The sequence below is a fragment of the Malania oleifera genome, chromosome 12, assembly GCF_029873635.1.
Source record: "Malania oleifera isolate guangnan ecotype guangnan chromosome 12, ASM2987363v1, whole genome shotgun sequence".
Taxonomy (NCBI): Eukaryota; Viridiplantae; Streptophyta; class Magnoliopsida; order Santalales; family Ximeniaceae; genus Malania; species Malania oleifera.
In genome coordinates this window covers 69,700,819-69,761,976 of record NC_080428.1, presented here as the reverse complement: position 1 = coordinate 69,761,976, position 61,158 = coordinate 69,700,819, and the positions used below count along the sequence as shown (strand labels likewise).

Sequence of the window (61,158 nt, the reverse complement as noted above, 5' to 3'; positions counted from 1 at the left end):
TTTTTTAAAAGTTTCTCGTACCCTAATTCTGAGAGAATAATTATATAGTATTTACATGGCTTATTATTTGCATTAGTGGTGTGAAAATCTTCTAAAGGAGTAAATAAAGACTATTAATTTTAATTTGGGATAATTTTCTAATTAATTACGTACCGTTCGTAGAATGGGTGTGTAGGGAGTGCTCATACCTTCCCCTTACATAATCAAAATCCCGATCCATGCTTTGATAATGCAGACCAATTTCACCCTTAATTGCGTAGTAATCAAATATTCTAATCACACGCCAAAAGGTTAGTAGCGACTCCACCTTCCATTTTCCACGAAAATTAAAATTACACTTTTTATTTCACCTACCCCGAGGAACCTATCGCTTTGTGGGGACGTCGTGACAAACTCAAAGCAGTTAGATCAATTAGAGCAATCAATTCGAAAATTCGTTATATCTCCAATTTGCTTATTCAATTTTCAGACTATTCTATCAACTAATTTTTTCAATTTAAGTTATTAAATAGATGTCATTTTCAAATATTATTTTATCAACTATATAATTTATTTTTATATATATTTAACAGTTCAGGAATGAGCAACTAAAAGAAAGTTTATGTTATAAAAAAAAATTAAATCTTAATTTTCAAAAATATATTTTTTAAAAAATTTAAGAATAGAGTGTCGTATTCTAAAAATTTAGAAAGTAAATATTCGATTTTAGCACTCAAAACTTAAATATCCTAGATATCAAACCACATTTGAGACACCAACTTAGAGACAAATTAAACAGGGAAATACCACCACATGATTGGTCCATTGCAATATGCAAATGCCTTTAGAGGCATTTTGGTGGTGTCGCACCAAGGAAAAAGGTGGCAGCCTATTGGAAATGGAAAAGGTTCACGGACCACTACACTTTTTTTTGCACGGTCGCAGTGAGGCCACGAGGCCCACGACTTCGATCGTTCAATTTTGGGCCGGCCCACTCAAGACAACTTTCCAAACTCGATAATTCTTCCTGGCCGTCAATGCTCCAACTGGGCCGGGAGCCCTTGACAGGCCCATCACCATGCCGTTGCTTCGATCTCATGCGGAATAGCGCTGATGACTTCACATCATGTTTAATTTGATTAGTGAATAAAATAAAAGTAGGATATGAATGAAATAACATTTTAAATTTAAAATGTGATAAAATTAAGTGATAAATTTTATTTTATTTTATTTTATTTTTATTTATCAATTATATAATTAGCGCTGTAAATTTATCAAGAAAGACTTGTGTGTTCTAGGATACAGAGTTTTTCGTCAAAATCTTGAAGTAAAATACAATTTCATACAACTTAAATAGTATGCATCTCATGAAGGGAATATAGTGTGTTAAGAGCACTGAGTATTTTTCTCAATTGTCAAAACAAATTTGTACGTAATGATTTTACGTCATTCTTATAATAACAAATATGTATATGGGGTTTGTTAATTTCAAATCTTATCGAAAAAGTAGGACCCGCGTGTCCCTATGTCGAAATAAGAATTGGTCAGAGATCTCATTATGGGTTAATGGACTCTAAAATTCAATATCTATTCAATTATTTTCTAATTTTTTATTTTAAAAAGTAATTATAAAAGTTAATTTTTTAAGTATTTGTGTAAAAAGTTAAAAAAAAATCAGAAAATAAGATAACAGTTTTGCAATTATTTGAAATATAAATATAAATATAAATATAAATTTAATTAATTTTAAATTCTGTTTACAAAACGTGGATTTCTAAGAATATGCTGTTAATTTATTTAAAAAATAATATATTTTTTAATATAAAGGAAATGATAGTTTCAAATTTTTTTTTTTATGAATTTCGAGTATAAAATAGATAGAAGAATGGTAATTTCTAACCACTAATATGGTTTGAATATAATAAAATCAATATGTTGATGTCCTTTTTATTCATAATATAATTGAAAAAATTTCTACAATATTTTGAAGTAAATTCAAGATATCGGTAAAATATATTCCACTTTTAATCTTTTTATTTTAGATCTACCTTCCTTTGGATTCTTTAGAATACTTTTGACCCTATATATGGAATTCTTTTTATTACAAAAAGACATAAATAAATCTGGCTAAAGCCAAGTTACCACCATACTTTTGGGCTCGTGGGCGTTGCCACGTGGCCACGGGTTCAGCCTGGCTGATCCAATTCAGATTTCAAATGGATCACCGTCGGGGCCTCACGCGCTTGGATTCCTCGAGTCGACAACGTCCATTCTGGGCTTCCCCACCAGCTGAAATTCCCTAAACACCGTCGGAGGAGGGAATCCAAAGCCCACCGACGTCATTTGGGGGTATAAAATTCCACTCGGGTCGGGTCGGGTCAAACGTCTTTTCTATATTGTGCTTGATTGTCAAGATCTAACATGCTACCTTCCCCCCGCATGGGCCTTTTGTCTGCATTTCTCCTACCAGTCTTTCTTTCTTTGCTGCTTTTTGTGTCATTTACTTGTCCTTTGACTTTATATATATATATATATATATATATATATATATATATATATATATATATATATATATTGTTTTTTGGATTAAGTACCGGATATCCACATGTCCATTTTACGGTCCATGTGACTAATCCTACGCCCCCTTGAAGTTGACCCCACAACTCCAAATGAAGGGTAAATTCAGGAGTTCAGGGGTGAAAATAAACCTAGGAGGGTTTGAATACCTGACCTCATGAGAGGCACTCCCGCAGCCCACACTATCACCTGAACCACACCCTGTGATTTGCTTGCTTGAAAACATCATTAATACTAAAAAGGTTGGAATGAGAAAAGTAATGACCTAATACCGTAAATAATTATCTAAAGCTACGGTGACATTTTTGTAATGACTATGAGTAGTAAATGATCAGTTTAGAATTTCACGTGATTGGAACTTAGCCTCAAGTCATTTAGGAGCCTCAAGTCATTTAGTCTCTCTGGCCTTTCCTTTTTATGGAAATGAGGATTCAACATATATTGGTCTTAGGACAATTGTATGTATTCTTGACAAATATATAGCACCCAACATGAGGGGTGAATTTGGTGTAGCAATTTAACATGATAATTAAGTGTCGAGCTAAACAAGTCCTTCGAATATAATCACATGTAAGAGAAATTTATAATGATTTGATACTTTTAATTTGTGTTCACTCTCCAAACAACCTTACTAGGATTCGTATTATATTAAATAGCTTACCATCCATGCCCACAGTACACAAACCATTTTTTTTTTCTTTTTTTCTTCCAACTTACTATGGGTATATGACCTTTCGATTATCAAAGCCACCAACCACTTGAGGCATGCTAACCTAATTCAATTTCACAACTTAACAAGTCACTTATAAATCGGACAACAGTACATGGATTACTTGACCCAGTTTCATTGCAAGATATATGACAGATATAATTACGATGACAATCACATATAACTCAAACTTTTTTGTTAAAGTCTTTTTTTTTTTTTTTACTAAAAAAGGGCGGCACCTCCATTTATTTGTTAATAAATCCTCATTTTTGGCAGAAGAATACCGTGGTTACAAGATAAGTAAAAGAGAGATTATAGAAAAATAAAATAAAACCCTCACCGAAACAACACCAGCAACCAACTTTCCAGGACAACAAAACTAAACAAAGCTAATAAAGAAGATAGATACACAAAAACAACCATAAACAAATCAAAATTCACCAAACAAAACTCAAGGGTTGAACTAACGACGAACGGAAGTGAGACCCCACCTATTCATCCGACGGATACCTTTCAGATAACATGGTAGAGAGTGTTGTTTTTCGTAGATTACATTTTTTCTCATTTCTTATTCTTAAGTAAGAAAATCAGCCGCACTATTGTCTTCCCTATATTGATGTGTCCCATGACGTTCACTCCTTCTAGGTCCACCACGAGCTTCTCCCAAAAATCCCAAAGATACCACAAAGTACATCTACATTTCCGAAATTATTCAACTAAAATTCGCAAGTCACTTTCAATAATCACATTAAAATAATGCAATTGTTTGCACAAACGAATTCATTCTCTAATTGCTCTTAATTTCGTACAATTATTCGTACCATTGCCAAAATATCTTGAAAAAATCGCTTTTGTCATGCCATTATAATCCCGAATAATTCCTCCACCTTCTAAAGTACCCGAATTGCCCCTACAGCTCCCCTCACAATTAAGTTTTATCCACTCTGCTGGAGGTTTAACCCACGAAATAATTTTTTTAGGTCTGTCGCAAACTCTTTGATGTTTAATTTGAAACTTGTTCAAAATCATAATGTCTGACTTCTTCAATTTTTGAAAAGAATTGGTGATCTCAGCTATAAAACTAACCCAGAATCAAATATTTCTCCACATCTGATATGCACTTTGATAAACTTTTTCCATTCTCGCTTTACATCTTCAATTCCAGAGGCACCACGTAATCAAACACGGAATCAGCCCGATTAAAATACCTTTAATAGACGATTTTCGAGTATAGTAGAACCAATTTATCATTCTGTTTTTCTAGGGAAGGGATCGTTGGAAAGGAATCCCCAATACCACATTAGCCCGACGCCAAACCTCTGAAGCCACATTGCTTAAAGAAAGAATATGATCAATGTTTTCTTGACTTCTCTGTACGCAGCAAGCACAAGCCGAAGCTATCGATATTCTTTTGACCTAAATTCTATCATATATAGTCAAGCATTTAAACCAGACTCTCCATAAACACATTGAGATTATTCTGGATAATTTGAAAGATGAATTCAACAATAATTCAATTCGATTAGTGACAATTAAAGCTTTCAAAATAGCTAATCGAGAACATAAATAAGATAAGAAATTTAACATACAAAAATTTAATTAAAATTATACAATAACCTTCACAAAAACCACACAATTGATTGTGCAAGGCTTTCATACACTATATCATTCTAATTTTATCTAACAATACTAGGAAATTTCTTGTTTTCATTAAACATGTGAATCTGTCTTGCTTCTTGTCTTATGCCCTGACCGTGTTCACACAAAAAGATTTTAATATATATATATATATATATATATATAGAGAGAGAGAGAGAGAGAGAGAGAGAGAGAGATTGTCTAAAGGCTACTTGCCAGTGAACTCCCTACAAAATCAACAATTTGTAATTAATTATTTAAAATCAATCAAGAATGAGTTATAACAATTTGAATATACTAGTAGTAGCAATTCTCAATTTGTCAAATAAGAAGAGGAGAGTGTTAAGTTGATTCAATTCTCCCACTAATAAAATTTCGAAAGTCAATGAGATATAGAGAAGAGTATACATTATTAAGGGAAGAATGGAATGTAAAGTTAGCCATTATACTTGAAGTTAAAATTTATTTTAGTTACTATATTTTAAATTTACATGATTAAGGACTTACTAATTTTATTCAATTAAAGTTGTCATCTAATCTAATTTATGATTATGAATAGGAGGGTTGAAATAATGGAAAACCCTTTTACCAAATAAATAAATGGAGGTGTTGCCCTCTTTTACCAAAAAAAATAAAAAATAAAAAAAAACCCTTGCATGGAGATTAGTCGTCTCATGAGTGACCCAAACATTATTTGTGATGAAAAATATATATTATTTTAAAATTATTTTATACTAATTGTATACTTGAAGTCATAATTACTTCATGACAAATAAATTTTTTTGAGATTTTTTTTTTCAAGGATAGGCTTATTACACTGATACAAATCGTAATATAAATTCAACACTTTATATGTGTAAGAAATTTTATTAAGATTCACTATTTTTTTTTTCAGATTTAATTAAAATGACAAAGTCAATTCCATGAAATAAATACGAGGAATTAAAATAGATTCTACTTAGTTGTATAATGATTTACTTATGATTTGACACTTGAGAATAATCAACTTCCTTATTTTTTTAAGTCAAATTTGAATCTTCAAATTACTTGTGAAAGAAAATACAAGATAAAATCTCAACTTAAATTTGCAATAAATTTATCATAAGATTAATTCAAAAATTCAGCCAATCAATAGACAACTAGTAGATACTTTCCAATTGATCATAAGGCAATTCAAATTGTATACAATGAATTTTAAGATTTGATATATTAAGAATTATTTTAATTTGTTTAACAAAACAAAATGCAAGATAATTTTTAAAGGGAGAGTCATCACAATGTACGCAGTCTTATCCTACTTTTATGTAGAGATTGTGTTTCTTTGGACTTGGAAGTTATGACCAACCAGTCACAAACAAACAACCTTACTGTTGATCCAAGACCTGTCCTATTTTAGAATTAAAACTCTAAAATATATTAAAATTCAAATAAACAATTACACATAAGACATAACTTTTATATATATATATATATATATATATATATATATATATATATATATATATATATATAAGTTTACATTAATTCATTACCAAAAGATATTCAGCCAGATTTACAGAGAAAGATTGCTTCTCTCTCTCAACCACTCAAGGAAATCTCATTAGGAGAAATTCATCAACTGACACTTAGTCCAGATCCAAAACCAAAACCAAAGCCTTTATGGATCTATGATAGAGCCCTTGAGATTCTTCGTGAAGAAGGACTCCTTCCTCCAGAAGAACCAGAACCTTACCAAACTTTACCAAAGGAGGTCTTTGGGGACCGTACAACCTTCAAGAGGAAGAGAGGTTTCCTGGATCTGAGCAGAATCAAGAATATATGAATATTCTACTAGGTTGGTAATTTTGGAAGAACTTGATGACCCAAAAAGCCCATGGATAGGCATCCGACGTCCAGATCCAAAACCAAAGCCTTTATGTCAAACGGAGAACTCGGGTCCTTTAACCAAATGCTTTACCAGAGGAGGTCTTCGGAGACCGTACAACCTTTTTTTTGAATATCGTCAGGTGTCCACGTGCATTTTACGCTCCGTGACTAATCCTATGCCCTACAACACCACAAGGAGGGTAAATTCAGGAGCTCAGGGGAAGAATCGAACCTGTGATGGTTGGGTGGTGTCCCAAGAAATGATTAAAAAAAGTATGCGGTTTAAACCTTGATTTTTGGTTATCGATTAGAAGATTTAGTTTAATTTTTTGTTCGTGTCAATTATTTTATTTAAGAAAAAAATAATTTACACCTTATTTACATCAAATGTATATTTTAACGAATTAAATATTGATAATGTATAAAATAATATTTTAGTTTATTGATTTATTATATATTTTATTTATTTTTTAAAATTAAATATGAAAAAAAAAAATTTTCATTTAAAAAAAAAAATTCAAAAACATATTTCATGTAAAAATTTTCAAAAACAGTTTTTAAGCTTTCACAGTGTTTCTGGAAACAATAACAATACCCTTTTTTTTAAATAACACCTCAGCATCCACTGCACAAAACTTGAAAAGGCAATTTCCAAACATATTATTGAATAAAATAATTATAATTTATATCTGATTAAGTAAATGATAGATTTATAATAGTTTGGATTGAATAATTCATAATGAATGACTAATAAACTATTATAATAGTTTGGATTGAATGACAAATTCATAATTTATATCTGATTTAGTAAATTTTTAAATATTAAATAATGAAAAAAGTATACATTTTTTTATTTTTCAAATCATAAATTTGAGACTTTTATTTTGATCATGAGAATTAAGTATTTGAACTTGAGTTTGAAGTAAATATGAGTATATGACATTATCTATGAATTTGGACATTATTTATTAATAAATAAGTGGATATCCCATCAGATAAAACTCGAAAATCAGTCAGCCAATTTGTTTAGAGCCTGATAACAAAATTCTAAACTATCTTCAACTCATCTGACGTGTGGATTGGTTATGAGTAAATCTAAGTGGATTGAATTCGGTTTGAATTAATGGATTTTTATTGCCAAACCTACACTAGGTGAATCATCAACAAGAAAAAAAAATTCATAAAATTTAATCATATTTTTAGAAAAATTATAAGCCCACAATGCCAAACATATATATTTTCATTTGATGTCAAATATTCGAAGGTAGTGTTTGGAACATAAATTTTGAATCTTAAATTATTATTATTATTATTATTATTATTATTATTTTTTTTTTTTTTTGGCATTTGAAAAGATAGTTTTTTAAAGTTTGAATATGAATTTATATGAATTAAAGATAAAAATAATATAAAATTTGATTGAATTTATTTTAAATTCAAAATAAAATTAAATATAATTTTATATCACATTCCATGAAAATTTAAATTTAAATTCAAATAAATTATTTCTTTTTATAAAAGTTGCATTTATAAAAAATAAATACTGTTAAGGGTAGATATTGGACGCACTTTAACTGCTAGCAACCAACCACAAGTACATTTCTACCAGCCCTCACTTGGGTCACTTCATTACCCTATTATTTCAATTACCAAACTTGGCTGTCCATATTCTACCCACTGCAATGAATGTCCGTGCGGACGGACATTCAAGCACCTTATTATATTTCAAATTATTTAATTTTTCTGAGTAGTCATACGTGGATTTTTTTCTCAAAATATTTTGATAGAAAATATTTTAAAAAAATTATTTTAATTTTAAAACATGCAGCAATTTTTTTTTTTAGAAAAATAGAAAAATTAAAGTAAAAAATTTATTTTTATTTAGTTATTGACAAAAATTATAGGACTATGTTGATTTAACATATATATATATATACACACACACTTTTTTTATTTTTTAAAAAGAATTCTTAAGATAGAAACTCAAAATATATTATGAAAAAGAAAAGAAAATATCATGAAATTCTAATTTTCATATTTGGTTATCAAGAAAAATAAGAAAGAAAATAAAATAGATATAAAATTTATAAACATAAATTTGATCCTACACAATACACATAATTAATATTCTATTTTTTACTATATTAAAATAAAATTTTATTTTTGATAATATTTAATAAAAAAAGAAAATATAAAAAAAAATATCCTCCCAATTTTTCGTTTCTTTCATTTTCCCTCATAAAATCCTTAATTCAATTTGACGTAGATATATCAAAACAAATTATATGAATTTTTATCAAAAAAATAAATAACTTAAAAATAAATAACTCAGTTATTTAAAATCTCATATTACAATACTCTCATAATACTTATTTAAAAAGTTATTATCTTTATAAGAAAAAGATGAGTATGACATACGCGTAACACATCGACAACTTGATCTAATGAATATAAAAATATTTATGTACCCTCAGGGTGTGGTTCAGGTGGTAGTACGGGTTGCGAGAGTGCCTTTCACGAGGTCAGGTATTCAAACCCTCCTGAGTTCGTTTCCGCTCCTGAATTTCTGAATTTACCCTCCCTTTAGAGTTGTGGGGTCAACTTCAAGGGGCGCACAATTAGTCACGTGGACCGTAAAACGGACATGTGGATACCCGGTGCGTAATCCAAAAAAAATAAAAATATTTATCTATCCAAAGTTTGTAATTTCGCAGGGTATTTTAGTACTTTCAAGTTCTCCATCCTCGCTAGGATGGCATTAGTATTGTGTGTCTATACGGTATTACGGTGTCGTTTTGCGTGACACATCCCATTCTGGCACCTGCTTACCGCGTCGCAGGAGAATCTTCCTTATTTTAATAATAATTTATTGGAGTTTTCCTCTTTCTTTTTGTTTTTCTCTTTTAAATATCTGATGTGGGTTCAGGTATTCTCTCATCTGCAGTACACACTTACAGTCTGTACTCTCTGGAGCTCCGAGACGAAAATGTAACGATCCTCTCCTTCCTCTGACGCATCCTCTTGCAAATGGTACCGGTACCGTTTTCTTGTTGCGATCTCACTGTTCTTACTTACTTCTCTCATTCCTCTCTGTTAAATCTTTCTCCTGATCTGTTTATATCTTACGATGTTGATCTACATTTTTCTTCTCCCCCCCGGGGTTTATGTAGAATAAATGAGTTCATTTGGAGTCCTGGAATTGTAAAGAGTTAGGGTTTCAGTGCACTCTTCAGGTAATTTTCATATTCAGTGACATTTATTTGAAGTCGCTTTGATTTGTCTAATACTCGTGTTTCATCTCTTGCGAAGCAGTTCTCGACCAATATTTGTTGTTTATTAATCTTTCTTTTTTCGGTTATTGTTAGTATTTTTAAAGTATTTGTGATTCTGCTGTCTGCATCTTGCGTATTTCTTATTTCTTACCGATCCTTGCCGTTTGTGGATTTGGAGTGCATGGTGAATTTGATTCACTGGACAATTGCTTTTCCTTTTTGCTGATTTATCTTTCTATTCTATTTGTTTTGAATTCTTTGGTGTTTACGGCTGGGGTTTAGTTTCAGCTTCGTATGATTGGCACTTCTATTAGAATTTTGTTCCTCAGAAGAAGAATAATATCTCTGAAATGCTATACGATGGTTGAATAATATTGATTGAGTTTTTTTTTTTTTTTTTCAAACTCTCCAAAGCCAATTAGGGTATCTTTGGGATGACATAACAAATCACTCATTTAAATTTTGACTGAAACAAATTACTTATTATGTGAGTTCAAAAAAGTCAGTTATTTGGGTCATAAGTCAAAAAGACATTTCCACAAGTCATGCCAATCAACCCGTGGTCTGCTGACTCTTGATGGAAGCTTCTGAAATGCTATGTTATGATTCCTAGGAAAGTAGTTCCCTGCTACTGAGTTTAATGTTGTTTGAAGCTAGAATGTATTGTTTTGAGTCATTTCCATAAGCGAGAGTTGAATTAGTTGGCTGTTACTAGAATTTATCATTTTGGATTTCCCTTTTGTTTTCTTCTATTATTGTAAAATTTTGCATGCCTGAATTGTGATTCAATGATTCAGAATTCAGTTCAATGCAGTGACTGATCTGGAAATTTTCCTTAGTGGGGGTAAATATTTTTTTCATATCTCTCAATACAAAAACACATGCATTCATATCAGCACTAAGTTAGTGTTTGGGAGTATGAATTTTGGGCCTTGGATTTGAATTTGGGTGGATTTGGATAAATTTAAATATAATTTAATATTATATCTTATCTAAATCTAATACAACTCCAAATCTAAAGCCTCTCCAAACGTAGGGTTAATAATCATTTCAAATGACATTTATTTACCAAGAGTCCTGGTCTTTCATGTATAGAGTAGGGGCAAATGAGAATTTTGGGGGCATCCCCTTAATTTACAAAACCTCCTCTTTATTTTCAAAGGCACCTGCCCTCACTGAGGTACACATGGGTATGCTATTGGTTCAATGGGGTGGACTTAAAATTATTTGGGAGATGCCCTCCAACCCTCTTTCCTCCGCCCAACCTAGGAAAAAATTCATAGGAAAAAAAAACTGCATGAATAAATGAACAACACCCCCCTCCCCCAAGAAAAAAAGAAGAAAGATGTGTGTATGAAAACGAACAAATATATTTATATGATACCAGTAACGGTGAATTTTTTTGGGTTTTAAAAGTGCATTTTTTTTTTTGTGTTGCCGTTGTATAAACTAATGATAGGCAGAGGGACTAAAATGCTCATTAAAATTGTATTTAGTTTGGGCGTTTAATGAAATTTCTGGCAGTTTAGCTCCATTATGCTTATTCTCACATTTATATATTTTGAGGCTCATTCTTGTGGAATCATGTGGTTTTTGCATTTAGGTTCCGGAGTTTCTTGATATAGTGCGATGGGAAAGTCCCCAGGAAAATGGATCAAAACAGTCCTTTTCATGAAGAAATCATCAAAATCGAAGTTATTAAAAAGAAGAGAACTTTCGGTAAGATGATTGCTCATCTTCAAATCCAATTTTGTTCTTGATTGGGACTACGCATTTAATATAATTTATGGGTATGTTTCCAATAGTAACAATTTTGTATAAATGTAAATGTAAAACCATGTGCACAAGGTTCCCAAGCCATCGGTGCTCTAGGGAGGGCATGATGTATAAACTATGAAGTCTTACCTCTACACTAGGAAAGACGGTTTCTGTGACTTGACCCTCTGACCTTTTAGGTTTGGATGTTACACCCTAACCATTGGATTAAGCCCCACCCTCAACGGTAATGTTTTTATGCATGTAAAATGCTAATATTCTTTCTTAAATATTATAATTAGGCAATTTGGTTAACTTTAATGAATGTATTCATGTCATGTCACACACTCACACATGCATGCATATGCATTTTTTTTTCCTTTTTTTTTTTTGGGGGGGGGGGGGGGAGGAGGGAGAGGGGGGGTGGGGGAATTATGGCAGATCATGTTCAGCTGAGAAATCACCTCAAATTTGATTTTGGTCTATTTAAGATTGTTCCTTTTAATCTAATCAAAGATGACTTGTCTCTCATTACTTGTCTGAACAAATCAAAGGACCAAAGGGATCGAACTCATCCTTGGTTGCTATCAACTCTTTCCTGGGGAGGAGAGTAAGTTGTTTACCTTTGACAGCCCCCATGTCCTTTGTTTCTGCCTCTTGCACAGAGGACTTGAACAGAATGGACTTATTATGTAATTTGTCATGTAGAATGTCTGCGTAACTCAAAATAAAAACAAACCATGCATTTAAGCATAATGGAAACCAAGCCACAGCAATATGAGTCTTCTTTTTCTTTTCCTTCACTTTCTTAGTTAACAAAAATATGGAAATGCCCAAACTAGCAGAACAATGCACTCACCTTTGACATGGTGCTATGTGATAGATCAGAAAAATGTGGCAGGGTTAAAAGCCGAACAGACCAACCTTAAGTCGAATTAGGGCCAGGAGTCTACTTTCCATGACTGTCTAATATCCATGAACCATAAGAACTAAATTAGAAGTGTTAAAGAAGATTTGGGAAAGAGTAAGTAACCTGGATGGCTAGCAAAATTGAGGGATTTTTTGGGGTTAATTTTCTGCTATGTCGTGGAGCTGTTGAGGATGGCTGAGTTGCAGAAATCATGGTGCCTTCTGCTACTTGTGTGTGTGTGCACACACATATCAAGCATCAAAGAATGAAGAGAAAGTAGGATGAAGAAGTCGAACACTGAAACTGTGAATGAATGAGAAAGGAAAATGAGTGTAATCTGCCTACACATTTTAGTTTTTCAAAATTCCAAAAATGCTATCGTCTTTTAGCTAGTAAGTTTGGCCCCAACACTACCAACTTTAGTGGGGGATGCTGTACATCACTTGGGGCATGCCTGAAAACTCAGTCAGGAAACTTCCAAAAATATTTTGCTCTTCCAATTATGTTGCAATGGCAATTTCCAGGACCCAGTGTGGACAACTGCCTACCTTGGGAATATTGTAGCTTCTCCCCTGCAAATGGGTTGCTGCCATAATGTCACGGGCTGGACGCTTCACACCTTGTGATGGGCTGTGTGGCACTAGTTAAAGCACTCTTGCTTAACTAGTCAGCCAAAGTATACTGTGGTTAACCACAAGAACACATTCTCAACATGCAAAGTAAGCGGAAGCAGTAAGCAGTAATGTAAGCAAATAAGAATCATACGGTAAACATTGAAGCAACGTAATTCGTTAACAACACCTCCATAGGCAATGGGTGTTTAGAGATGAAAGCAAGTTGGCTAAACACGTTTACAAATGCTAGTGAATTTTACAATGATGGATGAACACTCACCCTCCCCTAAAGAGCTTTATATGCTATTCTAACTCCAACAATAGGGAAACATCGAATTGACCATGGAGTTGTACTCCCATTTTACACTAAGGCGTTCACACATTCAATGAACAAAACCTATACTATTATTTACATGATGGTAACCCATCCCATGTACACAGGGTAAGTGGTCACAAGCAAGCATATTGCCCTGAATAGGCTTGGCTCGCTACAATTACTCACATCTTGGCTTCTATAGATGGTTCCTGGTGACTTACTAGACAAAATTTAGCATCATCCATATGCAAGTGTTTAGGCATGGTCATATTCGTATAAAATTGAAAACTCACCTCCTCTTTTATTTTTTTTTCTTTTTCCTTTTTCCTTTTTCCTTTTTCCACTCATACTATAGGGTAGATTTTGTCATCCAAGTCTGCATAAGGGTATTTATGGCCCTAAGACAACATTGCATGTGATTTGATTTCATCCAAATTTCTACTGTTCCATTGATAGAAGGGGAGAAAGTGACTCAATAAATAGTTCATGTGGTTTACGAGGTGTTTATACTGAGGTATTATGCAATAGACCTTTAGTATATGAGGGTTTTGTGCAATTTAACTTTCTTTTTCCTTGCTGCAGTCACGCTAATCTCCTTCACATTGAAGTGTAACAACTATTAGCATTAAAAAATTGCACAAAGCTGATGGTGTGGGTATGCACCAGAAATTCATGAATTGTCACTCATGTATTTGGTGTTTGTTCAGCTGACAATTTTTTTGCTATGCTTTAAAACTGTGCTCATTCGTTCGGGGAAAAATTTTGAAATTCTTATTTGATGGCATCTGCATAATAAATTTTATCCTTCTGAAGAGCATCTAATCCTGCAAAGGCCTGTGCTTTTCGTTTTTTATGTAGTTTGTGGCATGCAATTTCTAACTGATATTCTGATTTTCTCGTGAAGATTTCATCCAATAGGGAAGAGCTGATTCCAGCGTCTGGTTTGATTTTGAACCCTGGACTGGATTCACATCCAGTTTTGGCTTCTAGTGCTAAAAATGGAATGGACTCAAATGAGGGAGCAGCTGCTGAACTACCAAATACTGATGTTGTTTTACAGTCTCCAAAGCACGATGATGATCCAGAAGCAGTTATAGATTTGAGTCCACCAGAAGATCATGAGAAAATTATACTCGAACAAGCTGCCACAAAGGCACAGGCTGCTTTTAAGGGCTATCTGGTATTCTTCTTTTCTGTAATTGTTACTATTGTGCTTGACATTGTTATCCATTTAATTCTTCAGATATCCTATTATATTTGCCCCAGTATTTTCTTTTGACTCACCTTATCAGCTTTTTGCTGGAATTTTGCTTTACTGTTTAGAATTTAACCAGGGTTTCATTATTCTGGTATTTGTTTTTTTAAATCATAATCAGTAGCAAGCAGTAATGTTTATTATAAGAAAATAAGTGTGGCTTAAACTGATGTACATTTATGGAATTGGTTTTCATTGGGCAGTTGCTATATGAAAACTGTTGGTCCCATGCCAAGGTAAATTTGGCTTGTCATATAATTCCAAGTCCTTGGCATGCTTTGTAGTGCGACACAGTCACAAGTGAATGAGCAACTTCTTGTGTCTTTTATGCATGCTTCATGCTTGTGTGCATAAGCAGGATGAAATATAAACAATTTAAAGCATTTTTGAGTACAATATCAAAATATGAAGAAACTAATACTTTATGATATTTGGCCCTATAATAATAAGCTATGGACCGTATGTAAGCAACTATTGAAGACAAAAAGCCATTCATGTTTGAAATGTTGAAATTGTGCTGTTGGGTGTGTATGTTGGCTACCGTGCATGTTACATGATTCACATGACATCTGGAAAATACAATTTGTTATTTTTTTATTTGATAATTTTTTTGTGAAGAAATATTCATTCTGCTTGGTTTTATCCAATAAATAAATAAAATACTTCTCATTGCTTCTATTTCTCAATTTTTGGTTCTGAGTCTTCTGACGATTCAGATGGGCCTGGCTTTCCTTTGTTTGGCCTTAGTAAGCTATTCTATACAAGTAGAGTGCTTGCTGTAGCTGTTTTATGTGTGTTCTGAATGGATGGTAGCTTGAAGAAATTTCTACAGCATTCTTTTTTAGCTGCAATGGGTATCAAAGCAATATTTACTAGCATATGTGAATTCCTCTACGATGTTACAATTGACAGTGCTACCTAATGTTACTATTGTATGCAAGCATGCTTTAAGTTTATGAATTTTACTTTCAGAGTTGACCAATATCACTGGACAAACATTGGCTATACTTATGTTGCATGGACATGGGATATGTGTTTTGATTATGATTAAGATATGCTGTTGCTGGTTGCCGCACATTCTTGACAAAATAGGAGGAAGTTCTGTTTTAAAGTTTGAATGCCTTTGTTTTCTCTGCATGGTTTTTCTATTGGATTCTTTTTTGCTCATAGAATGTCTTATGAAATGCTAAACAAAAACTCACAACCACAAATTCTCTAGCTTCCCCTCACATACTCGTCGGATGACCCATTTCCTTGAACTGGACAACTAATTTAAGAAGAGTGCTGAGTATTTTGTTTCTCTTAAAATCGGATGACCCATTTTCAGGATTGAACAGCTAATTCGTAAAATAGGATGACTGTCTGAAAACAGCAGGAAATATGAACTGTGTGATAAATCTATTAACAAAAGCTTTAACATGAGAAAAACAGAAGCTAATATGCAGGGTTAAGGTTCCTAATAGATAATGAGATAAACGTCACAGCAAACGAGGGCTTTTGCATGACTAGGGAACTTCATTCATGAACTCATGTAGGAATTGGAATCCCACAGGATCAATAAAATTTGTAAACCTAAATTTATATCATTAAGTGCATCTGTGTGCATTTTGAGTGATTTTAATTATAAATTCTTCTGTATTTATATCTTATTCATCCCTTCCAGTCCCCTTGATCAAAATGCTCTTTTTTATTATTATTATTTTTTATTTTTATATTTATAAATTGCGTCCTTTTGTTTTAATCACCTTTTATTCAATAAACTAGATAAAAGCTCTTCTAGTTATATAGACAGTTTAATTTGTTCTCCTGTGATAAAATAAAGAAGCCATATGCTTACTTTAGGTTCCTGGCTCCTGTCTAATCTTGATTTCTTTCTTGGCTATACATCTGAAGTCTGAGAATTTTTTTTAAGATTTTATGCATATCCATAGCATGCATGACAATGTTGTTGGGAGACATGTAACATTCAACATATTGTCTGACCCGGTGATCTAGGACAAGTAAGACCTTGGGAAGATCCTTGTTGGAAAATAATTAAGAAGAGTTGGGTTAAGGAATTGTGGGACTAAGTTAGTAGTTTATTATGCGTGTTCAGTATTAATTAGTATAGGATTATGTGTATTTGGGGTTGTTAGTAATATTTGCGTAAAGTAGGGGTATATTTGTAATGTAATGTAGTTTTAGGGGTTTAAGTGTAATTTCCTGTAGGGAGGCTTTCTTATAAATAGTGTATGAAAACCATGTTGTAGGCAGTTGTTGATGAATTTGAATTGTTGAGTGAATCGTGAGTTTTCCCCTCGTATCTCCTCTCTCCTCCCTGCCCCTTCCTCCTCCTCTTCTAATTTCTCCATGGCTGCAGAACCTTGATGCTGCCTCTGCATCACCCGGGCAGGCCTCTTCTGACCTTTTTTTGCCTTTTAAGTTAAGCTATACTTATATACGTGTTTCAATTTTATCAAAAAAAGTTATTATCCATGAATTTAGGTTTGGATAATGTACATAATTTTTATTTTTTGACCAGTGTTATTGTAAACTAATGTCAGTATAAAATTTGTAGGCTCGACGGGCATTTCGAGCCCTCAAAGGCATCATAAGGCTGCAAGCGCTTATCCGTGGCCACTTGGTTAGAAGACAAGCTGTTGCTACTTTATTCTGTGTGCAGGGAATTGTGAGGGTTCAAGCCCTGGTTCGGGGTCAAAAAGTTAGACGCTCTGTCACTAGGATTGAAGTTCATGAAAAGCAGAGTCTGGGAAAACAGCTGGTAAGTTGTTTGATGATTCATGCAGTAGTTATGCACTTGTGTCCAATCTGTAATCTGTTGTCATCTATGATTGTGATAGGTGCACTGTGCTGCAAAAATATGAGTGTGCATTATCACTATAAATGTTTATCATTTATCAATACTAGCAGCAGAGCATGTGCTGTGCATGTTGCCCATCTTGATATAAATACTAACCATATAATATATATATATATAGACACACACACACACACTCACACACACACACACACACACGTGATGTAGTTGAGTTTCATTACTAAGACACATAAATTTGTAAATACTATATAGCTGCATTATTTAACACAATTATTGTGATTTATAGGGATATAAAGGTATGCATGATTTGTTGGATTTACTTTAATTGTTCATATGGAACTGAATCTGTGAATTAGTACAACATAAAGATTGATATGAATACAACCAAGATTCTACTTATTTTCTAGTTTATACAAAATTTTTAAGGAAACATAATTCTATAATATGTTCTCAATTTGTCACAAGCAGGAACAGATCTCAAACAATATAATTAGTTTAAGAACAGCAAAGTAAAAAAGAAACAACAACTTGAGTTTAGACATAAGTAAGAGTGTATTCAAAGGTTAGAAGTACTAATGCATAACTAATGCGAATAGATTGTGTATATAAGAAGTTTATTAGTTTATGAATTTTAAAAATGTGTGTATTTAAAATCTTGACAATTTTAAACAAATAACATTAAAATTAAGAATTGCTTCTTTTTTGCTTGAATGAATCTTGGGAAAGGTTTAGTATGTGTTAATTTGTGGATGGTCTTTGAAGAATGTTGGGTATGATCTTCAAGGAGAGCACTGTAGCTTGACAAACTTTTGGTTGTTCAGAGGAAAGCATCTGATTTATTTATTTATGTATTATTATAGAAATTCATCAATTAAAAAGATAGAATTAAAAATCACCTTAAAGTTATGAATTTTGTGATCAGTCCTGGCCATTACATCATTGGGAATTGGTAAACTCTAATCGCCGAGCAAATAGGTAAAAAATTCAAAATTCAGAGCAAAAGGAAAAAACTCCTTTCACAAGTAAGAAGTAACGCGCAGTATGAAATATAATGGTTGTAGTTCCTAATTGTTGCATCAATACTATTTGCTTTGGACAAATTTTTCGTGAAAAAGAAAACTAAAATCTAATGTACATTATATGATATGTGATGACTAATAAATCATAACAAATTTATGAAAAAGAATGTCAAAACCGAACTGAAAACAGAGTAATCTAGAGCAACATCAAACAGATTAGCAATGCGTGAGTCATATTGTTGAAACCCAATTGGGGTGGGAAGGATTTAAGAAGAATGACTGCAAGAGCCTCTTTTCAATCATCAACATTCCCACATCTACACGACATGGCAAGCATCTTATTACTCCTCCTAGCCTTCGGGGTACACAGGCTCAATTTCCCAGACCAGCCACCCCACTCCACTTGAATGTGGCAGTGCTCCTCCAGCAAATCCAGCAGCAAGTCTGCTTTGGAGTCCCTTTAATAGCCCCGCTGCCAGATGCACCATTCACTGCTGCACTATCCCTCTATCCACGCGCCTCACCATCTCCGCTGCTGCCATGGCCATCAGCACCCCATCGAGGCCAGGAGGGTCACTGTCACTTGCTGCCACAGCCTTCTCAATGCACCCAAGGGCACTGCTTCTTGCTCGTGGTGAAGAGTATGGAGCAGGAGATAGTGGTAGAAAGTTGAAGTGGCTGTATGGCGGAAGGGGTTGAAAGGAAAAAAGTCAACACGTGGGAGGAATGATGAAACCAACTACATGAGTTACAATCGTGGCTTTTATATATAGCATGTTATATTTTAAGATTGATTTTTAAAAATCAGTTTAGCACTTAATATTTCAGTATCATACATCAAATAATTTATGTTCTTTATGTTGTGTGTTGCATATTTTATTGGATGTCTTGCTCTTGGTCAACTGCTTATTATTATATATATATTTTTTTCTCCCTTCAGGATGCTAAGTGTCCTTGTTCTTTTCAAACAAATACATCTACTAAGATTCGGGCACAGAATCTTTCAGAAAATGCTTTTGTTTGTAAGGTAAGTTAACTCATATGCTTGAATATGATTATCAGAGTTAAATGTTTGCCCTTTTAATTACTTTCAAAATTCAATTGATATATTTATATTTTAATGTTGTTGCAGCTACATAGTTGATTAGTGCCATTTTATGTCTTGCACTAACACAAGTGGCTTTAATGGGTATTTAACTGTCTCAACTGACTGTAGCATTTATGTTTCTCTCCAATACTTTGGTGCAACAATGGGTCTAGGACTTTCATTTTGGTGATGCTGTTTTTGATGATCCATGTCCTGCAAATCCAGGATTCTTGATTATGGTTCTTTGATACACAAGGCTCAGTTTCAGAGAGTTTCATATTGAAAATATAATTTGTAAAAGTTGGCCTTGTGTGAAATTGGAATAGCAACATATTGTTCTAGTAACCATCTTCTGGAATGTAGTAGAGACTCTTGAAACCGTTTTTGTTGAGTCATACATATTTGGCTGTTTGAAGTATGCTTTATCCATCACCTGTCCTTGCACCAAAGTAATATGGCCATCTTGTTGGAAAAAAAAATTGAACAGAAACAAGATATGACCTTGTCCATTCCACTTCATTTTATTTTCTTCTGTTCCCAAAGGAGCATGTGATTTTTAGTTTTTCCATCACTTTCAGCTTCTTGCACCATCATCGAGTGCAATGCCTCTACGTTTCCAGTATGGCGAAGGGGAGCCAAACTCAGCCTTGGATTGGCTAGAGCGCTGGACAAACCTGTATTTTTGGAAACCTCACGGACAATCAAAGAAGATTTTTGATTCGAAGCGTCAGATCAAGCTTGGTTGTCTTCAAACAGTAGAAACAGAGAAAGGCAGGTCAAAACACAGTATACAGCCCACCGCAAATGCGGAAAATGGCTCAACACTTTCTTCTCTGGAGCCTGAAAAATTTAAACGCAACTTCAAGAAAGCTTCGAGCCAGCAAACAACTTCTATTCATGAACATCCACATAATGAGATTGAGAAGGTTAAACGTAATTTAAGAAAAGTTTCAACCACAGAAGCTTCTGATCAGGTGGGGGTCGATGGAGAGAAACCAAAGCGCATTCTGAAGAAGGCTTTGAGCTCTGCTGCCCCTGATATTCTCGAGCCGGATGTATCTGATTCTTCTATAAAGACAAAGAAAGATATTGCAGTGGCAGTGCAAAAACAAGCTGATGTAGAAACAAGCTTGAAACCAGCAGCAGTAGATGAACTTGTTGATGAGTTGCATGATCACTCTGCTATTGACTTGCAAACTGAAGGGAACAATGGTAAAGTTGAGGATGCTCGAAGGACAGACAAGGAGCCTAGCTCTATGGATGATCAGATAATTAATGAGAACCATAAAACCAGTAGAAGAAGGGCTTCTTTACCTGCCAAGCAAGATAATGTTGAGAATGGATCACATAACGCACTAAGAGTGCCTAGCTATATGGCAACCACTAAATCTGCTAAGGCCAAGTTTCGTGGGCAAGCCTCCCCAAGACTTGGCCAAGATGAAGATGAGAAGAATGGTTTCATGAGGCGCCATTCTCTGCCAGCTGCTATCTCTGGAAAACCAAATTCAGTGTCCCCACGAGTACAGAGAGTAGTTCAAACAGGAGTCAGAGGGACCAGGAATGATAAGTCTATACCTTCTAGGGATGGTTGTGGTAAGAACTTCATTTCATATGTTCTTTTGAAGCCATTAAAATATCTGGTTTTATGCTGTTATTTTTGTTTTAATTCCATATTTATGAAACAACATTTTATTTATGACTCATCTTGAGTAAGTGCGAGGATGACTTGGGTGACCAATATTTTGGGTCCCACCTCGTCCCTCGCTCTTTTAAAAAAATAAAATAAAATAAATAAAGAATGAATTTTTAAAATTGACCTATCATATAAGCCAATTGTATAAATTGTACTGTTTGGCTGAAGATGAAGCTCAGCTGAATCTCAGGAGCTTGTATTTCTGTCTGGGTTTGTACTTTGTAGTGAATGTTTTGACCACTTCTCCCCATTTTTTTCTGTTCATTCTTTAGCATGTTTTGAAGTTGATCGAATGCCCTTGCTGAATCAAGTGACATACATATTTGCATATAATTTTATGTTTATTTCTACAATTCTGAATTCATTGATTGCTTCTTATAAACATCAGCTGCATCCTGAAGTACCTCCTCTACTTTCTAAGTTCTAACTTGTCTGGTGTTGTGGGAATGCATTTCAGACAAAGTAATCCAACCAGACTGGAGGAGGTGATCTTTTCAAGAGTCAGGCTCATGAAAAAAATTTCCCAAAACAGAGGTAAAGAAAATATAATAACCGTCTTTGGTGGGGGGTTTTTCTTTTATTCTTCTTGTTTGCTGAATTATTGTTGCAAAAATCTTAAAACGAACTTAACATGAGAGAAATTAGTTTTATTCTAATGATTTATGTACCGAGTGCATCCCCTTGGTTTTCTTAGTGCTGGGTGTTAGTTGTTGGCGTGTGTACTCCTGTGCTTTAATGTAAGGTTTCCTCTAGGCCTGTTTGTCTATAGAACCCTTAACTTTTACGTGGAGTGTTCAATATGCGAAACCTTAATGTGTTTTATTTTGTCATTCTGGAAGCTGAAAGTTGGAATTTTTTGTTTTGTTGTTATGCTAGTACATATTTTAGTGGCCATTTTTTTTTTTTTTTCTTTCACATCCACTAATTTGTGGACTTCTTATAGGAAAATCGATAAAAGGGAATAGAGGCGATAATGGCGATCATACTGAAAAGCAGCAGAATTCTGTTTGGGGACAACTCAAATTTGCACGAAGTGAAAACAATATCATCTGTATTGTATAAAAGGACAATTCTTAATTGAGTTGGTCAAGATGAAATCTGTTTATTGAAGTGCTTTCTCCGAGCAACAAATCAAGTTATAATGGACTGTATAAACAGCATAAAGAGTATTTCTGGTTCTTATTGCTCGGTCCATGTATGCCTCTATGTGACTGGAAACCCCTGGGATGTGCTAATTATATCTTTTGTTTATTGTCAATTGGTTCGTCTTTTATTTTGTTGTCTATTTGTTCATCTTCTGTTCTTTTCCCCTTACTTTTGTATTCTTGAAGGAAGACTGATTCATCTCTTTTTGTCACTCAGTAAAATTTTCTGTTGTTAAAAAAGATGATGCTAATTTGCAATGGACGTTTTTGTTCAGCTATATCTTATATGGCGTAGGCGTGTAGCCTTGGAGTGAGTGAATGCTAATTATATTTGTGCTCTTTTTTCCCATATATTTGCGTGTTCTTCTCCCATAATTTAGTAAATTTTTTTAGAAAAAATTTATAAAAATTCAAGGTTGGAATGATGAATTATGTTTAAAGGGCTTCAAAATTTTAATAGAAGCGGCCATATTCTTTTCAACGACCACAGTATTTTAATTTCAGGACTAAGCATTATTTGATGGAAAGTTAAATAATGCTGGATCGTTATTTTTATCTATATTTGCTCTCCTTTCAATAATTTTCGAGGTGCAGGGAAGTAATGTATTGGGAGCTGTCAATATTTTGGTATACAAACTGAATGATTAATTTTATATTTGCACACATTATATTGAAGTTTTCTATAAAGATTGTAGTCAGATTTTTGCCTTTATCATTTCAACTTATGTTTACTTTTCAAACATATTGGAAGTCAATCGTGTAATAGACAAAAGAAAAAAAAAATAAAAAAAAAATAAGAGAAGAATCTTTCAATTGTAAGTAGATTGTAAGGCCTGTTTAGTTGTTAAAAATAATTTAAAAAAAATTTCCCAGATTCTAAATTTGAATTTGAATATGTTATGATAAAATATAACATATAATTATATTGAATTTTTTTTAGAAAAAAAAAACTACAAAATTTCAAATGTAAGTAGTAATTTGAAAAATTACATAATTTTATGTATAACATAAAATGCCTTTTATGCTATTATTGAATTACATAATTTTATGTATATGATAAAATATAACATATAATTATATTGAAATCATAATTTTAAATATTATTTTCTACAATTTTGAAAAATTTAAAAATAAATTGCCTTTTATGTTATTATTCTAAAATCTAGAAATAAAAAGAAAAATTATTTTGCATAATTTAACAATTTCGTTATTTTTTACCTTTTTAAATAGGTATCATGAAAACCTAATAACTAAGCTAAAAATTTTAATAATTATTTGAAAAATATATATATATATATATATATATATATTTTTCACAATTAAATGGGCCTAAAGTATTTACTTGTTTTTCAATGTCTTAAAACTTTAATACACATAATTGAATACAATGAAAATTCTCTTTCGAAGTTTTCTTTCACCAATACTACACTTACATTCCACAAACTAAACATAGATACTTGCCATCAAATAACACAGTTACAAATAGATGATGTAAAGCAATACATACACAAAAGATAAACTTCCCCCAGTTAATGACTTTCAAGATACAGTGACAACTTAAAATTTAAAATTTTGAATTTGGTTTAGTATTAATTTGAATAAAACATAAAGTTAAATTGTATTGTATTTAATTTCTTCCAAAAATGCATTTAAATTCAATACCCAAGACACTAGCTTAGTGTAAAGCGTGACAAAAATTGCATTCCCATTACCATCTATCCTTTTACATAAAAAAATATTAGTATATTATGAATGAGAACAAATAATTAGTAGATTGGCTTTCTTTTCAACATAATAATTATGCTTTTCCCTTTTCCAAAAAGGCCAAAAATAAAAATCCTACCGCATCAAAATAACAATGATTGGAGGGTAGAGAAATATGTCCTTTCACATTTTAAAAACCCATAAAATTTACAGTACAATATTTGATTAGTTCATGTAAATTTAGTTAAAATTTTAATCTGAAGATTAAAAAAAAAATCACCAAACTTATAAAACAAAAAACTAAAAAGGTCCTTATGTACATTCCATGGGATCTTGCTTTGAAATGTGGAATGAATGAAACTTATATTCACCGGGAACAAAGCTAAATGAGAAATAGGCTCCATTAAACAAACCATTAAGAATGAAACAGTTCAATTATTGAACAAACATGCATCTATAAAAAAAAAAAATGATGGCCATACATAAGATTATGAAGCAATATCAAAACATTGACGGCTAACAAAGCTAAATGATCATCAAGCAAAAAAATTTTAAAAGAGAACATGAAAAACAAAGGATGAATATATTCAAAATACAGGTGGTGAAGTTATTTTTTTATAGAACAATGCTCATACAGCATTCTACAACAAACATGGAAACCAAAAAGAAATTTACAGGGAATCGGTGGCCTAGAATAATTGTTTCTATGGTCAACGTACTCTTGGGGATTGATGGTGGGATCGCAATGGGGACGCCAAGGGCGTCATATGCAAGGGCGATCGATGTTGTCTCAATGGGGACTTATAAGGGGGCTCAGAAATTGTTTGACGCTCTGGTTGGGTGTGTTTGGCAGCATTTTTGGGGGCTTGGATTTGCTCGAGTGCCACTAAAACCTCAGACATTCGAGGCCTGACTTTAGCTTCAGGGTTTAAGCATTGTAAGGCAAGGGAAGCAGCCGTGAAGGCTGCCTTCTGGGGGTACTGCCCCTCCAACTTGGTGTCCATAATACGGAATAATTTTCGTTTGTCACCCAGATATGGTTTTGCCCAATCTACCAGATTCTGTTCCACTCCTGTTTTTGTTTTATCGACAGCACGACGTCCAGACAACAGTTCCAACATCACAACGCCAAAGCTGTAAACGTCACTTTTTGCTGTGAGCCGACCTGTTCAGCAGTTGAAGATCTAACACAGGTTACAACAATGGATCCCTTGTACCAAGAAGGTTCAATAACTGAAGTATTATAAGGTGCATGTGTGTGGAAAAATATTGAAGCAAGGCTCTCTATGATAATATTTGAGAATAAAAAAAAGGGTAGAATAGAGATGGGCCACAGCTTAGATACTTTCATGGTAACCAATATCAATGATTAGATGATTCTGGACAACCCTAATTTACCATGTAACTTAGGATAGTTAAAAATATTTTCAAAAATGACTCAAAATATTGTTAGCAACCACATTCCCTAAAAGCTTGAGTTGTTAGATTGTTAGCAAACAATGTATATTGAGAAATAAACAAACAACCATGCGGCACAACATAATTTTTTTTCGCTAACAAAAAATAAAAACAGACGATAAGAATAGAACCCAGGACCTCCTGGTAACTTGGCTCCTTTAACATGTTATCAAGCGTATTACCTAAAAGCTTAAGATGTCAGGTCAAGGGCAAACCATGTACACCAAGCTTTAGTGAAAATCATTTCACCACCAAAGGCCTTGGCAGTTCAATATCTTAAGTGAGTCCATCTTAAAATCAACTCATTTCCCCGAGAGGGGAGCAAGTCTGAGTGTTTGTGTAATTGGGCATCGATTGGCAATGTTTCAAGGGGAAGGCCTATTTCTTGGATGTTTGATCTAAAGTCGTTGATATTTAAGAACTAAAAAAATTGAATATCAGAAACCTTAACACATCCCAACAATTTGAAATAATTGCAAATTTATTAACACAACTTTTTTAACCCCCACTAGTATTTAGAGCAAGCCCTATGGCTCTAAATCCCCATCCCACCATACATCCCCATGAAACCGGGGGGGAATCAAACCCTTGCCGCTCCCTTTGGGAGAGTATGAGGTACCACTGAGACAGCAGGCTTGTGGGAACAATTTTGAATACCCCACTATGGGGGGTCAACTACATGAATACTTCTCCACCAATTCACCTGATCAAGAGAGTTTTCCTCTACTAGATTAAAGGCTATTAAATCCTTCTTCACTACCTCATTCCAAGTTATTTTAGACCTACTCCTACCCCTTTTCATGCACACAAACAATAACTCACTCCTTTTCACAGGTGCTCTACTCAGCCTGCGTATCAAACGTCCAAACCATCTAAGCTGCTCCTCCCTTATCTTGTATAACATTTCAAATGTGGAGGTAAGGTTATGTGCATCATGCCCTCCCTAGGACCCATTATGGTGTGGGAACCTTGTGCACTGAGTGTTGCAAAGAAGTTCTGAACAGGAAGGCAAGCAATAACAGCTCTAAACACAGAAGCATTGACGCACCTGTGGCAACATATTCAGGTGCTGCATAGCCGTGGGTACCCATTACTTGCGTGGACACATGAGTCCTGTCGCCAGTGGGCCCTGCCTTGGCCAAACCAAAATCAGAAAGTTTTGCATTGAATTCCTGCACATGCAATCAAGGAGAAAATTTTAGTTAAAAAAAAAATCAAAATCATGTCAAGCTATTATAAAGAAAAAAAAATATATTTAAATGGAGATGGAAAATAATTGATCTTTGAAATCATCTTTTATTCATTGTACCGCATCTAGCAAGATATTAGAAGCCTTGAAATCACGATATATAACTTGTTCCTCAGCATCATGTAGGAAAGAGAGACCTCTGGCAGCACCTGTGGCAACTTTAATCCTTATTGCCCAAGAGAGTGGCTGCGGCCCTCCTGCAGCAGAAGACATAGCATCCAAGGTCATTTTCAAGAGCTCCCAAAGCTATGCCCAAGAAAATTCACATTAACTAGATTGTTCATTGCAATAGTAACTTAGTAGTTTCAGTTGCCCTTGAAACTAAAAAAGGGCGCAAATGAGTCTATAAGAGCTTTTTATTTTTCACTCAGTCAATTGTGGTCTCTGTACAACTCATCAAAACCATTGGACAACTAAAATATATTTAGAAGAAATGCTAGCTTGACATGCAGTAAAATTGCACTTCAACTCTGCTGGCAAGTAGTCCTCACAGGATCTTGATGTGGCAGTTATGCGTCTAGTTTGTTCTTTAGATTTGGCTAGAATGCAATGTAACAGGTGCTAATGTTCATGAAAGATCCAATCCTATTTGGAGATTCAACTTCAGACCTCAGAGGTCCTCAATGGAAAATCGCCAACAGTGTTATGGATGTGGTACTGGTACCCTTTGTTACCAGGAGGAAAAGGTGCTTATGATGCATCTCAATTGTGCAGATTCTGAAGCAAATTGGGCAGAAAGAGTGACTATCACCGAGCTAATCTTAGACACCCTCAGGTTCAGTCAAAGCCCTTTTCCTCCTGACTTAAAGGGGGTCTCACCCTGGAGGTTGACTGAATTTCAGTTCTTAAAGTTCAATCATGTGAAAATACGGATAACATTGATTGGAAAACAGCAAACAGCAAATGAAAGAAAATAAAAGAAAATGTCAGGGCTTCTTTTTGGGTGTGTTTTCACTTTCAGAGGTAGGCCCTAAGGTTGAGCAAACAATAATGGCCGATTCCCTACAACTAAACAGAACACAAAATGAACGTGTGCGTTTTCTGAATTGATTGAAATGCACAACTTACGCCTGAACAGATGATTTTCCAAGCTTCCCTTGGGCATGAACTCATAGACCAAAAGCCGGTTCTCCCCCTCGAAGCAGTACCCAATAAGTTTAACTAAATTTGGATGATGAAGTTGGCCAAGATAATTAACTTCAGTCTGCAAAAAGAAATACCAATCAGCAAATGCATAAATGGCTAAAAAAGAAATAAGGAAGACAATAAAATAACAACAACAATAACAAAAATCAGGTAACATACCAACCACTCTTTGTGGCCTTGAAAGCCCTCAGGCTTAAGCTTCTTGACTGCAACAACCAAACCAGATCCAGGCCTCACAGCAGAAAGAGTGTGTTCATCTATCCATCCTTTGAAAACATAACCAAAACCTCCTTCACCAAGAAGACTGTCGGGACGGAAGTTTCTGGTGGCATTCTTTAGCTCATTAAATGAGAAGGCTTTCAGATGAGGGGAGGATAATATTTCGCCTTCTGATCTTGGTGTAGGAAGGCTTTCAGCACTGCTCTGTGCACCATGAGATGGAATAGTAAAGCTGGAAGGAGCTGAAGAATGGCTGGTTTTGCTCACAGTTTTTGAGATTCCTGAAGCTGACAGGAAACAAATCAAATAGTTTCTAATGCATCAATTTAATTTTTGCACTGGCAACAAAAATCAGCTGCAATATGAACCAGAGATTTTCTTAAAAGTGACAAACTGACACACAAGCTCCTTAGTTCATAATCAAACCCAGAAGAAGCATGACAAAAATATGGAGTTTGGATTCACTCTTTACTCTTTAGTAAAGGAACAGAAGATCCAGCCACCAAGTGCAATTGGAATCAGTCCTTGTCCCTAATCTAGGGGATTTAGCTTTCAAAATAACAAATGTTTTGGCATAATTTCCCCAACACGAAGTTATTCATCATTCCACTGGATTCTTCTTCCTTCAAAAAACAAATTAAATTTGCTTCCAACATTTTCGTCCAAGGCAACAACAGAGAAATTCCAAAAAAGAAAAAAAAAAGAAAAAGAAAAACCATCAGCAGTTTTCAGGGAGCATAATCAAAAAGCCTCCACAGAAGTGTTCAATTGTTAGCTCATTAATAGTGACAAGTTGAAGGGTAGGAAGATTTGAAACAAAATCTACCAGGTCTTACAAGCAAACCAACTGGCATCTTCAAGCCTTATCAGACATCAAAACCCATAATCGAAGAGATCCACTCTCTGATGTGAATTGACCTAGTTATGGAAAATCAATTCAAATAGAACCTATTCAACCTACATCCCCAAACTGAAACACAAGGAACTAAGATCTATCAACAGTCAACATGTAAGAAATAATAAAAAGCAACATGAAGAACAAATTATAATGATGGCTGGCTAAATTGGAAGTAAAATCTGCACGAAGGACCAAGACCCACCGAAACACCATCTTGTCAGACATTCAAAAAGGTCAATTGAACACAACAGAAGCCAAAAAGGAAAAAGAAAAAAAAGGGGGCAACAGGAAAAGAGAGATAACTTTACAAGAATACATGCCCAGAAAATCTTAAGCAAAACCCATGAACATGGAAAGGGGGATTATCAAAATAAACGGTAGAAAATGTTACCAGAAGTAGTTTGGGAGCTGTGGGTCTGAGTGATGTCTACTCTAGCAGAAGAATCAAGGCAGTTGCCCATCAGATGCTCGAGAATAGAAAAGGGAAAACACTTTCAACGCTACCTTCAAGCTGTTGTCCAAAATCAAAACCCAATCATAACAATTTAAGTAAATCCTCCTGGACGAAGCATGAAGCAGAAAATGAAAATGGGCTAGTCCCCCGTGCCCATCTAATCTGGAAAAGCAAAGAGAAAGAGGAAGAGAAGCTTAATTAAAATAAGCAAACGACCGAATGTCAAAAGGAAGCAAGCCAACCCAAGGATGGTTAGGAAGCACAGCAGAAAGCGCAGCGAAGAAGAATCAGTCAGCCTTCTCCTCTCCTCGCACACCTATTGCGTCCACAGTCCACACGACGGACGCGTGGGGACCTTTGCTGTTTGTTTCATTGTTTGCTAGCGAGTTCATAATTTCATCCTTTTATAATTGCCATGTACTGTTTCTTGTCCTACAATTACAAGAGAACAATACAATGAAGATCTTTTACCACCAATAAAAAAAATCTTTAATTACAACTATTAATCTATGCCACCTTGTTCTAATAACTTAACTTAAAACCATGCTTTATTTATAAGAGGACATTAATTCAGAAATCTTCTTTTAAATCAATCTTAAAATTAGCAACCACGTATTCACATTAATCACACGCCCTCCATTAAATAATGAGTGATTATTATTCTTTTGCTTTGAGTGAATAACTCGTTTAAATGGCGTGTAATGTGTTATATGGCTAGTTATTAATTAAAAGATTATTTTTTGGCAACTTAAAGTCAAAAACAAGGTATTATTCTCACTTTATCGAGTCATCAATGGTTGTCTCGACATCTGAGAAAATAATTTTTTAACTAAAATGGACTAATCGAGTTTACTCATGGTTATCATATATATATGTATATATTTTTTTAAATTAATAATTCAATGATGTATTACACATCAAATAAGCCAGTAATGATTTGTTGTGTTGGTTGAAAAGTAAAATATTTAAAGGTTAGAGTGCCATCTTATATTTTTTTAGTAAATTTGATTTTATATATTTAAAAAATAATAAAATATAAATACTTTAGAAAATTAATTAGGATGCACAAATATTTAAATTAAAAAAAAAAATTGACAAGCATCATTTAGCATATAAAATCAATTAATACATCACCCATTTTATATGGCTATCCATCTCTCGTTAAATTAAAATTTGAGATTTCGAGATGTAAGCTGTAAGATTTAATGATATAAATTTGCCCGTACGCGGGTGCATGAGAGAAACAAATAAAACAAAAAACTTATACGAGAAGTATTTAAAATTTTATTTTCATGAAAATTGTATTGGTTTTTTTTTTTAATAATTCTAAATAGACATGCTTTAATAGGTTCACAAAAATCTTAGATCTCCATCCAGCTGTTGGGAAGGAATGAAACCATATTGAGTTGTTGAGCTGGATGTATTTAAGAATTTGGACTTTTAAATTTATAATTATGTGAAATTAAATATTAAAAAAAAAACCCACCTAGTTTAAATTAAATTTTTTGCTAAATTTGTCATTTAAATCATTAAATAATGGGTATTTAAGAATTTCAACTTTAATTTATTATAAAATTATTATGAAGTGTATGTACAGTCAGCTAGATAAACAATAATCTATCACCTAAATGATAAACTTGGAAAAAACAAAATTACAGATCTAGAAGCAGTGTGTACCTTCCAAATATTAAATTTTAAATTTAAAAAATTCATTAATTGATCATTTAGTCAGCAAATAATAATGAATATTTTAACTAGAAAATAATAATTTAAAAAACATAATAAATTCATTAATATCTTACCAAAAGAAGTTATATATTAAGAATTATATTTAAAAATAAAAAGAATTTAAAAAATGAATATGTACTTATTAGATGTTTAACATAGTGTTCCTTAAATAATAAAATTCATTGTGTTGCACATAATTTTAATTAGAGCATTTATGGTGTATCATGTTCAAAATTTTAAAAGTAATTAAATATTAAATGTATTTTATAATTTTTAAAAATATATAAACATTTTTAAGAATAGCTTTTAGTATTTGCACTTTACATTTGTAAACTTAGTTATGGCAATATATTATTATTTTTATTTTTAAAAATATTTAAAATTTACTAAAAATTATAAAATATCTTGCATAAAAAATATAAACATAAATAAAAGATTGGGTCAATCCAGTAATGCCTCCAAGTTTTTCAAATATGACAATCCACTCCCTGACTTTTTGAAATTATCAAAAAGAAAATTCTAAAATTTAAATTTATTGAATAAAAAAAAACCTTTCCCTAGTTGACCGTTAGTCAACTATTAAGTATGTTTGAAAAAATATTTGTTAAATATAATTTTTATACAAATTAAATAATGAATATATCTTTAAAAAATAAAATATAATTTGAAAATTAACTTGAATAGACGGATTGGTCGAATTATGACTTACTTTTTAAATCTGGTTGAATCTCATATTTAAAAATATAATAATTTGAACAATAAAAAGAAAAATTCGGTGAATTAGCTTGATCAAAGATCAACCAATTAATATAAATTTGAGCTTTTTTTTTTATCCATCCACAATTTATATTGTACACACAAAAGAACAAAAATTTAACTCTGTAATTTTAATTTATGAAGTTTGAATTGTTTAAATTTTAGTTTATATTTTTATAAAACTATGTTTAATAGTTAATTTGAATTTAAAAATTATTGAAACATGCTTTATTTGTGTTCAGTCCTAAATTTTAACTAAAATCACATTAAAAAATTTTAATTATTATAATTATTTATTTTTTTTAATGATTTATTAGTAAGTTTTATTTTTATATATATATTTAAAATAATTAAAATAATATTCAAATTATTTTGTCATTTTGACAACAATTGATTGATCCAAAACAATTGGACCGATCCGACATAAGTAACGTGTACCTAAATAGGCTTGACACACTATTTCCTTGTGGATAAGTACGGATCATTAATTAAAGTACAATCCTCACTCAACTAAAAATAAATACGACACCCTTAAATGTCTGTTTTCGTGAGCATTAACACAAAATCGCTACTTAAAACAGATACGACATACTTAAATGCAGTGCATGTTTCTGCAAGAATCAACACGAATCGCTAAGTAAAACAAATATGACATAAATGCCGGTTTACCCAAGAATCAACACGAATCGCTAATTAAAACATAATTGACACACTTAAATGTCTGTTTCTGCAAGAATCAACCTGAATCGCTAATTAAAACATAACTGACACACTTAAATGTCTGTTTCTGCAAAAAAACAACACGAATAGCTAATTAAAATATAACTGACGCTATCTGCACTGCATATCTGTCTTTGAAAAAAAAAATTTCACAACTTGTTTTAAAAAAAATAAAAATAATAATCGAATTATTTTGTCATATTGACGTCAATTCATTGATCCAAAACAATTAGACCAATTAGACATAAGTAACGTGTACATAAATAGGCTTGACACGCTATTTCCTTATGGATAAGTGCGGATCATTAATTAAAGTACAATCCCCACTCAACTAAATAAAGATACGACACACTTAAATGCCTTATTGCGCAAGTATCGACACCAATCACTTATTAAAATAGATATGACACATTTAAATACATGTTTCTGCAAAAATAAATACGAATTGCTAATTAAAATAGATATGGTACTCAAATACCTATTTCCGTAAGTATTAACACAAATCGCTAATTAAAACATAACTGGCACACTTAAATGTCTGTTTCCGCAAGAGTAAGCACGAATCGTTAATTAAAACATAATTGACGCTATCTGCACTGCATATTTGTCTTTGATAAGTTTTTTTTTTTTACACAACTCGTTTTATAAAAGTTACTTTTTTAACATACACATTGTTTTCTAATTCTCCATCAATACATGTGAAAATTAAATTTAGCATTTATTTTAAAAAAAATTAGCATATTTTTTAAAATATAATTCTCTCCAATTTCTTCAAAAATATGCTCCAAACACAATTTTCTTAAGAGAAAAAAAAATACTATTGTTAAATTATTTGACAATAGAAATTGAATAATGAAGATTTTAACTAGAAAATGATAATTTAAAAATCATAATAAATTTATTAATATCTTACCAAAAGAAGTTATATATTAAGATTTATTTTTACAAAATAAAAAAGAATTTAAAAAATGTATCTCTATTTATTAGATTTTTTACCATTGTCTTACTTAAATAATAAAATTTATTGTATTGCATACCAATTTAATTAGAGCATTTATGGCGTATCTTGTCCAAAATTTTAAAGATAATTCAATATTGTTTGAATTTTATAATTTAAAAAAATATATAAACATTTTTATGAATAACTTTAAGTATTTGCACTTTACATTTGTAAACTTAGTTATGGCAATATATTATTATTTTATTTTTAGAAATATTTAAAATGTATAAAAAATTATAAAATATGTTGCGCAAGATTATTCACATATGAACTCCGCCTATGATGCACTTAATGTCCTAATTTTTTCACACACAGTCGGTCCTAAGTCCAGGTAAAGGAGGAGGGTTATGTTAGGTAGCTGATAGCCAGTGTAAAATTTGTCAGATCACTATGATATGAATCCTTACCGAATATTTGTTGGGGCATCCCTTACGAGCGCCGTGTTGCACTTGTACCATGCAGGTGTAGCGAAAAGTGAGCGAGGGTGGGTTAGGTTGTTGCCCCAAGGCGCCCCTGGTACGGTGTCATATATGCAAGAGTTCCTGCATCATTCTGAACGTGCGCAAGTAAAAATGTTAGATCAGGAAACTATGATTAGGGACATTTACGGGTAAAAACATGAAAATTGTGAACACAATAATCAGATGAAGAATTAATATAATTTGCATTCAAAAAACTAAGTGGGTAGGGGAGAAAGTAAGAGAAATTGATAAATCAGAATTTAAACTTTGGTACATTGGAAAAGAAAAATATAAGAATGAAATAAGAATTATTATTGACAAAAACTTTAAAAATAGCGTTGTTAATATTAATAAAGTAGGGGATCAAATTATAAAAATCAAGATGGTATTAGGATAAGAGATAATAAATATCATTAATGCGTATGCTCATTAAGCCGGCTTAATAAAAAATCTTAAGAGACAATTTTGGAAAAATATGAATAGACCAGAGACTAAAAAAATATTTATAGGAAGAGATCTGAATAAACACGTTGGAAGGGATAATAAAAATTATGAGATGACACATAGAGGATATAGATATGGAGACAAAAATAAGTCTGGAGAGAGATTTTACTATGTCATATGACTTTAGTATAATGAATACTTCCTTCAAGAAGAGAGAATAATACTTAATAACCTTTAAAAGTGGACAAAATAGAAGTCAAATAGATGTTTTTTTAACTAGGAGGGTAGATCGTATATCATGCAAGGATTGGAAAGTTATTTCAGGTGAAAGCCTAACCACACAACATAGAATGTTAGTGTAAGATATATGTATTAAAAAATAAAAAAAATAATAATAAAATAAATCAGTGTAAGAGAACTAGGTGGTGGAACCTAAAAGGAGAAAATAAAATAAAATTTAAAGATAAAATGATCAAAGATGGAGATTTGACTATAGAGTATGAGATAGATACAAATAGCCTTTGGAGTAGATTAGTTAGCTTTATTAAAAAGATAGCAAAAAAGATTTTAGGTGAATAAATGGGAAGATTCAGAAATAGTAAAGAAAGTTGGTGGTGAGATAAAGATGTACAAAAAATCGTAAAGATAAAAAAAAATATATATATTTGGTATAAAATGTGACAAAAATGTAGAAATATGGACAACTCTAAAAATTATCATTTAATAGTGAAGGGGGAAAAGATCATTTAATAGTTTGTATGATAGATTAGATACAAAAAAAAAGGGAAAGATATATATTTAAACTTGCTAAAGTTAGAGAAAGGGAGAGTAAGGATTTAGAAAATATAAAATGTATAAAAGTGAGAATGATATTGTCTTGGTTAAGGACGAAGACATTAAAGAAAGATGATGAAGTTACTTTAGTAAGTTGTTTAATGAAAACCAAATAGAAAACTTAAACTTAGAATTGTCAAATGAGGAAAAGACTAAAAATATGATATTTATTTACAAAATTAGAGTTAACGAAGTTAAGTTTGCACTAAAAAGCTATAGGACCTGATAACATCCTAATTGAAGTTTGAAAATACTCAGGTGATAACGGAATTATATGGTTAACTAATTTATTTAATACAATTATAAAAACTAAGAAAATGTTAGATAGATGGAAGAAAAATACTTTAATACCTATATACAAAAGTAAAGGAGATATTCAAAATTGTAATAGAGATCATGGAATTAAACTTATGAGTCATACAATGAAACAATGAGAAAATTATATTGTGTTGTAATAAAAGTTACTCTTTTAACGTACACATTGTTTTCTAATTCTCCATCAATACATGTGAAAATTAAATTTAGCATTTTTTTAAAAAAAAATTAGCATATTTTTTAAAATATAATTCTCTCCAATTTCTTCAAAAATATGCTCCAAACACAATTTTTTTAAGAGAAAAAAAAATACTATTGTTAAATTATTTGACAATAGAAATTGAATAATGAAGATTTTAACTAGAAAATGATAATTTAAAAATCATAATAAATTTATTAATATCTTACCAAAAGAAGTTATATATTAAGATTTATTTTTACAAAATAAAAAGAATTTAAAAAATGTATCTCTATTTATTAGCTTTTTTATCATAGTCTTACTTAAATAATAAAATTTATTGTATTGCATATCATTTTAATTGGAGCATTTATGGCGTATTTGTCCAAAATTTTAAAGATAATTCAATATTGTTTGAATTTTATAATTTAAAAAAATATATAAACATTTTTATGAATAACTTTAAGTATTTGCACTTTACATTTGTAAACTTAGTTATGGCAATATATTATTATTTTATTTTTAGAAATATTTAAAATGTATAAAAATTATAAATATGTTGCGCAAGATTATTCACAAATGAACTTCGCCTATGATGCACTTAATGTCCTAATTTTTTCATACATAGTCGGTCCTAAGTTCAAGTAAAGGAGGAGGGTTACGTTAGGTAGCTGATAGCCAGTGTAAAATTTGTCAGATCACTATGATATGAATTCTTACCGAATATTTGCTGGGGGGTCCCCTACGAGCGATGCGTTGCACTTATACCACGCAGGTGTAGCGAAAAGTGAGCGAGGGTGCGTTAGGTTGTCACCCCAAGGCGCCCTTGGTACGGTGTCAAATATGTGAGAGTTCCTGCATCATTCTGAACGTGGGCAAGTAAAAATGTTAATTCATGAAACTATGATTAGATTACCAACTTGGAATATAGGGACATTTATGGGTAAAAACATAAAAATTGTGGACACAATAATGAGATGAAGAATTAATATAATTTGCATTCAAAAAACTAAGTGGGTAGGGGAGAAAGTAAGAGAAATTGATAATTCAGAATTTAAACTTTGGTACATTGGAAAAGAAAAACATAAGAATGGAATAAGATTTATTATTGACAAAAACTTTAAAAATAGTGTTGTTAATATTAATAGAGTAGGAGATCAAATTATAAAAATCAAGATGGTATTAGGATAAGAGATAATAAATATCATTAATGCATATGCTCATCAAGCCAGCTTAGCAGAAAATCTTAAGAGACAATTTTGGAAAGATATGGATAGTATTATACAAGACATACCAGAGATTGAGAAAATATTTATAGGAAGAGATCTGAATGGACACGTTGGAAGGGATAATAAAAATTATGAGATGATACATAGAGGATATGGATATGGAGGCAAAAATAAGTCTGGGGAGATGATTTTAGATTTTACTATGTCATATGACTTTAGTATAATGAATACTTCCTTCAAGATAAGAGAAGAATACTTAATAACCTTTAAAAGTGGACAAAATAGAGGTCAAATAGATGTTTTTTTTAACTAGGAGGGTATATCGTTTATCATGCAAGGATTGAAAAGTTATTTCAGGTAAAAGCCTAACCACACAACATAGAATGTTAGTGTAAGATATATGTATTAAAAATAAAATAATAATAATAAAATAAATCAGCGTAAGAGAACTAGGTGGTGGAACCTAAAACGAGAAAATAAAATAAAATTTAAAGATAAAATGATCAAAGATGGAGATTTGACTATAGAGGATGAGATGGATACAAATATCCTTTGGAGTAGATTAGTAAGCTTTATTAAAAAGATAGCAAAAAAGTTTTTAGGTGAATAAATGGAAAGATTTTCGAATAGTAAAGAAAGTTGGTGGTGGGATAAAGATGTACAAAAAATCGAAAAGATAAAAAAAAAATATTTGGTATAAAACGTGGCAAAAATGTAGAAATATGGACAGCTTTGAAAATTATCATTTAATAGTGAAGGGGGAAAAGATCATTTAATAGTTTGTATAATAGATTAGATACAAAAAAAAAAAGGGAAAGAGATATATTTAAACTTGCTAAAGTTAGAGAAAGGAAGAGTAAGAACTTAAAAAATATAAAATGTATAAAAAGTGAAGTTCCCATGATAAGTTTTATGGATAACTACCATGTTCAGTTGCATTTGGTAAACGAAAAGGACTACATTCATGTAACGACCAAAAAAAAAAAAATACTTAGTGGTTAAGCTTTTTGGAGAAAACAGAGAGTAGAAGGAAAATAAATAAATATATAAATTATTATTAATAATTAATTAATTATTATTAATAAAATAAATTAAATTAAGAAATTTAAGGATTTTGGATATATATATATATAAGTATATGATAAGGTTAAAGTAGGATAAAGGTTAAAGAGGATAAAGGAAATTAAAAAAAAAAGAAAAGAAAATTTAAAGGTTAATTCTTCGGAGAAACAGGAAGAGAAGAAGGAAAGAAAAAAAAAAAAGATTCACGCGCTTTGAACAGAAGGAAAGAGAAAGAAAAATTAAATATATTCTCTCACGCTCTCTACTCTTTTTCTTTCTACGATTTCGCGGCTGATTCTCGTCCAATTGAAAATCCAAGAATATCACCGAACTCCATTCTTCGCCACCGATATATCTACCGAAGTGAATTTGTCGTAAGAGTAGCATGGACATATCTCCCGAGGTAAGTCAAATTCTTATTTTTATCTCAATTTTTCCTAAATTTTAAGCCAAATGGGCGATCGGACATCACTACGAGAATCTAGGGATGATTCTCTACAAGTCCAGCGGAACGAATTTCTCGTGGGGTCGTCGTAGAAATAGCTCAAAATTAGGATAAATGGGTTATTTAGAAATTAATTATTATTTAATTATTATAAATTAGGAAGGGTTAAAATAATATTTTTTTGGGGTTGATATGATTGAATTAGGGTTCGGATAAGCGCTGCGGGTATAAATTTGGAAGCCCTGCAGGCGTGGTTCAGGGAATCAAGTAAGGGGGAATAAAATTATATCAGTATTTTATTAAAGTGAACCAGTTATTTACGAGCATACGAAATTTATTATTTATCTATATGATTTTCATAATAGTCTGATTACTGGAAAAATGATGATTTTGGTTTAAGGTTATATTTGGAATAATTGTTTATGATATTAAAACAGTGTGGCATGAAAACAATTTCTTTCTAATAAATTTAATATGAATTTTTGTGACATTTGGGTTTGCATGTGGGAGTGTTTGAAATGATTATGGCATGATGAATGAGTTGTTATGTTTGACTCCTGTGTGGAAATATATTGATCTGTTGGATTACTGGGTGGGAATATATTAATCTATTGGATTCCTGTGAGGAAATGCATTGATGCGTCTGTGTGAACTAACTAGAGTGGTTATTCGTATGCATCTTAATATAACGTTGGCATGAGGAGGTTGTTATATTGCCCAGATGTAAATCATGATATGATGTTGGCAGGTTGAGGAGCTTGTCATATTGTCATTTATATAGGGTAGAACATTGACAGGTTGATAAGCTTGTTCTACTGATGTATGACGGGTAGGTCATGGGGATTGGATACTGGTGAATAATGGCGCCTGTGTGGGCCATGTTATATACCCTGTGTGGGTAGTGGTGCCTGTGTGGGCCACGTTATATCCTGTGTGGATAATGGCGCCTATGTAGGCCATGTTATGTACCCTGTGTGGTTAGTGGTGCTTGTGTGGGCCACGTGTAGATAAGGAGTACGTAGGTGTCTGTGTGGGCCACGTACTGACATGTACGCAGTTGCTCTGTGTGGGCCACGTACTGAGGACATTGGAAGATGAAGTATGAGATGCATGATTCCTGTGTAGATGTGTTGTGCGCATGTGAATTTAATTATAGCATAAAAATAATGGTATAGCATATTGTGAATGCATGTGTGTGCATGCGGCGAGGTAAACATACCACCAGGGGCTTGCTGAGAAAGAAGAGTGCTCTGTTAGGTAGTTTCTTGATATCAGTGTAAAGGGATGCTACTTGTATGGGGGGGTAGACATCCCGATCCTCGGAAACCTTCGCCTTTAAAATAATAAAGATGTGTGTATTGGCGGTGAGGTAATACTTCACCTAAGGGCTTACTGAGTAAGGTGAATGCTCTGGTAGGTAGTTTTTAGTACCAAAGGAGAGGGAAACTACTTGTATGGGTGAGTAATCTTCCCTATCCTTGGGGACTTTCGCCTGCATAAAAATTATGTACTTGTGCATATTGGATGTGTGTGATGGGGATGTTATTAATGGTACATTTTCTCAGTTGTTATTGATATTATATGAGAAGCAGTTTATTTTGATATGTAAATATTAAAACTCATTTGTCATACACTGTTATAATTTATTCTACCCTTACTGAGAAGTGTCTCACCCTAGTGGATTAACAATTTTTCAGGTTCTTCTGGAGACTGGGTTTGAAGGCCTAGGCAGGGACTATCTTTGTGGTAGTTTTTTTTTTTGGGTATTGTGAGATATTGAAATATGTATAGATATCTGGATGTTGTAGTATTTGTTTTGGGGTTACTATATAGAATTCTGGTATTTATTTGAAGTTATTTATATATGTTCCGTTACGTGCATGATAATTATGGTATCAGATGTAGGTGATTGGAACACGTGGCACTCGGGCCCCACTTGGCGGGTTTCGGGGCGTCACAATTCATGCATGGGCACGAGAAGGAAGATGGGTGGCAGGGTGCCAATTTCGGCTTTTTAACTGGTCCGTGAATTTTAATATCAACAAGGAGCCATCAATCGCACCTAAGTAGATTTTTTTACCAGGTCTGCCTTTACATTTATATAGAATGGACTGTTTACAGAGTGTGGCCACTAGATTTGGTAGATTCTTGGGAACGGATAATGCCATGTTATATAGAACACGAGCCATGGGTGTGAGATTATGTGTTGAAGTGAATTTGCAGAAGGATCCTGTGGAGGGTTTTTTATTGGTGGAAGGGCAAAAACAGAATTGGCAAAGGGTAATATATGAGAAGAGGGGTTTCTATTGTAATAAATGTTGTAGGCAAGATCACACTGAAGTAGTATGCTGGTTTGGAGTTAAGCCTAAGGATAAAAGGAAGGTAGGTATGAGGAAGGAGGTAGATGGGATGGTTTGGAAAGAAGTGGGTAGAAAAGAGAATATGATAGTTGAAGAGGAAGGTCCTGTTTTGAAGAGTTAGGAACAATGGGTGGAGAAGAGAAGAAGGATGGAAACGTGAATGGTCCATTGAAGGTGATTGAGAAAAATAAAGAAATTGTGAATAAGGTTAATAATGTGGGTACTAAAAAAGTGGAGGAAGTTAATTTGGTAGAGAGGGAGAGAAAGCCGATCGTTGTAAAGACCAGAAGTCAGGGGTGGAAGGGGTGCAGGTAGAATTGGGAGATTGAGATTGTTCTAGGTCTGTTCAGGAAATTGGAGTTGTTTATGAAGAGGGGAGAGGAAAAGTTGAAAAAGATAAGGATGGAGAGTTGATTTTAGTGGAAGAGGTGGATGAGAGAGAGGGGGAAGTGGAGGGTGGAGTGTGGAGGGATAATTATGATGAGTTATTTGAGGGAGATTTGGAGGTTTGCATTGATACTTAAAAAGAATATTATTCTGATCCAGGTAATGTGACAGTGGGTGAATCGGAAAGAAGAAATAAAGATGATGGACAAGTGAGAAAGTCTAAGAGGTCTAAGGCAGTACCTCAAAAGTTGAACCTATGATTGAAAAAATTATGTTTTGGAATATAAGAGGGTTGGACACGTCGAAGAGAAGATTGAAACAAATTGTGAAGGATAAGAAAGTTTTGATTTTGGCAGTCTCCGAACCTTTTCAAGATATAGAAAAGATACAAAGGTGGGCGATGTATTTGCAATTTACTAACTTTTGCTCTAATGTAGAGGAAGGTGGGAAGATTTTGTTGTTCTGGAAAGATGATGTTCAAGTGGATTGGGTGGGTACCTTAAATCAATGTGTGACAGTTTTGTTAACAGAGGATAGAGGCTCCCTACTTCTTACTTTTGTATATGCTAAATGTTATCATATTGAGAGGAGATTTATGGGAACAGCTTCAAGGGATGTCGAGTGTTGATGTGGCTTGGGTTGTTATGGGGGATTTTAATGTAATTCGGTCAGATGAGGAAAGGGTGGGAGGTAGACCTCGCTTGGGTTTGTCTATGGCTGAATTCAATGGTTGTATTAATAGTTGTGGGTTATTGGACCTCAAATTTGAAGGAAGTCAATTTTCATGCTGTAATGGCCAACAAGGTTTGAGAAGAAGTTGGGTGAAACTGGACAGGGTACTGATTAATAATGTTTTTGCTATAAAATATGGTGAAACTAAGACTTCTTTGTTGAAAAGAAATACTTCAGATCATTCTCCTATCTTATTACAGCTGTGTGCGAGTATGGAGAGGTATGGGTCAGCGCCTTTTAGGTTTCAGAACATGTGGACGTCACATGGGGATTTTTTGAAAATAGTTGAATCATCTTGGAGAGAACACATTGTGGCAGATTCAGGATTGTGTAAATTCGCGGGTAAATTAAAAAGGCTAAAACAAAGGCTTAGGGTGTGGAATAAACAGACTTTCGGTTGTGTTGGTAGTTTTATTCGAGAGTTGGAGGAAAGGGTGGAAAAATATGAGAATTTACTGCAGACGGAATACTTGGAATCAGTTGAAGAAGAGTTCCTTGTTTCTAAGGCTGAGTTGGAGGTTTGGTATAGAAGGGAAGAGGCTAGATTGGCGCAACAAGCAAAGATGAAATGGTTGATAGATGGGGATCAGAATTCAAAGTTTTTTCATGTTGTGATTATGCAAAAAAGGCGAAATTCTTGTGTAAATTCAATGACGCTTCCTGACGGTTCAGTGTTGGAAAATATGCAGATGGTCCATGATGAGGCTGTGAAGTATTTTGAGCAATTCTTGGGACAAAATAGTTCAGTGCAAAGGTCAAACCTGGAAGATATCATCCATTCGGTAGTTTCTGAGGAGTCTATAGGTCAGCTGAGGGAAGAATCGATTGAGGAGGAGGTTTATGAAGCTGTTTCATCTATTTCTGTGAATAGTAGCCCAGGACCGGATGAGTTTGGGTCTTCTTTTTATATTACCTATTGGAAGATTATTAAAAATGATGTGATGGATGCGGTAAGAGAATTCTTCAGAGGTGATATGTTGTCTCGGTATTTTTGTTCCTCTTACATAGTGCTTATTCCTAAGGTAAATGATCCTCAATCTTTTGATAAATTTCGGCCGATAAGCCTTTGCAACGTAATCTATAAAATTTTCTCCAAAATCCTTGTTGGTAAGCTTTCGTTGGTGATGGGTGATTTAATATTTTTAGAACAAGGTGCTTTTGTGAAAGGGAGGAGTATTTTTGAAAATATAACGCTTACTCAAGAGATGACAAAATTATTACATAGGCGGGTGAGAGGAGGTAATATAATGCTAAAGCTTAATATGAGCAAAGCGTATGATCGAGTGGAGTGGCAGGTGGTAGATCAGATTTTTCAGGCTTTTGGTTTTCCAGATTGGTTTTGTAAGTTGATTCAAAATTGTATTTTCACTCCATGATTCGGAGGTAATCCTGGAAAGTCCTCTAGAAACACTTCAGGGAACTCGTGCACTACCGCAATCATCTCCAATTTATTTTCTTTGATCAACGCGTTTTTCACCAATGCCAAATACCCTTGGCATCCCTTCATGAGTAACTTCTTAGCCTACATAGCTAAAAGGATCCGTGGTACGAAATGCACACACGACCCTAGGAATTTAAATTCCTACTCCCCTGGCGGTCTGAACAACACCTCCCTCATATGGCAATCAATACTGGCATCAACCAGTCCATCCCTAAGATGATATCAAAGACATACATGTTATACACCAATAGGTCAACTGGTAGCACCCTCCCTATAATTTTTACCAGGAAGTCACGGATTACATTGCTACACCCGACTGCAGACCCAGATGGCGTAGCTACTACCAGTTCATAATCTAACAGTTGGACCCCCAATCCACACAGTTTAACAAATCCACGGGAAATAAAAGAATACGTTGCCCCGGAATCAAATAATGCAATAACTTTATGAGAAAGCATGTAAATGATACATGTGACTACATCACCAGCATTCTTTGCGTCACCAAAAGTCAAAGAATACACCCTAACCTAGAGTGTACCCCCTTGCTGACCACCATGCTATGTTTGTGTATTTCCTATAAACGGTTGTTGTGTGGTTCCACTGTTTCCCCGCATATGACAGTCCTTCGCCTAATGTCCTTAGTTACCACACCGTATACAAGCCCCAGTAGTCAACCAACACTGCCCTGCATGTTTCTTGCCACACAAAGAGCAACCACGATAAGATGCGGTACTCTAAGATGCACCACCACTGTTCTTCTTCCAGTTACCTTGCCTCGCCCCAGAAGAAGAACTGGGAGGCACTGGCCTTTTCTTCGGGACCTGAACCTCTGCATCTTCAAGCAAACTCTCCTCTGCCACAGTGGCCTTGTCAACTAGTGTAGCAAAGTCGTGCAACTGCAAGATTGTCGTCTGCCTTTGAACCTCCTTCCTCAGACCCCTCTGAAACTTCCAAGCCTTCCTTGCTACATCCGGTATCATGAATGGAGCGAATCGAGATAGATCTTGGAATTTGGCAACGTCCTGCTTCACCGTTAGCGGCTCCTACGTCAGGCTCATGAATTCCTCCATCTTCGCATTTCTGACCATGGCCGGAAAATACCGTTCAAAGAATAGCTCTTTGAAACGAGCCCAAATCATCGCTACTGGTATCGGTCGGTGCTCCTCCATCCTCTTTATAGACCCCCACCATATCTCTGCTTCTACTGACAACTTGAATGTTGCAAAGGTTACCTTCTGCTTCTCCATGCAATCCAAAACATCCAGGATCTTCTCGATCTCCTGGATCCAATTCTCAATTCGAATTGGATTTGCACTTTTTACGAAAACCAAAGGCTTCAACCTGATGAACTGATCAATGGAGCAACCCATCTTAGTCGTGGAACGGTCCTACCCTATATTCATTCGCAACACCTTAGCCATAAGATGTTGTGCGAAATCCCGCAATACACTAGTGAAGTCACTGTTAGCCTCATGGCCGGCACCCTTATTACTACTGCCTCCCACGTTGGCAGTAATGTCCCTGGATTCCATCCTGAAAAATAATGGTGAAAATCCATTAGAAGAGTAATAGCCTAAGCATCAGCTACTACTATCATACCTTAGACTCAGTCCCCTAAATTCATATCCTTAATATTACTCCATTAATTTGACATCATCCTTCTAACTCAAGTTCCGCCCTTCCACTTGAAAACAAAACCATCAATGGATTGTCGTGATTTTCTGAACCTTTCGATTGATCTAGAAAAACATAGAAGTCTGTCGATGGATTTCTGTCTCTAGGTATACAAAGCAAAACCCAAGGTCTCATCCATGTCCTATACTCTGGTATATTCTAGACTACAGAAACTAGCAAATCCTAAATTCTGCATACATCCCTAACCAGGCAACACGAATCAAATCATACTTCCGACTGGTTAAGGCTCTGATACCAACTGTAACAACCTGGTCCTTTAAATAGACCCCGATTGCTACCATGCCTACTAGAAAACCTGTACCTGATAACATACAACAACCACCCTCCCTACACAGGGACATACGTGTGTATCATACACATGTCTGTAATATAAATGTTGCGGAAAAATATAAACATCCATAGGGATTCTATTAGACATATACCAGAGCTTACTATTGTATCCTCAAGTACATTTATCCATACTTAGAACATAACCTATTATTACCACCTCCAAAAATATTTTAACTAACTTCAATACACAAAAAGAACACTTATGTAAGGCTTAACCCAAAAACAACCTCCCAAGTCCCTCTAGCAACTAGGACCGACGTCCTGACGGACCTGAAAATAAAGGTTGGATAATGGAGTGAGACACTTCTCATTAAGGTGGAAGGTATTACAACAGTGTGTGACTGCATATGCTTATTTCAATTAAATATGATATAAACAGAGAACATTTTCAATACTATGAAGCAATAGGTATAACAACGTATATGCTATAAATTTTCTCCATAAAAGCTTTTAAATCATGTATATGAATATTAGAATGACGACCAGCTTGGTATGACATAATTACGCCTATTTACCTCGTGGCACAGGTTATGCACTGATAACTTTAACATGCCCTGTTTGTGCAGGCATCGTTGAGCATCTATTCTATAGTCCAATTGCCCCCATCTGGTCCATTATTTCACTAGTGGTTTCATTACTCCTGCAAGCCAACTACCTTGGTACCCACACTAATTCACTTGTGTGATTGCACTATACTTCACTAGCTACGGAACCAAGCCTTTGGGAGTATCTTTCAACCCCTCTATATTGAAGTATGTTTCAACTCCTTTAACTAAAGTATCTTTCAACTCCTTTGGTAGTAAGCTGTGGTTCCATTTATCATATATACAATTTATAATGAAAACATATTAACCTGTGGAGTTCCAGTATTTTCACAAACTCATACAAACACGTTAGGGTATAAACCAGCACACACACTCTCGGTTTACCCTTTTTACGTAAATAGCATGGTATATAACCGACACCTGTTTTCCATATTTTCCTATATAGAAAAATGGAACTTGTAACGACCCGAATAAAATGGTAGTTAAATAATAAAAGAAAATGGATATGGGAACCGGAAACAGAAGGAGGCCGTCGACTTCGTTGATGAATACAGGGGATTCGTCGACGAAGGCTTTAGAGAATTCCTCGACGAACACAGGGCTTCATCGACGAGAAAATACCGAGAGGGGTTCTGAGGCAACCTGAATTTCGTCGACGAATACAGGGCCTCGTCGACGAAATTTGTGAAGGACTAGTCGACGAAGAACGGGCTCCTCGACGAAATCCCCTGTTTTATATATATGAAAATTCGGATTTTAAATCTTCATTAAGAAGCTAACTCACACACTCTCTCTCCCCTTCGGTCCTTCCCTTTCTTTCGTTGATTTTGGGCCAGATATACGTCGGATCGACAATCCGAAGTCACCACGACGCTTCTGGCGAAGTTCTCTCCAATTCTACTGGAGCGGATCATGGGAGAAAGCTAGTTGGAAATCATCCTATAGTTGAGGTAAGGCTTTTTAAGCCATATTTGGTATTGCGCTAGTTATAAGAAATATTGTGCGCATGAAAATATTGAAGTTTAATACTTGGGGTTTTCAGTTTCGGAGTATTGGTCAGGGAACCCCTCAGGTGTTAAACTTGAATGCTTTTGGGTGAAAACTTTCTACTCAATATTTGGGTTTTTGACAATTGAAGAAAATGTTGTACGCTTAGAAATACTGAACTTTAATTCTGGGATTTTTCATTTTCAAGGTGTTGAGTTGGGAACCCTGCGGGTGCGGGACAGTTTTATAGGGGTTTTGCAAGAATCAGGTAAGGGGATAAACTAAGTTAGTTTCTGTTTTTGAAAAAATGCTTATATATATATATATATATATATATATATATATTTATCATTTGGTTCATGGAAAATGTATAAGTTTATATATATGTTCTATATTTGCAAAATACTATGAAAATAATCGTATGTTGAATATGTGGAAAATCTACTTTGTGGCATGAGTAAAAATGTTGGGAAATGTTGTTTTCTGGGAATGTGGATGATATGGATTTTTATGATGGAAAACCAGGGTACGGGCCGAGATGTTTTTATGTATATATATGTGGATATGTTTGCCGGCGTATGGGCCGTACTAAGTGATTTCCTGGCATATGGGCTGTGCTATGTGATTTGCCAGCGTACGGGCTGTGCTATGTGATTACTATTTGTCAGCGTACGGGTTGTGCTATGTGTAGCTGGCGTACGGGCCGAGTTAAAATGTGTAATACCGGCGTACGAGCCAATGATTTTCATGATACACGTATATATGTGAAATGATATGATTGATGTGAAAATAAATGATATGAGATATTATTTATCACAGTTTTAGTATATGTATATGATATCAGAACCTGGTTGGCTTGGTTTAGGCTAGCACTTGCACGGTACCGTTGCTATGTGTCCATGGTCCTCGTGATCATAATATCTATGTTAACGCCACTGTACGGAGTGATGTCAGATTGGATGGTCGATGTGGTTATGTTCAAGAAGTGTGCTGTTATCGCCCCTGGTGTACGGACTAGTCTGGGTAGACCCATCAAACCTACAGACTAAACTATTGACTTGACAGTGGTCGGCCAACCATTGTCAGGTCCCGCCTTCGGGCCACACAACCTACTCATGTGGGGGTAATACATGACAACAGCCAGTTAACCTACCAGGAAGGTTTTTATGTTATTATTATTATCATGATTTGAGATGAGAAATGTTTATGAAAATGCAGTATGTTCTGCCATGTTTTGATATACATATGTTTTCCCAAATTTGATAAACAGTATTGAACATATTATGTATGGTATATGTAAAACACGATATACTCATGTTGCCACACACTAGTATTAGTTTATTTCCCTTACTGAGAGGTGTCTCACCCCTAAATCTTATACATTTTTCAGGAGGCCCTGATAGGAGAGCGGGAAAAGCCCCGCTGATCTAGATTTGTTGTTTGCCCACTTTGGAAGGGTAAGTTTTTGATAGGGACAGTTAGGTTTTGTGGGGATTGTCCCTAGATTTCATTTTTGGGATGTATATACTGTGAGATAGTGATTGTAGTGACTCTGGTATGTGTTATGCACATTATGATGAGATGTATATAATTTTATACTTTCTTCTGCGTAAGCTTCTGTTTTATGTTTTGTTATATCCCTGGTACCCACGAGTCCAGGTGGATGGTGACCTGCTGAGCTAAATTGGGGGTATGTAGTATTGATTTTATGATGTTGATAATATTATAAAAAAAAATGTGAAAATGAGCGGGTCGTGACAGAACTCTAGTTCCCATAGTTCATACAAGTATTATAAAGAATTCTCACATTTCATTTCATTACTTAAGTCACACTCATTTGAACGAAAATCCGCTATATCGTAAAAAAACCAATAAACATCATTTAAATGGAAAATAAAGGATTCAAGCATCTCCTACTATAATATTAGTGCAAATAAAGAGGTTTTGTAGAGCTTGGAGACCATATGCCAAAATCCTCATTTTTACCAAAACTGTAAATCGTAAAACCGGCATTTCTACCTAGTGAAATTTAGCAAATAAGCAGTCAAATTATACATATACGCATAAACTAACTTTTTAGCTATTTATTTTTACAAAAATACTGTTGTAAACAAGTTTCCCCTTACCTTAAGCCCACAGATAGTAACACGTACGAAATAGTCCAAAACAACGACTTGGGCTCCTTGAAACCTAAAAACCACAAAACATTACTTTTCTATAATCTTAACTACTATACAACTACCTAATCGAAATCGAAATCAGATCATTACCTTGATTTTTTGGAAAACTCGAAAATCTTCAAACGACGATCTGATCTGTTATATTTGTAGAGTTTCCTCCTCTGATCCACACAGGAACCTCCGTTTTTAGAAACAGGCGACAAACGACGAAGGATTGTAGAGAAAGAGAGCAAATCCTCCGATTCTATAGAAAGAGAGAGAGTTTTTGAGAGTATCTTAGCCCTTAAGCAACCAAATGGATATGTATAGGGCCCTTGACCAAGTCAAACTCGTGGACGAGGCGGCGTCTTCTTCGACGAGCTAGGTGTCTTCTTCGACGAGCTAGCCACACAGCTCGTCGACAAAGCCATTCCTTCGTCGACGAACCCCATCCGGATATTTTCTCAGACTTGCTCGGTATTTCCTCGTCGACGATGCTCTAAATTTTGTCGATGAGGAGCTGAAGGGACTTTATCGACAAACATGCTGCCTTCATTGACGAATCCTATAGAAATCCCCCCTTTCTTTTGTTCGTTTCTTATTTATTTCCTTATTTACGGGTTTAGGACTCTACACATGGGTACCAGGGGCATACCTAAAATACAACACTGATACCTAAGCAGCGGGAAAAGTAAAATCATACACATATCAAATCATCCATCCATCACAATACCAGAGTTTTACTACAACTGTCATATACATACATACAACCCAAAATATCCAAAAAGTTCCCTAGGGTCGCCGCCCAAAAATCCGTTAGACCCTAGCAAAATGACTTACCTTTTAGATAGGGTAGAATATTCAATCTCTAACGTTGCGGAGCTCTATTCTCCCTTCTATCCGGGGCTCCTAAAATGTTTATATAGGTGGGGTGAGACACCTCTCAGTAAGGGAGATAAACTAATATCAGTGTGCGGCAACATGAGTATTTTAGTGTTATACATATAACAGTACAATAATCATTTTTGATAAAACTATCTGTAACATATCTAGCAAACACATAATTTATCATAACATGGTATAACATATTGAATTTCCATACATATAAATCATTTCATATAACTGTACATGAAAAACACCCTGGATTGACAATTGGCTGGTGTCATGTTTTACCCTCACATGATTGGGTTGTGTGGCTCGAAGGCAGGACCTAGCAATGGCTGGCCGATCACTCTAAATCAACATAAGTCTGTAAGTACGATGGGTCTGCCCCTCCTGGTCCAGACACCAGAGGGACGCCTACACTACCATAAAACCACATCGACTGCCATTCTCCCATTGGCTTTTATGACAAGTGGTAGCACTAATATATACATAATCGTGATCATATAGCTATGGTACCGTGCTTCGTGAAAACCTAAACCATGCCAACCAGGTTCTAATAACATATAGTATATTTCTAAATAATGATACATGGTTATTTCATAATAATATCTATCATGTTAATATTTTCATAAAACCTTACATAACATATCATATAAAATTCACGGCCCTTATGTCGGCATAGCACATCATTTAAAATCACGGCCCTTACGCCATAATATCATATAAAATCCTTGGCCCTTAGGCCGGCATATCTTATAAAATCTTTGGCCCTTACGCCGACATATCATATAAAATCTTTAGTTTGCAAATCTTTGTATCATTTTAATCTTTCTCTGAAAGCAGTAATAACATACTCATTTTGTAAGCATAATATTTCATCATCATAATTTCTATGGTAAATGTTACTCATGCCACAAAAAAAGGGTAATATTTAGAGCATAAAATTTGTTCTAAAATCATATTTCTGATATTATACATGAAAACCATATTTCTGATCAACAGCATTATTTCCAACATAATCCTACAATAACTTATTTACCTAAAATTAATTGTTGTAAAATAGTAAATACATTTTCATAAGAAACCTAACTTAGTTTATCCTCTTATCTGACTTATGAAAAAGCCTACGAATTACTCCAAAATCACACCCATGTGGTCCCGAGCTCAACACCCTGAAATTGATATTTTTCCAAAAAAATCTCAGTATTATCTTACCTAACATATTATTCTCAGTCCAGAAACACCAAAAACCTAATAAATCTGAAATTAACTAACTTACCCAAATTTTGGGATGGTTCCCAAGTTAGCCTAACCAACAAATCACTTTAGTATATGTGTAGAGACTTTTCCCAGGAGTGACATGGCAACTTTCGATTATCGAACCGGCAAAGAACGGTGTCGGAATCCAAGAGAGAAGGTGAGGGAGGTGAAATGGGTGAGGGAGCCAAATTGGGAGAGAGAGAAAATGTTTAGCATGAATTTTTCTCGCAAAAATTGGATTTGACCCTATTTATACACCAGCCTTCATCGACGAGGCTAAGTAGAGAGTTCGTCAATGAACACTTACACATTGTCGATGAATTTCAGGCCCTTTCTCGTCGACGAGACACGTGGTGTGCGACGAATCTAGTAGTGAGTTCGTCGACGAGACCGAAGGGTTCGTTGACGAGCCCTGCAATTTCTCCTTTTGAATTTCCTTTTCTCCCTCTTTTATTATTTAATACTATAATTCTATGGGTCTCTATATTCTCCCCCCTCCTTATGAAATTTCGTCCTCGAAATTTACTATATGTATTGATACCATCCTTAAAGGAAATGGGCCACTTATTTTATTACTTACCCTCACTTATGGCAGAGGAATACCGTGGTTACATTCAGGGTTTTGGGAGATTACATGTACACATAAAATAAAATTCTCCCACAACCAAAATACTATCTACTACCAGAAAATTATTACATCTAACGTTATGCATAAAAGAAATTTTACATATTTACCAATAACTTTTCCTAATTACTACTGATACCCACTGAAGAGATGCAGGTATTTCTGTCGTATCTGCTCCTCGAGTTCCCATAAAACTTCCTCTATCACATAATTTCTCCACAAGACTTTTACTAAATGAATCTTCTTATTGCGCAATTCCTGTTCTTTCCTGTCTAGAATCTGCACTAATACCTTATTGTATGCCAGCGTATCCTTGAGTTCTATTTCACTATAACTGATCATATGGGAGGGGTCTGAGATGTATTTCCTCAACATGAGACATGGAATACGTCGTGTATTCTGGACAAAACGAGTGGTAAAGCTAACTTGTAGGCAATTGACCCCACTCTCTCAAGGATCTCAAGCGGGCCAATAAACCTAAGGTTAAGCTTACCCTTCCTTCCAAATCTCATAACTCCCTTTAATGGAGCTATTTTCAAAAACACGTGATCTCCAACATCAAACTCCAGTTTCCTGCGGCGAGTATCAGCGTAACTCTTTTGCCGGCTCTGAGCTGCACTGATTCTGTTTCTGATGAGCCGAACTTTATCATATGTCTACTGCACTAACTCTGGCCCCACAACTCACCGCTCCCCTAACTCATCCCAGTATAAAGGAGAACGACATCTCCTACCATAAAGCGCCTCATAAGGTGTCATTCCAATACTGGCCTGATAGCTGTTATTTTATGCAAACTCTACCAGCGGCATATACTGAATCCAACTACCCCCAAAATCTAGCACGCGCGCCCGCAACATATCTTCTAATATCTCAATCACTCTCTTAGCCTATCCGTCCGTCTGAGGATGAAACGTCATGCTAAAAGATAACTGAGACCCCATAGCCTCCTAGAAACTCCTCCAAAATCGTGACGTGAAATAGGGTCTCGGTTTGACACTATACACACTGGCACACCATAAGAACGGACCATCTCCTGAACATAAATCTCTGCCAGTCTGTCCATGGAGTAGTTGACTTTAATAGGAATGAAGTGAGCGGTCTTCGTCAATCTATCAATGACCACCTAAATAACAGTCTGACCATGCAGTGCCGGTGGCAAACCCCTCACAAAGTCCATAGATACATGATCCCACTTCCACTCTAGGATGCAAAGCGGTTGTAACTAGCCCGCTGGCCTCTAGTGCTCAGCCTTTACTTGCTGGTACATCAGACACTGCTGTATGAACTCGACAATTTCCCTCTTTATGCTGCTCCACCAGTAAGACTCTCGTAGATCCCTAAACATTTTAGTACTACCTGAATGAACTGTGTATAAGAAGCTGTGAGCCTCCTCTAAGATTGTCCTCCTGTTGTCCATATCTGCAGGCATGCATAACCTAGAACGAAACCTCAAGGCCCCATCATAAAAAATACTGAATTCATCTCCTTATCCGTACTGCACTTTGGATATTAGCTTTGCTAATTTTGCGTTATCTCTCTGAGCTGTCTTAATCCTTTCCTACAGAGTAGGCTGCACTACCAGGATGGTAATAAATGCCTAAGGATCACTCTCCACCAACTCTACGTTGAGTCTCTCCAGATCCATCTGGATCGGGTGCTGAACCTCCATAGCTGTCGGTGCTCGTCCTACTAATTTCCTGCTCAGAGCATTAGCTACCACGTTTGCTTTCCCTAGGTGATAACTAATAGTGCAGTCATAATTTTAATATGTTCCAACCACCTTCTTTGTATCATGTTCAGCTTCTTTTGAGTGAAGAAGTACTTCAAACTTTTGTGATCGAAGAGTATCTCGCATCTCTCACCGTACAAGTAATGCCTCCAAATCTTTAACATGCACACCACTGCAGCCAATTCCAGATCATGGGTAAGGTAGTTCTTTTCATATTCTTTCAACTGCCAGGAGGCATAAGATACAACCATACCATATTGCATCAATACACAATCGATCCCTTTCAAAGACGCGTCACTGTAAATTACGTAACCATCACCCCCTGACAGAATGATCAACTCTAGTGCAGTGACAAGCCTTTATTTTAGTTCCTGGAAGCTCTGCTTGCAATCCTCATCTCATTCAAACCTAACATTCTTTCTGGCCAGCTGTGTGAGAGGTTCTGATAAAGCTGAAAACCCATCAACAAACCAGCAGTAATAACCTACCAGTCCTAAGAAACTTCTAATTTCCTGAACATTCTTCGGCCTTCCCCAATTCAACACTATCTCAATCTTGCTGGGATCCACTGAAATACCATCCCCTGAAATAACATGCCCTAGGAATGCCACTTTCTCCAACTAAAACTCACATTTACTGAACTTGACATACAATCTCTTTTCTCTGAGCATCTGAAGTACCAACCGTAAGTGTGTCTCATGCTCCTTAAAACTCCTTGAATAGATCAATATATCATCAATGAAAACCACAAAAAATCGGCCTAAATACTGGTGAAAGACTCTATTCATCAAGTCCATGAATGCAATAGGAGCATTTGTCAGACCAAACGGCATAACGAGGAATTTATAATGCGCATATCTGGTCCTAGAAGCTGTCTTCGAGACATCTTCTACTTTTACTTTCACCTGATGGTAGCCTGATCTGAGGTCAATCTTAGAATAAACTCGCGTGCCCTAAAGATGATCAAATAAATCGTCTATACGAGGTAGAGGATACCTATTATTGATTGTCACCTTATTAATTTCTCTATAATCTGTACACATCCTCATAGACCCGTTCTTTTTCTTTACAAATAACATTGGAGCTCCCCACGGTGATACACTGGGCCGAATAAATCCTTTATCCAGTAAGTCTTGCAACTGACCCTTTAACTCTCTTGACTCTACTAGAGCCATTCTATAAGGAGCTTTAGAAATCGGTGCCGTCCTGGGAAGTAGATCAACAACAAAATCTACCTCACGGTCGGGAGGTAACCTAGGTAGATCTTCTGGAAAAACATTTGGAAATTCTTTAACCACTGGTGTATTGCCCAACTTCAATTCATTTCTTGACATCTCTTTTACAAAAGCCACAAACCCCTGGCAACCATCCTGGAGTAATCTCCTCGCCTGTATAGTTGATACCAACTAAGGTAAGGATTGCACATATGACCCAATGAACCTGAATTCTGGTCTTCCTGGATATTACTTCTTTCAAAAGACAGTCTATATTGGTGTAATTGGCTACCAACCAATCCATACCAAAAATTACATTGAACTCGTGCATGTCTTATACTATCAAATCAGTTGGCAAGACTTTCCCCTGAATATCAACTGGACAGCCTAGGAGCACTCTACTAAACTTCGCTACTGACCCTGTTGGTGTAGTTACAAACAACTTTGTTTTTGCCCCACATAATCTAATACACTCCATAGACACGAACGACTGTGTGGCTCCTGAATCAAACAATACAAGAACTTTAAATAAAAGCATGTTAATCATACCTGTCACCACATCGCCGACTGTCTCAGTATGTCCAGGCGTCAAAGCATAGACCCTCGCTGGAGCTACATTCCTCTGCTGGCCTCCACGGGGCGCCTAATAGTATCCCTGGTACGATTTGGGAGCAGGAGCGGTATCAGGTGGTGTAGGGCAATCTCGCATCAGATATCCCTGCCTATCACAATGATAGCAGACAACTCTCCCCTCTTGACACTCTCCCAAGTGTCTCTTTCCACAAGTCTGACAGATAGGAAAATTCTGCACCATCTGTAACTCACGACCTCCAGTATTCTAACTCTGTCCTCTACCATAGCTTCCTCTCCTCCACTGTCCCTGCCTAGATCCCTGTTGGAATCCTGAAGGCATAGATCTCTTCTTTTGTCCCTGCTCCTCTGCGTCCATGTGCTCACTAGCCAGCCAATGCTGCTCTGTCAACTAACTCAGTAAAATCTTGTATCTTTAGCACTACCACCTGCTTGTATATTCCTCGCCTTAATCCTCTTTCAAAATGTCTCGCTTTCTTCACTTCATTCGGAACAATATACGAGGCGAAGCGGGATAGATCTATAAACCACGTAGTATACTACTGGATTGACTGTTATCCTTACTTAAAATTTAGGAACTCTTCCTCTTTAACTTCCCTGATAGTAGCTGGGAAATATCTATCAAAGAATAATTCTTTAAATCGATCCCATGTCATAATTATCGGCGTCGTGCTTTACTGCTCTAGAAGTTTCACTGCAGTCCACTATCTCTCGGCCTCCCTTGTCAGTTTATAGGTGGCAAATAGGACCCTCTACTTCTTTGTACACTGTAATACCGCCAAAACTGTCTCGTTCTCCTGCATCCAATTCTTGGCGGTTGCAAGATCAACTCCTCTTGAAAATGCCGAAGGATTCACTTTGGTAAATTTCTCTACCGTGCAACCATGACCTGCAGAAGGGCCTCCCTACTCTCTGGAGCTCTTAACGATCTCAGCCATAACCTGCTGAGCCACACTACATAACATCGCATCAGAATCAACCCCGTCTGCACTTGAGGGCCTTGCACTGTCACTACCGCTCACATGGGCACTCCCTCCTCCAGGGTCCATCCAGAAAAGACAATAAACATGACTTAGAGACCCTATCCTTATAACTTACACATCTAACCAAAATCCCCTATCTTGACATCCTTATCTTATTTCAAAATTTAGTTCTACACTGTATAAACATAGCCCGACAATAGTTTACTATGGTTTTCCTGAAATCGTCACCCCAAGAAAAAATATAGAAACCATCACGGAAATCCTGCCTCTAACCTATAAAACAAAACCTCAAATCATTTCCCTATACTCTGGTATTGTTTCTACTGCACTCTAGAGTCTACAGAACCTAGCAACCTAGGCTCTAATACCAAATTGTAATGACCTGTCTATTTTACCATAATTTTTTTTAAAACAATATAATAAAATTGATAAAACATATTCAACCTAGACCCATGGGTACCAAGGGCATACTTGAAATACAACACTGATACCTAAGCAGCGGGAAATGTAAAATCATATACATATCAAATCATCCATCTAACACAATACCAGATTTTTAGTCATATACATACATACATCCCAAAATATCCAAAAAGTGCCCTAGGATCGCCACCCAAAAATCCATCAGACCCTAGCAAAATGACTTACCCTTCAGACAGGGTAGAACAGTCAATCTCTAACACTGTGGAGCTCTATCCACCCTTCTATCTGGGGCTCTCGAAATGTTTATATATCTAGGGTGAGACACCTCTCAGTAAGGGATATAAACTAATATCAATGTGTGGCAACATGAGTATTTTAGTGCTATACATATAACAGTACAATAATCATTTTTGATAAAACTGTTTGTGACATATCTGGGAAACACATAATTTATCATAACATGGTATAACATACTGAATTTATATACATATAAATCATTTCATATAACTGTACATGAAAAACACCTTAGATGGATAGCTGGCTGGTGTCATGTCTTACCCCCACATGACTGGGTTGTGCGGCTTGAAGGCGGGACCTAGTTATGGTTGACCGACCACGTTAGATCAACATAAGTCTATAAGTACGATGATTATGCCCCTCTTGGTCCGGACACCAGAGGGATGCCTGCACTACCATAAAACCACATCGACTTCCGTTCTCCCACTACCCCTTACGACAAGTGGTAGCACTAACATATACATGATCGTGATCATATAGTTACGGTATTGTGCTTCGTGAAAGCCTAAACCATGCCCACCAGGTTCTGATAGCATATAGTATATTTCTAAATAATGATACATGACTATTTCATAATGATATCTGTTGTGTTAATATTTTCATAAAACCTTATATAACATATCATATAAAATTCACGGCCCTTACGCCGGCATAGCATATCATTTAAAACCACGACCCTTACGCCGGCATAGCATATTATATAAAATCATGGCCCTTACGCCGACATATCATATAAAATCTTCGACCCTTACACCGATATATCATATAAAATCTTTGGTTTTCAAATCCCCATATTATTTTAATATTTCCCTAAAAGCAGTAATAACATACTCATTCTGTAAACATAATATTTCATCATCATAATTTCCATGGTAAATGTTACCCATGCCACACAAAATGGGTAATATTCAGAACATAAAATCTGTTCTAAAATCATATTTTTGATATTATACATGAAAACCATATTTCTGATCAATAGCATTATTTCCAACATAATCCTACAATATACATATTTACCTGAAATTAATTGTTGTAAAATAGTAAATACATTTTCATAAGAAACCTAACTTAGTTTATCCCCTTACTTGACTTATGAAAAAGTTACGAATTACTCCAAAATCACACCCGTGTGGTCCCCAGCTCAACACCCTGAAATTAATATTTTCCTTAAAAAAAAATTAGTATTATTTTACCTAACATATTATTCTCAGTCTAGAAACACCAAAAACCTAATAAAACTGAAATTAACTAACTTACTCAAATTTTGGGATGGTTCCCAAGTTAGCCTAACCAACAAATTACTCTAGTAGATGTGTAGAGAATCTTCCTAGGAGTGACGTGGCAGCTTCCAATCGTAGAACCGGTAAAGAACGGGGCCAGAATTGAAGATAGAATGTGAGGGAGCCGAAATGAGAGAGAGAGAGAAAATGTTTAGTATGAATTTTCCCGCAAAAATCGGATTTGAGCCTATTTATACACCAACCTTTGTCGACAAGACACGTCACTTCGTCGACGAGGCTAAGTAGAGAGTTCGTCGATGAACACTTGCACATCTTCAACAAAGTTCAGGCCCTGAAAACAACCCTCTCGGTAATTTCTCGTCGACGAGACACGTGGCATGCGACAAATCTAATAGTGAGTTCATCGACGAGACCGAAGGGCTTGTCGACACGGTCTCGTCGACGAGCCTTGCAATTTCTCCTATTGAATTTCCTTTTCTCCCTCTTTTATTATATAATACTATAATTCTTCGGGTCTCTACAAATACTCTTTGTATTCCTAATATTCACAAGAACTTAATCTCCGTTTATAATTTCATTCATTCCAATAACGTCTATCTTTAGTTTCACTCATTTTATTTTCTTGTGAAGGATCGGAGCACAAGGGTGACTCTTCTCAGTGGTAAATGTCAGGATGGTGTTTATCCAATGTCGATGGCTTCTTCTGCTACCGAGTTTTCTATTTTAGCATTTGTTGGTGAATGAACAATATCTAGCACTTGGCATAGACGACTTGGGCATCCATTAAATAAAATTGTTGATTTTGTTATTCGTACTTTTTCCCTTCCAGTCGTAGTGTCTCATGTCTCTTCATCATTTATTTGTAATGCTTGTCAATGCAATAAAAGTCACCAATTGCCTTTTTCTTCAACTTCTTTTGTTAGCACTCATCCTTTTGAATATATTTACACTGATGGTTAGGGACCTACGACTTCCACTTCACTTGATGGGTTTCGGTTTATGTCTTGTTTGTTGATCACTTTAGCAAGTACTGTTGGTTGTTTCCCATTCATCGCAAAAGTGATGTTTGCTCCATTTTCTGTCAATTGAAAGGCCTATTTGAAAAATAATTTGGTTTTCTAATCAAACACTTGTACTTTGATAATGGGGGCGAATATCATGTTCTTCGTCACTTTCTCTCCTTAAGTTCCATTAGTTGGATGATCACCGCTCCTCATACACCTTAGCAGAATGGTACAAGTGAATGTTGGCATCAGCACACTGTCGAAACCAGTCTCATTCTATTGAGTCAGGCAAGTCTTCCTCCATCATATTGGCCTGATGCGTTTCAGGCAACAGTTTATTTGATAAATTGTATGCCCACTCCTATTTTGAAAAAATAAAATTCCATTCAAATGTTTATTTGGTCGTCTCCCCGATTACACAAAATTGCGCATTTTTGGCTGTCAATGTTACCCATAGCTCAACCCTTATACCACAGGTAAACTTCAACCAAAATCCACGCCTTGTCTCTTTCTCGGCTACTCGAGCTCTCAGAGTGCCTATAAGTGTATGGACCTTGTTAGATCTCGCATCTATGTGTCTAGGCATGTGGTCTTTGATGAGTGTGTTTTTCCTTTTTCTTCCTATGCCCATGTCACTGTGCCTTCTCTATCAATTTCAGGTGCTAACAAATAGGCTTTTCCCATACCAGTGGTGCCTTCCTTGGACAGGTACCCTTATCTCCTACCACTGTGATGGAAAACGCTCTTGCAGCTCTAGCTTTACCTTCCCAGTCCTTATCAGCCTCCCCTGCACACTCTTAGCTAGCGGTAATACCTTCACCCACCACACCTGCATCTTCGGCCCGCTCCACTAGTACTCATGCTATAACTACCCGGTCTATGAATAATATTTATAGACCCAAATATCTTTACCTTGCCACTAAACACCCTCTTCCTCAACTTGTAAAGCCCATATATGTGTCTCTAGGCTTAAAGGATCCCAAGTGGAGGCATGCTATGTCCGAAGAGTTCACTACTTTCATTAAACATAGCACATGGGAGCTTGTTCCACTGCATTCCACAATCACACCTATTGGCTGAAAATTGGTTTTCCATATCAAATGAAATCCTGATGGTAGTATTTCTCGCTATAAAGCACGGTTGGTGGACAAGGGTTTTCATCAACGTCCTGGTTTTCATTACAATGACACTTTCAGGCCTATTGTGAAGCCAGTGACTATTCGAGCTGCCCTCTCCATTGCTGTTCAGAAAACTGGCCCCTTCGGCAGCTGGATGTTAACAATGTGTTTCTGCATGGCCGACTTCAGGAGGATGTAT

The 61,158-nt window shown here is 34.9% G+C and overlaps 2 protein-coding genes across 8 annotated transcripts; one reads left to right on the top strand and one right to left on the bottom strand.

Moving 5' to 3' along the window:
• The first annotated feature begins 9,566 nt into the window (after positions 1–9,566).
• Positions 9,567–22,931, top strand: LOC131144903 (protein IQ-DOMAIN 28-like). Of its 5 annotated transcripts, none has more exons than XM_058093849.1 (9): positions 9,567–9,799; positions 9,940–10,002; positions 11,645–11,760; positions 14,541–14,816; positions 17,449–17,652; positions 19,669–19,755; positions 20,394–21,408; positions 21,966–22,042; positions 22,452–22,931. In XM_058093849.1, the coding sequence occupies exons 3-8, from the start codon at positions 11,671–11,673 to the stop codon at positions 21,995–21,997; spliced, it is 1,704 nt and encodes a 567-aa protein (XP_057949832.1). In that variant the 5' UTR covers positions 9,567–9,799; positions 9,940–10,002; positions 11,645–11,670; the 3' UTR covers positions 21,998–22,042; positions 22,452–22,931. The 5 variants fall into 5 exon arrangements, with proteins under 5 accessions (XP_057949832.1, XP_057949831.1, XP_057949830.1 ...); XM_058093848.1 differs by having other exon boundaries at positions 9,656–9,805; XM_058093847.1 differs by lacking the exons at positions 21,966–22,042; positions 22,452–22,931 and having other exon boundaries at positions 9,656–9,805; positions 20,394–21,640.
• A 1,992-nt stretch (positions 22,932–24,923) lies between these two features.
• On the bottom strand, positions 24,924–30,162 carry LOC131144902 (probable serine/threonine-protein kinase PBL3). Of its 3 annotated transcripts, none has more exons than XM_058093844.1 (7): positions 30,024–30,159; positions 29,719–29,838; positions 28,370–28,716; positions 28,133–28,268; positions 27,125–27,261; positions 26,864–26,987; positions 24,924–25,522 (listed from the first exon to the last, which is right to left on the bottom strand). In XM_058093844.1, the coding sequence occupies exons 2-7, from the start codon at positions 29,786–29,788 to the stop codon at positions 25,068–25,070; spliced, it is 1,269 nt and encodes a 422-aa protein (XP_057949827.1). In that variant the 5' UTR covers positions 29,789–29,838; positions 30,024–30,159; the 3' UTR covers positions 24,924–25,067. The 3 variants fall into 3 exon arrangements, with proteins under 3 accessions (XP_057949827.1, XP_057949828.1, XP_057949826.1); XM_058093845.1 differs by having other exon boundaries at positions 28,370–28,710; positions 30,024–30,155; XM_058093843.1 differs by having other exon boundaries at positions 29,719–30,162.
• Between the last annotated feature and the right edge of the window lie 30,996 nt (positions 30,163–61,158).

Coding starts and splice junctions, on each gene's coding strand:
- LOC131144903 (XM_058093847.1), top strand. CDS start 11,671: ATGGGAAAGTCCCCAGGAAAATGGATCAAAACAGTCCTTTTCATGAAG. Junction 17,653..19,668: donor AGAGTCTGGGAAAACAGCTG/GTAAGTTGTTTG, acceptor TTCTCCCTTCAG/GATGCTAAGTGTCCTTGTTC. Junction 19,756..20,393: donor AAAATGCTTTTGTTTGTAAG/GTAAGTTAACTC, acceptor CATCACTTTCAG/CTTCTTGCACCATCATCGAG.
- LOC131144902 (XM_058093843.1), bottom strand. CDS start 29,788: ATGGGCAACTGCCTTGATTCTTCTGCTAGAGTAGACATCACTCAGACC. Junction 28,717..29,718: donor CAGCTCCCAAACTACTTCTG/GTAACATTTTCT, acceptor GTTTCCTGTCAG/CTTCAGGAATCTCAAAAACT. Junction 27,262..28,132: donor GGAAAATCATCTGTTCAGGC/GTAAGTTGTGCA, acceptor CTTCTGCTGCAG/GAGGGCCGCAGCCACTCTCT.